We start from the raw sequence: 72,089 nt of genomic DNA, 5'->3' as shown, positions 1-72,089 counted from the left end.
ATTAGAGGTGGATTAAAGGTGATTGGGTGGGTTGGATTATTGGGATTTCGTGCATAACAGCTCAAGAAGCACAAGTCTGCCGAAACAGGGGGCTCGCGTGACGTCTAGGAGCCTCGCGTCACGCGGCGCCCTTGATCTCCAGACTTTCGTTTTGTTACAATTTAGCCCCTGAAGTTTTGAGTTTGATGCTTTTAGGTGCAAACTTGAGAGTTTAGGGACTTGTTTTGATACAAAAGCATAGTATAAGGTGTAGTTAAGCATGATAATCAAAACCAAAGTAGGTTTAAGCGTATAAATGTCATAACCAAGTATCGTTCTCGTTCAAAACACGTTCAATGCATAAGTTTAGATAAATTTCAAGTTTCGCACATAGTTTCCAAGAATAACGATTAAACATCGATTGATTCACCAAATCGAACATACGAGCATACATAGAATGCGTATAACATAAACGTAACAAAATACAAGCTTCATAAATGATCCAAGTCTCGTTTTGATAATGATTACAATGAAAGGAGCGATTATAAGAATACAAGGTTTCCAAAAATAGTATTTCAAGCAATGGTTTCTAAATAGGGAAATTATGAAAACGCAGGGCGTTACAGTCTCCCCTCCTTTAGGAAATTTCGTCCCGAAATTTAGGAAGATGTAGGCTTGAAAAGAAAAAAAAAATTTGGCAATAAGGTCCAAAAAGGTCTTCAAAACACTGAATTTCTCATGGCACGTTTTACGAGAGTTTGGTAACATGATGAAAACACTTATATATAGGAAGTACCAGCGGCGTATCCACCATGTCTTGACCATGTGACGTCCGTTTCGTATTCGGTGTCATGTTACGTTCCGTGTCTTACCATACACAATAGTACACTCTATGGTTCTCATACGACTATCACTATAATCCCGTGTGCACCCGTGATTACATTGATCGTCACATGATCCGCATAACTTGTACTAGTTGCGTATGAATTAAGGTATAAATAAATTCTAAAAATAAGACTGCGTGCATAGAGGCATGGCATATAAGCACGCTTGTGTTTCAAATAGTATAATAACGTAAGCGAATCCCTCGGGTTTCGCCCGCGTATAGTGCGAAGGTATAAATTTTGTGTAAAAGCATGAGTCTAGTATAAGTTTAAATAAAACGCATGCCAGGAGTATGAGTAAAAGTATGAGTATATATGCGAGTACAATTTTGAGCATAAACGAATGAGCGTGAGCATAAACGTAAATCGTATAGATGAGAGTATATATATAAGTATGAGTCTATCATAAATTGTATAAATGCAAGTATAACTATTTATTTAAGTACAAACATAATTGTATTGGTGGAGGAAAATATATGGATGTGAATATAAGTTTAAGCATAGTTGTATAGGTACAGGTACAAGTAGGATATATGAGTATAAACACGAATATGAATATTAGCGCAACGTAATTGTGAGTGTAAGTATAATTGTATTACATGAATATAAACTTGGATATAAGTATAGTGTAAATGTATGATTTGGGAACACGAGTATAATATAAAACGTATGGATATAGATATGATTATGAAAGTTAACATAAATGTGTAAATATAAATATAGGTGTAGACATAAGGTGTAGAAATACGAATATGGATATGAGTGTAATACGTAATGATTTTGTTTATGATATGAATCGTAATATACGAATTTAAACATGAAAAGAAAGGCCAAGAAGTTTTGAGTATGAAGGTAAAATGAGTGTATAGGTGAAATTGTTGTGAGATATAAACTAAAGCACGTAAAATGATATACAATTATAGTTGTTTGAGCAAGTGTGAAATTTAATTAAAATCAAAATAGATTGAGTTGACACGAAATATAGAATCTAGTTCATAAATGTAAAGAGAGCATAAAAATTGGTCATGCGTATTATACTTTGTGAAAGAAAGGGAATGCTACTCTTGCTTTAAAAAGGATTTACATTCGTGAAGATGGTTGGTTCTTATGAAGTTTCCTTGCCCACACATTTTAAATTGACGTATTGAATAATGGTTGAAAAGGTTCTAGAAGTAAATAAGTTTGCATCGTTTTAAATGATCTTGCATTAAAGAAGAAATTCGAATTTTAGACATTTTTTTGTGACAACGTTGATTCGTAAGAAAAGGATTTTGGTATACGATCTTAGTGTTTGTTGAAAAAAAACGTCTTTAATAAAACATTTTACTGATTTTGAAAGAAATTTTAGTAAATGATTGAATAACATTGGTAATATTTTATAGGTGTGCGGGAAAAAGTTGATTTGATTCCCAATTGAAAATAGGAGATCTCTAGTTTAAGGATATAAGATGAGCCTTTTTGAATAGTTACGTTGAATACAAAATTTCGTGGGCAATGGATTTATTAAACCAACTAGGTTGTAAATTTTTGAGAATCGAGAAATAAGCGTTTATGGTAAAGGTTAAGAATTTTGTGTATGAGCTATATAAAAATAGATTGTAGAATAAGAAATTCGTTCATATAAACAATGCATGTTGAAATAAATAGGGATTTGGCCAATGATAAAAGATTTAGATATAAACGTGATCATGTTTACGTAATATAGTCTATTAAGGAAAATATCGGTAACGATCACCTAGGTAAGGGAATCACCCCTAATACGCCGGCGAGGCCGTTGCAAGATGAGAAAAGAAACGGAGTTAGTCGTCAAGGTAAGGAAATCACTCCCACCTTGATGATATGTCTCCATTTATTGTTACAAGGGGTATAAATAAGATTATGTGAAATCATGCATGTAAATAATGTATAAATGTATGATAAAGTATTTATACGATATATGCGTAGGAAATGAAATTTCAAAAAAAAAATAATTCGAATTTGAAAAGAGGGAGTAGATGAGACTTGGTCATAATGTTTGTTTAAGAAATTGAAATTGATCACATGGCATAAAGGGTCACATAGCGTAAAGATTCAAGTTGATTTGCATAGTATAAAGTTCAACTTGATTTACATAGCATAAAAGGTTCAATTTGATTTACATGGCATAAAAGTTTCAATTTGATTTACATAGCATAAACGTTTAAACGTTTCATATAGCATAGTCACATAGTATATCATGAATAAACGAAAGCATCGTAAATTTAGTTTGTTCACGAGGAATTATTATTGTTTGTGATTGCGATAACGTGCGAAATGATTAATACGACATTTCGAAATGAAAGAACGTTCAAGTATAAAATCACATATAAATTGAGTTACATAAAAGAGAGGCTCAATAAAACATAGGATTGTTTCGGGTAGAGAAACGTCGACAATTCCAAAGTGGGTCGAAAGTCCTTTCGATTTAGAGATATTGTGCTTTGGCCTATAAGTAAGATACTCTCGTCGAGGAGCGATTAACGGTATCTTACCCTTCCGGTTACTACACATCTCTAAATGATTGGAACATTCGGGACTTTGGCGAGAATAAAAATCAAGGAATGGGACTTAATCGACAAGATGCGGGTTTCACCCCTAACTTGACGATTTCGTACCCTAAATGTGGTTGGTACTTGTCGGCCAAAATAAAATTTTGACACTTTGACAAGGGTCCACTAGAGTTGAAATGGAAATTACCATTAAGTTGTGGATGTCACTCCTAGCTTAATGGTGAAATTTCGTGCAAAAATAGATTAAAGGTAGAGTGAGAGTCGTTTACCAAATTGTGGGTTTCACGCCTATTTTGGTAAATTCGTCTCGATAATGTATCAAGAATATATAAAAATATAGCATAAGTGTATTTGTGTTTGCCTTAGGAAAGGCACATAAATTTATTAACAAGAAGTGTAGCTAGGAAGCATGTAAGATAGAGCACAAATGTTTTAAACAACAAATAAGAGACAAAGTTCCTAAAACTATAGACTAGGGCAAAAGCATGGCAATTTTCCTAATTCCCTATAGTTATGGCTCTGATACCAATCTGTCACACCCCAACCAATGGCGGAAACATCGGGATGAGACGAAGTGTGAAGATTGCTCGAGACATCATAACGCTATTTGTGACAATAATTTAATAATTCAAATTTCATTTCCAAAATAAATTGTCAAACATTACAAGAAAAGCATATAACAACATTGTTCAACATAACATAAACAAAATTGATACAACACTTTAAACCTAAACGTCTAAGTGAGTATCTAGGCATCTTTGCTATCCGTTTTCATTTCATCATCATCAACCTGTAACATGTTTAAAAATACAATTCAATGCAAAAGCAAAGGCGAGTATACAAGTTTGATACATACATAGCATAAGATAAAAGTGTGAACAATTCCCTCATAGCAAGCATATGATTCAAGATAAACATTAAATATGGCATGTGTCTAACATATCAAACCAAGAAAACGCAATATGCTCAAGACATAACCTCAAGTTTACGGGCGGGTCGTTAATCCTATAGCGCTACATATGTCAAGGTTTGGCTCGTACGAAGTTAATGATAAGTTCAACACATAAGAATAACCCAAATTTAAAGTATCAAGCCATCACGTATACAAGTATGTCATAGGAATGTTCATGTGTTTAAACAAAGTGTTCATGTGTATGTTTTGATAGTTAAACATATTACACCCCAAAAGTGGTAAAAAGGTAAAAAGGGGAATACGAGTATACTCACGGTTTACAAGTCTTGACTTGGAAGTTCCGAGAGTAAGTTTGGTGGATGATTTAGCTTGGAGCACCTAGTCCTTCTACACGAGGAAACGTAGGTGTGTGAGTTTGGCGTTTACGGAAGATTATAAATTGGAGTTTAAAATAGCATAAAGTAGGGTATCAAAATAATCATCCTTGACTTATACTCTTATATGACACTACGTAACCACTAGGGTTATATTGTATTTCATGGGTAGTAAGCCCATTAGAATCATACTTGGAGTGTTAAGTCTTAGATGTCATCCTACTACTTTAACATATAAACACAAGTTTAATATTAAAGGTTCGAATGGGTGTGTATATATATTTAAGTATTACATATTATTAAGTCCAATAATTCAAGTAGGAGGTAGAAGATTAAGATCTTCGTTTAGGCACCTCGAGTCATTCATGAATGTCATGTACGGGGTAGGAAGAACATGCTTCCGTTTAGGGACCCCTTAGATGTTCACCACTACACTTGATGTAAAAACAACCAAGGAGGGTCATGAACTAAGGTTATTACAAGTAAGTAAAGTAAACTATCTATTAGAAATCATCAAACCATGTGAGGATTTTATGTTTGGAACAACCCAAGTTGTTCCATAATCACTCATATATCAAAACTATGTTTGACACGATTTGTGGGTTGAAACCCTAGACAAAACACAATGTTATGAGGTTTAATCCTCTGATATTTGAATGTCTCAACCATGTTTTTAAGCTTACCCAACCATAGGAGAGGTTGTAAGCATTAGGACATTGGTGTGAGATGTGTTAGACACAAGTTGGATAAGAAGTAACAAGTTGTTGATTAATAAATAACAAAACAGAAAGTTTTAGTCCATTTTAGGGCAAATCCAAGCATGATTCTTCCAAGGAAAAACCAAGGATTCAAACCCAAGGACATAACAAAGCAATAGGAAGAAGAATCAAGTGATTTGGTTAAGAAATGAGTGAGTTACACTCACTTTAGTAAAGATACAAGAAGCTGTCCAAACTCAGATTTTCTGCAGATTTGAGAGTGTTTTAGTGAAGATTAGAGAGTTGTGAAAGTGTCAAATGGGTTGGAGAAGGTGGGTATTTATAATTAGGGAGTTAGAAGGTGATTGGAGGTGATTAGAGGTGGATTAAAGGTGATTGGGTGGGTTGGATTATTGGGATTTCGTGCATAACAGCTCAAGAAGCACAAGTCTGCCGAAACAGGGGGCTCGCGTGACGTCTAGGAGCCTCGCGTCACGCGGCGCCCTTGATCTCCAGACTTTCGTTTTGTTACAATTTAGCCCCTGAAGTTTTGAGTTTGATGCTTTTAGGTGCAAACTTGAGAGTTTAGGGACTTGTTTTGATACAAAAGCATAGTATAAGGTGTAGTTAAGCATGATAATCAAAACCAAAGTAGGTTTAAGCGTATAAATGTCATAACCAAGTATCGTTCTCGTTCAAAACACGTTCAATGCATAAGTTTAGATAAATTACAAGTTTCGCACATAGTTTCCAAGAATAACGATTAAACATCGATTGATTCACCAAATCGAACATACGAGCATACATAGAATGCGTATAACATAAACGTAACAAAATACAAGCTTCATAAATGATCCAAGTCTCGTTTTGATAATGATTACAATGAAAGGAGCGATTATAAGAATACAAGGTTTCCAAAAATAGTATTTCAAGCAATGGTTTCTAAATAGGGAAATTATGAAAACGCAGGGCGTTACATATGATATAGCGCTATAGGACTAGACACCCCATTCCTGTTGTATGGAATGTCAGAAACCAAATTTAAACCAAATAGAAATTTCCTTTGTGGTATTTCTATAGTCTCCAAAGTGTAGTTTGATACACTAAGGCGTGATTGAATACCAAATCACACTTTCCTTGTATATGTTGATATACTACAAAAGTACAGTTTGATGTGCTCTCAAATGTGATCTACCAAAGTATATTTTGATATACTATGTACAAAATCCAACATATGTTTTAACATACTACTTTGTTAATTACCAAAAGCATAGTTTGATATGCTATTGTTTACCAAAGTATAGTTTGATATACTACCAATCTTGTTATCATAAACCAAAGTATAATTTGATATACTACCAAAGCATATTTGATATGCTATTTTCAAACCGACGTATAATTTGATATACTACCAATACTTTTATCCTTAAACCAAAGTATACTTGAGACATACTACCAAAACTATTATTTTAATTACTAAAGTATATTCCGATATACTATCCATTTAACTATTTCAAAACTAAAGTATACTTTGTTATACTATTTATACAAGCTTTTCAAAACCCAAGTATATTTTTGTCTATACTATAAACTCTTTTCCAAAACGACATGTTTTCAGAAACAAAACTTTTACATTAGATTCATGGCTATTTTGAAAACATAAAACCTTTTCTCACATTATCCAAAGCCATGAATCTAATACACAAAATCCTATGTTACTCACAGGCATTTTTATGCTGACGTACCTATTTTCATATATGTTTCAGGTATTGCTATGTGATGATTGTTGATGCATGCTACACATAGGATGGACTCGTGCTTTAGTGACTATAAAACTGAGAAACAAATATTTGTATTTATCTGAATTGTACCAAAACATTGAGTTCAATAATTTAATAAAACAAAACTATTTGATCCATGGTTGTGAAACAATGATTCTGTTACAACACTCCCCGACATTTCCGCAATGATTTGTTGTTTTACGTGGTCGGGGTTTGACAGAAAAGTTGGTATCAGAGCCAATGGTTATAGGGAATTAGGTTATTAGTAATGCTTTGACCTAGACTATAACCTTCCTTGGACCCTAACACAAGTTATCTTGTGTTTAGTCTTGAAACAATACACTTCACCTATCCTTAGGTGATAACCACAACGAGAAACAATAACGAATCCGCTTCGAAAATTAATCATCTATCCTTGGATGATTGATTACTAGGTTTTGAACCCTTTGTTATAAGGTTTTGAACCCTTCCAGTTTGATTCATCTTTAGCTTTGTGCCTTTTGAGTTTTCAAAATCCCGTCAAAGTTTGGGTCTAAATAATGTGAACACATGCAAACTGGAAGAGTGAATGCCTGTACCCTGAGTTTTCTGTCTAAGGCAAGAGTGTTCGTACAAATCTGCAGTATCGGACCAGTCACTCTTACCTGGGAACTCTTGGGGTGAGTGTTCACTTATAGGCGAGCATGTCTTCAATGATACATTATATTGACCCATTTACTTTGATTTGTCACAGTGTCATTTGTTTGTTTTAAGTAACGAACAAATGGTCACAATCCTTATGCTTTGTCGATATTCTTAACATCCAGTTTTGAATATCCAATGACATCTCACTCGTTTTTCCCTCATGTTTTCTTGCTCTTTTAGAATATGCCTCCTCGACGTGATCAAGCTCAGGATGCCGCTTTGGCAGCCTTAATCACTCGGCAATTCGCTGCTGTACTCCCGAACCTTATCACCCAGATAAATCAGGCAAACAATAACAATAACAATGTTCAGTGCACCTTTAATACATTCAATTCAGCTAAGCCACTCGCATTTACTGGGTCTGAAGGGGCCACGGGGCTCCTACAGTGGTTTGAGAGTCTCGAAAGCACGTTTCGTCATGTGCAATGCCCAAACGAGCGAAAAGTTGAGTTTGCATCGAGTGTATTCCAGAAAAGATCACTCACATGGTGGAACGGGATAATGAGGGATGGAGGTGCTGATGTGGCAATGGCACAAACCTGGGAAGAGCTTCGGGATCTAATGATGAAGGAATTCTATCCTCGTCATGAGCTTAGGGCTTTAGAATAGGAATTTGATGATCTCAAACAAAACAGCGGTGAACATCGAGCCTACACTGATCGTTACGAGGAATTGAGTCTGTTATGTCCTACTATGGTTACTCCCTTGGATAAGGCGAATGAAAGATACATCGATGGTCTTCCTGACCCAGTTCAGGATATTGTTACTGGTAGCAACCCTACTACCGTTAGACAAGCCATTGAACTATCTGCTACCCTGACTGAGTCTCAAATCAGGAAGGGTAAGCTTTTCCGAAAAGGCGATCTGAAACCATCTGACAAGTCAGCACAAGATAAACCAAAGGATAAACAGACCGAGTCCTCTAAGAAGTCGAAGAAGCGTAAGGCTTCACAAAACTTCGCAGTAGTCGCTCAGAATGATCAGGTTGCACCAAATCAACCAGCACAGCCACGTGCTAGGAAGAACTATATTGGTACTGCACCCTTGTGCAACAAATGCAACCGTCATCATGTGAATCAGACACCGTGTCACAAGTGTACCCACTGTGGGCCTTTGGGACACTTGGTCAATACATGTCGCCATGTTATCCAAAACCAGAATGCTGCAAATCCTGCTGCTGTTCAAGCACGGTTTCCACCTGGATCGTGCTATAACTGTGGTGATCTTACTCACTATCGGAACAATTGCCTGAGACTTGTTAATGCAAATCCAGCACGCGGACGAGCATTTAACATAAACGAGGCAAACGCAAATGACAATGCAGCAGTGAACAATTAGACTTTTGTTTTTCCTTTGTTTATTATCCTTTGACATTTGAGACAATTCAGTTATTATAAATAAAATGGTTGTTCCAATTTTATTTCCAAAACTGATATGATTGTGTATGTGTTGGCATACCTCTACAACATCGACACCAAAGAACCATGTTCTTTCCAGAACAAACTACTCGTGTGGTTCCTTCATTCTATGATCATTTGTGATCTCCCCAAAAATCCTAAGTACTAATTTCATTTAAGAAACAAAGTACAGGTGCAATTCTTAATCAGATACTTGAAGTACCATTTCAAATCTTTGATTTGATAAAGGTGCTATCGTAAGTCCTTGATTGGATTCTTTATGTGTCCTAATATGAATGTTATAACAAGACAGAAACAAATTCCAAATCCTTATAAGATCTTCCTATCTTCATAGTTAGATTCTTGAGGATATTTTAAAGTACTAATTGAAGTCCGTGATTGGATTTCTAGTGTACTTCAAAATGAAATAATTCACAAACAAGCTGATAACTAAATTAACGAATACACAATTTGGTGATTTTGTGTTTATGAGTAATTCCAAAGCTCATTATCTAAGTCCTGGTGGAATCTTTCGTATTTTCATATGTTAGATTCTCAGAAGGATACTCAAAGTACTGTTTTAAATCCTTAAGGGGCTTCTATGCAAATAGTAAGAACCTTGGATTCCAAAGTGCTGTATCAAAACGATTATTTGGTTCCGAGTTATAAAGATCCCTTAAGTGGTCTATTTAAAGAGATCATACAACGGTCTAGTTAAGGAAGATCAAGTGTTGATCTGGTTAAAAAAATCGTTCATTGATCTAGTTAAAAAGATCCTTTGGTGGTCTAGTCAAGTCATTTCATGTTTATTTGATTTTACCCTACACATTATGAGATGAACTGTGCGGACTGTGCAAGGAATTACGTAATTATGGATGCATACGTAATTATGGAATTCAGTGCACAGAAACCACAGCAAGTTTTGTCATGTGTTAAGACCTATAGCGATGAGAATAACGAGATGGGAACAATGTAAAAAGGACATGGTGGATACGCTGCTGGAACTTCCTATATATAAGTGTTCCTTATTACATTGCGAAAGTAGCGTTATTTAAATTACTAGAAGTCCTGGACCTTGGCCAATGTCATTTTGCAATCTCCGACTCTGTTTTTGAGCACACACAAGTTTCCTATATTAGTCTTCATAGGAAACTTCCTCCTATCCATTACTCGAAACTCCATGTTTTTGTTACTGCAACAACGACATTTTGGCAGTTAACAGATTCGCTAAAAATCCAAACGTGACCTAGAGTTTTACTTGGGAAACGGAGGATTCATTCGAAAGCGAAACAATCACAGTTGTCTTCACAAGTTTCCTCTAGAATTAAATTTCGGGACGAAATTTCCTAAAGTAGGGGAGACTGTGACACCTGTGTCACCACGAACACCAAACAAATGACCAACCACTGAAATTTTGTATTTCATACTTGGGATTTGTATAAATATGTGTATCTTTTGCACATATCAATTCTTGTTCAATTCCGAGCTTTAAATCGCTTTCTGGAAAGTTATACGCGCACTGATGCGTAAACGTAATCAGTTTAACGCGACAAACACTCTGGAATAGTGAAATAGGCTTAACATACCTTAAATGACCTTTACATAACTTAGAAATAAGTTTTGGAAGGTTTGGTAGGGCAAAAATAAGTTTATTCGATCGCAGGGACTATTTGCGTCAAACTGCGAAACTATACCGATTCGTAAGCTAACGTTCAGTCCGGAACTTGATCATAAGCTAAACATACCATATATAACCTAAACATGGCTTAGAAATAAGCTTCGATAGGTTTGGTGTGCGAAAACATGCTTATATGATCTTACAGGGGCTAAAAGTGTCAAAAACGACGTAAGTTTGCATTTTCGCGCATATTTTACGTTCTGGACACATCCGGGCATCCAAAATTTTTGTACACACTAAAATATTTTTATTTTAGTGATCGGCATGCAAAAATTCCATTCGTCGCTTAATTTGGTTCGTTTTCGCATCCGTTTGAGTTTCATCGTAATTAACCGAACAACGCGATCGTACGACCAAACGAGCCGACATCCGAGAATGTTCCAAGCATATTTTGAGTCCTCTAAACTTTATTGACCTTGTAGAGCCTTGAAAATGGCTTAACGGGGGTCAAAAAGGCCTGAAATGGACTCGATTGCACGCAGGGACCAAAACTGTAAATTTTGAAAGTTTGCTGATCTGGGGGCTCAGGCGGGGCGCGTAAGCCCAGCCCCAAACCTTACGCGGGGCGCCTCAGGTGCCCAGCGACCAGAAAGTTGGTTTTCAGCAACTGTTTGCAAATTCAGGGGCTGTTTTGGTAAATTCTTGGTGTGTTGAGCAAGTTTGTGTGTTCACCAAGGCTCCTAATCAGTTTGTAACAAATGGATGGTCATGATTTATTGCTTAATGGTTAAACAAACCACTTGTGATGATCTTGTTCATCACCAACAACTATAAATAGCTTGGCCAACTTCCTCATTCCTTGCTCATTTCCTTCTCTTCACCTCTCTAATCTGATTTGGGAGCTTTCTAATCTGCTTGGAACTTTATTCTTTGTAGAAAAGATAGCTAGGACCCTTTGTAAGTCTTCTTTCATGCTTGTTCTTTATGTTTAAGCAGAAAGTCAAACAGTTTGGCCAACAGTTTGACTTTCGGTTTTGACCATCAATTGGTCAAGTCAAAGTTCAATTGAACTTTGACACGTGATTGTAATCACGATAGTTATAATCCTTCGTGATTATAGTCGCTGATTACCACGTTAACTGGGTATAGTGTCGAGTCAAAGTTTCGGTCAAAATGCGTTTTAACACGCATTTTGCCTCGGAACTACTTTAGGGTATCAAAACACTTTGTTTTGATACCAAATCAGTAGGTTAGACATGTTTTGACATGTCTAACTCGACACTATTAGTTTAGTGCTTGTTTAGGGTCGTAAGTTAAGCGGTCTAAACAACCGCTTAGACTTTCGAACCCGACCCGTTTGGTCGATCTTTAGGATCCGACCAAGCTTAGTTAGTGATCATAGTTGCATAGGGAATAACCACTGAGGTTATACCTTATGATCACATAGGATTGGTTAGTCGTATGCTAGTTAGCTTGTATGCCCATAGGAAATGACCAAAATGCCCTTTTGAAGCATAAATCCGTATTTTGACTATGTGAACATATTTTTGACATATAATCTGAATTAGTAACATGTTTAGGGATAATTGGGCATGTAAGACTTGACATAGCACATAGTTAACCATCCGAACATAGTTTTACACAAACGACGCATTATAGTGGCTTATACCACCATAATGAGTCGAAACGGGTCAAAAGCACTTAGGTAGACTTCCAAATCAGAATGTTGGGACTATGAAATCATACCATATGAGTTCCATTACTCATTTGATTTATAGAACCTCATTCTATCCTATCTCCCGATTTAAGATCCGATTGTTTAACATAGTGATCCATTCTAGGTGCCACTTGATTCCTTGATTTCCCAAGCTTTGTTAGGACACTTAATCAAGGATACTCGCAATCTCAAGTGAGTACATAGTCCCCTCTTTTACTGTTTTCAATTGTTTTGGGGTGAAACATATATGCCTATCTGTTATTTTCCTGATTTTAAACTACATGATTATACATGCTTAGTACATATTCTTTTGATAAATTAAACGATTACCTATGGTTTAAACACTGATTTTCCAAAACTTAATAAACAAATTGTTGGATTGTACCATTTTTATACATTCACCCAGCCGATTGGTAGTATGATATAGTGCTATAGGACTAGACACCCCATTCCTGTTGTATGGAATGTCAGAAACCAAATTTAAACCAAATAGAAATTGCCTTTGTGGTATTTCTATAGTCTCCAAAGTGTAGTTTGATACACTAAGGCTTGATTGAATACCAAATCACACTTTCCTTGTATATGTTGATATACTACAAAAGTACAGTTTGATGTGCTCTCAAATGTGATCTACCAAAGTATATTTTGATATACTATGTACAAAATCCAACATATGTTTTAACATACTACTTTGTTAATTACCAAAAGCATAGTTTGATATGCTACTGTTTACCAAAGTATAGTTTGATATACTACCAATCTTGTTATCATAAACCAAAGTATAATTTGATATACTACCAAAGCATATTTGATATGCTATTTTCAAACCGAAGTATAATTGTTATACTACCAATACTTTTATCCTTAAACCAAAGTATACTTGAGATATACTACCAAAACTATTATTTTAATTACTAAAGTATATTCTGATATACTATCCATTTAACTATTTCAAAACTAAAGTATACTTTGTTATACTATTTATACAAGCTTTTCAAAACCCAAGTATATTTTTGTCTATACTATAAACTCTTTTCCAAAACGACATGTTTTCAGAAACAAAACTTTTACATTAGATTCATGGCTATTTTGAAAACATAAAACCTTTTCTCACATTATCCAAAGCCATGAATCTAATACACAAAATCCTATGTTACTCACAGGCATTTTTATGCTGACGTACCTATTTTCATATATGTTTCAGGTATTGCTATGTGATGATTGTTGATGCATGCTACACATAGGATGGACTCGTGCCTTAGTGACTATAAAACTGAGAAACAAATATTTGTATTTATCTGAATTGTACCAAAACACTGAGTTCAATAATTTAATAAAACAAAACTATTTGATCCATGGTTGTGAAACAATGATTCTGTTACAACACTCCCCGACGTTTCCGCCACGATTTGTTGTTTTACGTGGTCGGGGTGTGACATATCGCATGTATACGTGACTAAATGAATGCTTGTTTGTTATGTTTACACATGGAATGCTGTCTATCTGCCTTAACAACGGTGGTACTATTAGTTTGGACTCAGCACCCGTTCACTCGGGGGTTGTTAAGGACATTTACCTACATGGCTCACAGTGGTGAGTATGTATCGCGAACTGCCTTGGGCAGTTAACCTGCAGTCATTGGTATCGATAGGTTCATGTCGATAACTAACATGCCTCATTTCACTCTGTGTACGTGCTGGTTATGCGTAACGCTTTCGAACTCTATATGCTATTATCAAACTTGTATGCTCACCTTTACACTATGTGTATTGACTTTTACTTTAACGTATGTGACAGGTGCTTAAGTTGCTAGGATGCTTGTGTGCATGCTGATGAAATCAAGGCTAGGGAAGGTCTAGAAACCAATAAACAATTGTCTGTAATAAAAATCTGAGTTGTCGGAAGTTGGAACAGAACAATTTGCCTAGATCTTTCTGTAATAATTGTATTATCATTTATAACATGGTATGGGATATGTTGCTTTAAATATCTGGTAAATATATATAGTTGTTATGGAAACTTCTGGACAATCTGTTTCGCTCAGTGCCACGCCCCGATGTTTCCGCCATCGGTTGGGGTGTGACAGATTGGTATCAGAGACATAACTATAGGGAATTAGGCAAGACTCGACCTAGTCCGGGTCGATGTCTTAGAGACCTAGTCTATAGTTAGGACCCAATAGACCGACTCGTGCATGTCTAGTAGGGATTATGTATGAGCTTACTTACTATTTCTCGCTATTCTCGCGTACGCTACACTATCACTGCACTCGAATTTTCAATTGTGAATAAGCGATTAAGTCGAGATTAGGTGTGGAAACCGCAGACTATCGATTAAATTGCTTGTTTGATCTGTACTTATCTGTAAAATGCGAGAATTCGCGTTGAAACAGGAGTGAAATCCATACTTTAGCGCGAATTTTCGTCTCTATTTTATCAAAATAGGGAAGAAGTTGTAAAGCTAGGGGTGAAACCCTAACCTTGACGACTTGTTCCGACTCTTACTTGGTTTTCCAAAACTCTCACCAAAGTCTCGACGGACTCCAACGACCTGAAGGCACGGTATGATAAAAGGGATGCGTGCCGAACACCCAAGAATCGAGGCAGAGGCACGATCCTGAAAGTCAAAATGTGTACGACAAGTCCTTGAGAATAGCCGAATCACTTTGGATAGTCAATGTCTAATAGCCGCAGATGATCTATTTCTCGATTTTTATGTGTTTCGATTCTGAGCCCGCAACTGCTGACTCTGATGTTTCGTCGATTTTAAGTGTTTATATGTATTTACCTGTGTATGTGTTTAAATTTTGGAGAATTATTCGATTTTTGCTTTCACTTCGATCGACACGCACGACTCGCACTACACTTCTATCTCAAAACGCTGACAAATCGTGTAGGATCGTTTTCACGACCGAAACGATTCGTTCAGAGGTGTTATTCTCAATACGAGAGGCGGAAACTAACGTATCGAGTTCGAAACATCTAGATATTCACTTTAAATGTCTTGTTTATTGATTTGACAAAGTTTTACAGCGAGTAGACACTTCGGCAGCAGTTCGGCACTGAAACCGAAAAGTTACAAATGACAAGGCACATCAGATATTTATAGGTGTGGTGATTTCGCATGAAACCGTCCATGCGAAATACCATTTCGTGCGGAATGACCCAAGGTGCTATTTTTGTACGAAATGACTATGTCATTTCGTGCGAAATGCCCTCCAGGTCATTTCGTGCGAAATACCTAAAAACACAAATTTGACATTTTTCTCGTACAACGTGCCCTGATCTATCTAATACAATACAAGACTCGATACAAGACGAAGTCGACATACGTATGCACCAACAGACTCCCCCTCAAAAGTTGACGAAGTCTTCAGTGTCGAGTCTTCAATCTTCAGTCTTTATCAGTCTTCTCGAACTCTCCCAAAATATCTAACAATGTAAAGCATCCTCAATCTCTGTCTTCTTTTTATTTCCAGGATCTCGACCTGGCTTTTACTTCACTCTAATTCTCTTGATCAGATCTCTTGATTCCTTAAGTTCATCAGCATCAGCAACTAACAAGAACTTCAGTTCCAGAATCAAAACTTGGCTCTTATAGAATTAGGATCATGACCTGGCTATCTCTTCAGGTATCAAAACCTGGCTAACCTGCACAATCTCTACCTCACAATAAATTTCACAAATTTCAAAATTTTGACAAAGTAATACACCACTTGCAGGAATAGAATGATTTAACATTTAAAAACTTCTGATGACCACTTGTAGGTAAACATTCAAAATCTTTTCTTATTATACACAGACTCCCCCTCACGAAATGTTCATCATGTTTAGCATTCGGAATTTTGAAAAGCAGCTCTCCAACATCAGTTGTCGAAATTTTTTTTGAGTTTTTCAAAAATTTATGCTAAAACATACTGAAAATCTTTTTGGATTTTAGATTTTAATGAAATACTATAAAGAAATATATACATACAATATTTTTGTGAGTTTGTGTAAGAGGATCATATCAGTTTTTAAGACAAATCACTGACACCGTTAAGCTTTAAACATTTTCAATTCTAAACAATTCACCTAGATTGTCAGTATACTGATCCACTTAAATTTTCACACAAAGTTCAATTGTTCCGAGATACGAGATTAATGTTTTAAGCACTTAAACTTATTCGAGTGTACCACCTCAGAATATACTCCCGTATCCAGATTTCTATATTTAGTCTTACAGGTGAGTGTACACTAATGATATCTGTAAATGGGTAAATGCGAGACCGTGAGAGCTCAGGCTAGAACTTCCATTCGTACAAAGAGATGACGGCTCGTCTTTAAGTGTGTCCCGTTCGGGGATCTTTTCTTCAACAGCACATGATTAGCATTTTGCAATGTTTCATCATTTTTATGCTGAGGGCTGGCTTTAAGATTAAAGCTTTTGCAAAGTATTATACGAGGACTAGGCTATTGCTCCCGCAAAATCAGAAGTCCTGGTATAATACCCCAGATATCATCACGCACAAAGACCTAGTATGTCAGAAATAGAATCTTTCAAACAGGATTTCAGGGGTTACCCATATATCCGAAAGATGTTCCCCACGATATAAGTATTGTATTTAGGTTTATATCTCGAAAACAATCTACTGAATGTATAAAAACCTACTGGCATATCCGCAGTGAGATCATTTACCACATTTTTGACTTTACAATTCTTTAGCGTGTTGTGATAGTCCACTGATGTACTATCATTTCCTCTTTTTCACAACAAACCCTTTTTTATTTTTCGATGTTTTTGACTTTTTTTGGTTTTATCATTTTTTGGATTTTTCAAATTTTCGAAATTTCTAAATTTTTACTCCCCCTAAAATCAAAATATGTTTCAATTTTGATTTTCTGAGAAAATTTGAAAACAAACTGTACAATAAAGTGACAACTGTTGTGAATTGCTTCAATTCGCCATTCACTCGGCATAAACAATCAGAACTCCCCCTTACAACAAACTATTTTCCCATTATGATTTCAAAACACTTAAGTTTTTTTAATCAAAATGGTTTTTTCGGAAAATAAGATTTGTTGATTTTACCACTTGTAAAAATGGGGATTCATTCATCACTTTGTTCTTTTCAATCTCTTGGAAAAAGTTTAACAATTTTAGATTTTTATCAACACAACCACTTGTAGGGGAGATGAATCAAGTACAACTTAATGTCCCTGATTAATCCTTTTAAACTTCGAAATATCACAGAAGTGAATATTTCAAGAAAGATGTCGATTCCTGCTTCACGATTACCAACTTGGGAGGTACGGCAAGTCAGGTTTTTACATATGAAAAACAGACATCCAAGCCTGACCAAACTTGGATGTTACCTCTTCAGATTCACTCGGGGTGTAGGTTGCCTTCTTTGTTTCATAAAAATCTTTTACCCCTTTCACCTTCCCATCGATCATCTTTCCAAAAATCTTTTTCACATTTCCATTAAAAACTTTTTCAACATCAAATTTTTTTTTTTTCAGAATAGAACTGATTTGAAATCTCAATCTTACCAATTTTTTGTTTAAAATTTTCAGCCCGCAATGGTGGAAAGTTCTCATCATCCATTGGCGGAACTGACTTTTCATCTTTTAAATCACTTGTGGCTCCTCTGACTTTGTGGAATCAGATTCTTCGCCAGATTTTACATCTGATTTCTTAACAACCCATGCTTGGTTGTTAAGATTTCCCCTTCGTTTGTAAAACCTTTTTGAACACTCTCCAACTTCATATGTTGAGTTTTCGAAAACTTTGTACTTTTCAGTTGGTGGTTCGGTTTTATCAACAACTTTTTCTTTCAGTTTAGAAACAACTTCCTGTTTTGTGTTGGTTGCCTTTGGACAATTCCAGGCAATGTGACCAACTTCTTGACATCGATAATAGGTTCTTGTTTCTTTTCTCTGACTAGCTCCATTCTTTATTCCTTCTTGCCTCTTTGCAAGAAATTCTCTGTTTGATTGTTTCTAGAATGAGCTCTTTTCTTCTTCCTCAGAACTTGTTCCTGAAACAAATTTTGTTTTTGGTTTAAAAGTTTTCATATATTTATGATTTTCAACTTCAAAATCCAAACCTTTCTTTTTGAAATTACCGTTATGGTTTGGTTTCTTTTGAAAACCAGAACCAGAACCGTAACCCTTTTTCTTGTTCAATCTCTGTTGAACTCTTGAAGTGTACTTTTTAGGTTTTTCATGAAGATTTAAATCTTTTATTTCAGAAATATTAATTTCTGTTAGTTTGAAAACCTTTTTGATCTTTTTAATTTGAACACTTCTTATTGGAAATTCTTCATCAGAATATAATTTGTCTGAATCATTTAAAGTATATGCTACTTTGATTGGTTCGTCATTCAAATTAGATTTTGATAACAAAATTCTTTATTGTAAACCTGTTTGACCGACGACTTTGGACTGTCAACTGATGATGATCCCGAACTTTCAGACTCAGACTTTGACTCCGACTCCTCATCTTTATCCAACACTTGATCGACCACTTTCTTTATTAACTCAGACTCATGATCAGTGTCAGATGATGTGAACGTGACATCAATATTTTCTGGTAACTCATCAGTTGTTTCGGATTTTAACTTTATATTGACAGCCTTTTTGACTTGCTCATCATTCAGTTTTCTGGGAGAATAACCTTCCCAGATTGGAGGCGGACACTTGTTATAACTGACACTTTGTTTCTTACCAGTTTCCTTCTTTTTCGTCTTCTCATCTTGAAATGCTTCAAGACCTGCAACAGTTGCATAAATTTGATCAATTAAATAATCATAACTAGAATAACTTTGTAACAACCGTCTAATTCTTTCATTTTCGATCTTTTCTGTTTCGAACTCCTGCTTCCATTTTGCACTTTCTTCAATGTAAAAATTTATAGCTTTCTGCTTTGACATCATCACAGCATTCATCATCGTTAATGCGTCTTCTCTTTCAGAATTTGTCTTTTGTAGACCATTCACTGTTCTGTTCAACACATCATACGATTCTTTTACATAATTAAGATCGAACAGTAATTTTTCCTTCATCTTATCTTGCTCACTCAACTTCTCATCCTTTTCTTCACACTGCTTGCAAGATTCTGAACACTTTAAACACGGTTTGATGACTTCAACAATCTTTTCTACTTCAATTACCTTCTCAACTTCAACCACTTTCTTAGCTACAACTATCTTCTCAGTGACTTTAACTTCTTCACTTTGTTAAGACTTCTCTTTTTGAGCAACATTTTCACATTTCATCTTTTTCTGTTCTTTTGCTGTACGTCTCTCCTTCAGCTTCTCCAATCTATCTGCAAAATAAAATAGAAAACTTTCAGGAGATAAAGAAGTTTTTCCAATGTTTATTTGTGTTTCTTCTTCATCATCACTGTCATCAGATGATGATTGATCAAAAATTGTTGTCTTTTCTGAACTATCATCAGAAGAAACAGACTCTTCCTCTTGAATTTTCTCACTGTTGTCAAACACACTCATCCATTCTTTCATCAAATCTGGTTCTTGAATGATTTGTGCGATGAATGCTCCAAGCTTTGTATCAGGTGGAACGTATTTGTCCCAGCTAAAGCCTTCTGCCACTTTTTCATCATCTTGATCAATGATACCAAAATAGGCTTTCTTATTTGCTTCTTCGATCATTTTAGCATGTGCAGTTTGTGGTTCCTTTTGTTGATACGGTTGATGAGCAACTTGTTGATATATGGCTTTCCGATAATAATCATTACCACCAAACGGATTCTGTGCTCCACTTGCTTCTCGATTTTTACATTCCCTCTTGAAATGTCCTTTCTCCCTGCATCGAAAACAAGTAACTTTAGATTTATCAAAACCTAAAGTAGAAACATTAGCATCTCTGAAATCATCTCTTCCTGTAATCATCTTAAATTTTTCAGCTCTCCTCAAAACACTAGGTAAACACCATTTAATATCCATGAGCTCCATCTCTTCAGCATTGATCTGATCGTAATCCTCTTTTGTCAGCATAGGATTTCCGATCCTTCTAGCAACCAATCCCTCATATGATTCTAACACTGTAGCCAATAATGACATGTGACTTTTAGCAATCTCTTCAGAGAAATTTTGACCATTCTGAAGATGCAACGCGATGTTGCAGTTTAAAACTTGACCGTTACTGCTGCTTGAGCTTTGAAACTGATGACTTGTGGTTGACTTTGGATTAACAGTTGGATATGAAGAAAATCCACTACTGCTGTTTGGACTTTGATTTACTGATCCCGTTGAATTTTCTACACTGAAAGCAGTTTGAACCTTTGGACTTGCTTCAACCTCTTGAACACTTCCTTTGTAGTACATCTTGATATCTTGTTGGCCACTTGGACTGTTCATTCTAGCAATCTTTTGTTGCTCCAGATCTTGTCCGTTAATCTTTTCAATGAACTGAGAAATTGTCAAATTGTCATACTCTCTAGTATTTTTCAAGATCATCAAATATGTACCCCATTCTTTCTGAGGTAAAGCATCAGCTAACTTATCGACCCATTCTTCTTGATCTTTGTTAATATCAAACAATGACATTGATCGCACTAAATGGCAATATCTTTCAATCAGTTTCTTTGAAGATTCACCTGGCAAGCTCGAAAACAAGTCAAATTCTTTCTTAAGTAATGCTTTCTTACTCCTAATCATCTTCTCACTACCCTCAAACTTAATTTTAAGCGCATCCCAGATCGATCGTGAAGTACCATCATGTTGAAGTAATATAAAGATATCTTATTTTATAGCCTGCTGAAGTAAACTAATCATCATCTTTTCAGCTTTGTACATATCTCTTTCTTTGTCTGTCATCTCAAAAATCTTTTTGATAACTTGCAAATATGTACGAGGTTTAACATACTTTTTCTCAATACATTCCCACGACCTCAAATGATTAGCTTGAACCCAATTCTCAAACCGATCTTTCCAACCATAATACTCCTTAATGCCTATTAGCTTCGGGGGTTTTTGTAAAGTTCTAGTTTCATTTTCCATGTTCACGCTTTGAGCAATGGTAACCGGAGTAGTAGGGGCTGTAGCAAATGCGTTATAAAATTCCTCTTCCATGATTCAATAACAAGTTTTTCCAAATCAGACACTTTCAAACGAAACAACTTTCACACAATATGACTTCTTCAAGCGAAATACCAGCTGGTGCGAAATGACCTGTTCAAACTAAATGACCTGCAAAACAACTTCAAACGAAATGAATTCACACGAAATCAGAACTTTCACATGAAATGAGTGTTTTCGTGCGAAATGACCAAACGAATGATGGTTTCATGCGAAATCAACTGAGTTTCACACGAAATGAGAACAATTTCGTGCGAAATAATGATTTCGTACAAAATACTCACACGGAATACTGGTTTCGTGCGAAGTCAACCAAAATTTCAAACGGAATACTGATTTCGTACGAAATGAATGATCTATTTCGTGCGAAATGAATCATAAAAGTGATTTCGTGCGAAATGAAGGATCTATTTCGTGCGAAATGCTGCTGATGTCATCATGTCGACCATATTTTTGTCAAATTGATTAGATTTTAGCTCGATTTTTGGTCCAATTCTTACAAGGCTTTGTTAAAACACTGTTTCGCTTATAATGTGAGAAATTCAATCCATTTTAACCGTGAAAACTTGTTTAATTTTGAAAAGAAGGTGTAGAAGTCAGAAAATCGATGAAATCAAGCTGAATTCGGTAAGAACTACTCCTCCTGAGCTCTGATACCACTTGTAGGATCGTTTTCACGACCGAAACAAGTCGTTCAGAGGTGTTCTTCTCAATACGAGAGGCAGAAACTAACGTATCGAGTTCAAAACAGCTAGATATTCACTTTAAATGTCTTGTTTATTGATTTGACAAAGTTTTACAATGAGTAGACACTTCGGCAGCAGTTCGGCACTAAAACCGGAAAGTTACAAATGACAAGGCACATTAGATATTTATAGGTGTGGTGATTTCGCACGAAACCGTCCATGCGAAATACCATTTCGTGCGGAATGACCCAAGGTGCTATTTCGTACGAAATACCTAAAAACACAAATTTAACATTTTTCTCGTACAACGTGCCCTGATCTATCTAATACAATACAAGACTCGATACAAGACGAAGTCGACAGACGTATGCACCAACAAATCGCTAATCATGGACGACCATATGCTAGGTTATACGCTTATACTATACAGCTCGCTATACTATTCGCGATCGCTATTCTCGAATGCTCGCAATACTTGAATAATAGAGGAACACATTCATCACATATAGGTGAATACGTGCAAAATATAGTTGAATAAGTGCTCCTGTGCTTATGTGCTTCGGTGCTTCTGTGCTTATGTGCTTCTATGCTTCTGTGCCTGTGTGCTTATGTGATTATATGACTATACGTGTTCCTGAGCTTTAGTAAGTATTAGACGTTTGAGGTGAGATTCGATTATGTGACTATACGTGTTCCTGAGCTTTAGTAAGTATTATTCGTTTAAGGGTATACACATCGTGTAGGGTTGTTGAAAGGTATAATTATCCAAGGTTGACACTTTGAATCCTTTTACACACATACTTTCTTTGTTTGTCAACTTTATTCCCTCATATTCAATCCATTACACGTTTAAAGCTCATGACATGTGTCTTCATTATATTGGTCGTGATTTTACGAGGTGTTACATAGATCTTGTTGGAATCAGATCTAAACGGTGACGGATCTGGAACATACAAATCTCACATTAGTTCGACCGATCTATGATGACTGTCGTTATGGTCAATCAAAAACTTAAATAAACTATGTAGATAGTGTAAGTAGGGTATCGTATCCACGGGGAATTTGTGGTTAATGTTCGGGTCTAATCTATTCTAAATTCGGGGGTTTTAATAATTGTTTGAAAGAACAAGGAAATTATTGAGAAAGTTGTGATCAATAAGAGAAATAGTAACCTCCACCCGGAATCCCAATTACCCCTTTTTAACACAACACCTATTTACTGATTCAAAACACCACATAGACATGGCCTTGAATTAATGATTTTGATTAATTGTTCGGGATAGTTTTTAAGATTCATTGTACAACCTAACAATCCGCTTGATTATACCAATTACCCACCAATTTATTAACCCGCTAATGATACAAGTATATCGCCAATACATTTAATAAACGACAAACGATTCAAATATAATAAATGTTGCACAAAATCAACATAAGTGGTCAAGCTTTACCAGTTTAAAAGAATCAGAAACAAAGTATTCATATCAAAACAAGCAATTGTTCATCCGAGCGGAAGTCACAACGTGTTTAGCCGCTCATGGTTGTCATCACAGCTTCAATCTTCATCGGGGACGGATTAGATATGAGAAACAACTTGAACCGATGCAGTTTATGGTCAAAATCGTTGGAAATCGCCTCGGAATTCGTCTGACGGCTGGAAGTTGAATGCTTACTCTAAAAAACAAATTAAGTTGTTTATATATGTTTCCCGTAATTGGACTCTCCCGTGCGTCGTGAGAGTGTATTGGTGTCCTTCCGCATGGCGCCTGGACTGCCCAGATCAGTTTTTTTCGCTACGGGTCCCATGTTGACCCGTCAAACCATTTTTCAGCTCGTTTTCTCTTTTTTCCCTATTTAGCACATGTTAAGCCAAAAACACCAAACACGCGATAAGTTTGGATTCTGCACAAACTTGGTGTTCGTTGATATCATTGTTAGATCCGGTTTAATGGGACTTACATGTTGGTTTATAGGTTAGAAATTGCACACGAGATTATTTCCTTCCAGATAACCTTTTTATCCTTTTTCCCAAACAATTACTTTTAGGAGTAGATTCGCCCATTCATACCATTATGTATTTTGAGATTAGTGAGACCGAGAGAACATCTTATCTTTGGACGCGTGAACATTTATTGTATGGTGACACTGAGAGGTGATCCATTCTTTACCCGGTGAGCTTCACACGACTTTTAGATTTCGCTTAGTTGTCCTACTGAGCCCGAGAGCAGATTTAGAATACCTTTGTGATTCTTGAGTTAACCATATATTTAGGTCCCGCCGGTCTTCCAAGTATCCATTTTCTTATCACTTTTAGCTTGCTCATTAGGATTTCCGATCTAGACAGTCATTACCTCCTTAGATGATTTCTATTCGTGTAGTTATTCCAAGCCTACGTCTTGCCTTGACCATTCTGATTATTTGTTTACTGCTTTACTTTGATGTTAGTTGAAATAATGCTTAGTTACTCAGACTAGGACTCGATAGAGGTTTAGCATTGAGGGTTGCATATAAGTGTCCACGTATTGATACTTGGTCTAACTGACTTTATTACATTATGATCGGTACACTTGCCGTATTGTGTGGTTTAGTTTGATGATTCCATTTTAAAACCTGATTATTAGAGATGCAAAGTTTATATATATATATATATATATACATATATATATACGCGCACAAATCAAGTTTTTAAACTAGCCTGACTTGATCACATGTTTCCTAAATTACACCCCCTAATTCATAATTCACAACCTCCCAATCCTACCTATAAATACCTTAGCCTATTTGGCTATTTCCATTCATTCCTTGCATCTATCAAGAGAAAAACCTTCCCACTCTCAAATTTTTGAAATCCTATATATCTATACTATATAATAAAAGAAACCATTTTTGAGACACTTGTCATCATATTAGACAATCTCTTATAGATAATTATAATTTTAGTTAACTAAACAATAATAAAGCCTAATATTTATACGAAAAAAAATAGAGATAAACTAGGAAAGTAAATAATATTAAAAGTTACATAAAAGATAAACATAAAATCTTGAAGATCTTGATCTTGATATTTGCCACTCTAATCGTTAACCCGTAGTATAGCCAACCAATGTTTTCTCATTTGCTAATCAGACGTCGCCTTTAGAAGCCCAAATCATTAATAAGCGAATACCTGGATCAAATGGCCCATTAAAAATCAAGACCACCACTAAGCACTATATAGATTTTTAGAAGATTTAATTAAAATATTATCATTAATATCTATCTATAAGTAAAAACAAAATAAAATAATACGTAGTTTATAAACTTAAAAGCCTATAAATATCAAGTATAAATAAAGTTTATAAGTTAAGTACCATATAGATTTTTATAAAAACAAATCTATCTATATAATAAAAGAAACCTAAATGAGACACTTGGCATCTAGATCTTTCTTTTCCTGCTCATGTTACCGGATCACGCTAACTTTGTGAACCGAAAATTATCCGACTCGCATAAATTAACTTTTTAGTGTTTCTACTTTTTCGATCAAAACTTTGAACCCTAACATAAACAGAGGAAATCAATCCATCTTCTATCGAGCATCTCTATCTCCAATTTTCTTCCTTGGTAAGCTATCAGGCTAACTTTATTATTATTGTGATCCTCTTCAAAGATTTCTTTGAAAAAACCCTAATCATTAATTCCTTCCACCTCACACGTTCATACCCGATCCCAAACTCAAGGATTGATTGTGCATTCTATACAAACAATCAAGGTTTAATTCATCATGTAGGCTACGAATATCAAGCACCCAATTTTTTTGACTTCATTGAACGGATTCGTGAAGCACATGTTTGATACTGCTCTTACTCATGCGCTAACGTAAGTTCTTCCGCATAGCTCTCACTTGATTATTATTTTGATTTTTGCTATGATGTGTCATGTGATTAATTTGGAATTATGATTCGTAGGTTGCTTAATTACGAGTGATTGTCTATAATTCGTTTAAATTGAAACCAATCTGGTGCTTTTGAATCCTTTTTAACGTTCCTAATTCCATCCGAGTTAAAATAATTGTTTTCTAATTTGTTTTATGGTTAATTTTGGTACGATCTGGTTAACTTTGGGATTAAGGGTCATATGGTTGTTGCTTAATTATGAGTGATTCTTTAATTTGGTTAAACTGATTGGATATGGTGCACTTTATTTTTAGGGTTAGTTAGGTGTGAGTGAATTGGGTACCAAGTGAAGTAAATAAATTTCGGCTTTGCGTTGCAGATGGTTTCTCCAACTGAAACATTACCAAGACTTTATTGAAATAGGGATGAGCAAATGATACCAGGTACCAATTCTGGTACCGAAATTCCCGAACCGACTTGATTTTCGGTACTGCCTAACTCACTTGAGAACGAACATCAATGGATCGGTCATAGATATATCAAAATCCATGCTTTGTACGCAATAGCTTTGTTTCTCTATAGAAAAATGATAGGTGGATTAATCTCTTATGCACACGCATATATAAAGTTTACCTAACTCACATATTGCTTTGTAGCAGAAGACTAATGGTGATCTTATACTTGGTGACCAGATAATGTGAGATTTTATTTTTTTATGCATATGTACATAATGTGGTCAACTAAATCTAAGCACACGTATATGGAAAGAACACCTTAATTTCTTAGTTATTACATTTAATAAAAGAGCAAAGTTTGTATGAGCTGGTGTGAAATTACATATACTAGAGTCTCAGATAACAACGATGGAAATATTACAGATAAGACTACCAATTTGGTGTACAAGGAAACTTATTATGAAATTTGAGTTATTTGTTGCATTTTTTACCTATCATATGTATTTTTAAGTTACTTTACTAAATTGATGTTATTTTTATTTATTTTTTATTAAATTCACAAGTTCCAAGCATTTTCATTTGTGAAACCGCGTGTACACGCGGGCTCTAACCTAGTATATATATATACTAGGTTAGAGCCCACGTGTACACGTGGTTTAACAAATGAAAATACTTTGAATTTGTTTGGTTTTAATTAAAATAATAAATATAATTTTAATATAAATAAAATAAACTTAAAAACCCATATGATAGGTAAAAAAAATACAATGAATAATTCAGATTTCACTAAAAAAAAAAATTAGTACACCACATTGGTTGTCTTATTTGTAATATTCTTATTGTTATCTAATTTGAATGTTTAATGGTCTTGATTTAAATTAAAATTAAACGTGCATAAAAGAAAGTTGCATATACATACTACATAAGTTTAATGACAAAGTGAAAGTATCTCAGCTTGTTTGTCGCATCCCCTTACCATATGAAAGTATACGATCTCGCCTATAAAAGCAACCAATTAAAAATGATTAATTTGTAAAAATAACTAACAATAAAAAAAATTCAAAAAAATCTAAACAAAATAATCTCATATGGATTACGCCTACCAACTTTAGTTCTTATATATTTATTTTATTATTACTTATATTTTATTGATATTTATACATTAAAAGTCTAAAACGTTAGTAAAGCCATTAGTTATTTACATGTTTATTTTATTATAATTGAATTTTATTAATCTCTACTATAAAGCAAAGATATGATAAATATAAATGGAAAACAAAATGGTAAAAGATAAAGTTTATGGTTTAAAATAATATATCTTTTATTTGAGATATAATCTATATCTATTTATTTGGGGTAAAGGATAAAAAGATAAAATTCATGTATTAAAATAATATTTCTTTTATTTGAATCTTATTAAAAAATTATTATCTATATCTATTTATTTAGGAGGGAAAAAATAATTGAGATTAACTCATAAAATGCCATGTGTCTTCATGTGATTTACTTTATTATATGTATAGATATGTGTCCTTGTTCCTTTCCATTGACGTTTGTATTCTTATTATGTTCATGATCCTCTTCGTTTATTTATCATATTCATTTATTTATGTTCTTTTCTTTCAATTCCTTCAATATTTTCTCTTCTATAGTAGTTACCCTAACCCTAATTAATACTATAACAATTAAATAACATCTTAATAATAAATCAAAACATCTAACATTAATGGATCCCACTTGCATAACAAGAAGTCGTAAATCCTACAAGATTTTTTATTGCAAAAGTGGCCCTGTCGAAGCTTTAGAATCATCTTGACTAATCATACCTTAGAAATTATGGAAAATCATATGAGATTTAATCATTGATCATATATTTATCTTTGTTAAAACGCTAAAAACAATCAAGGGAAAACATATAAGTGAATTTCCATATAATTTCAGAATTCTGTGTTGAACTTGTTACGACCATAACTTGGTCATAACTAATTTAAATAAGGCAAATTTTATTCCATGACCAAATTCATTGAATTGTCGTACCAATGATGTGTGGAACATCAAAAAATTCATTCGTTTGGACCTTCAAACAACCTAAACAAAACAGGTGCGTCATTATGGACATTCTGTTTTGTTTCACGATTTTGACCTAATTGTAGGTTCTGGATGAAAAACTTTTTTAAACAAAAGTTGTTTGTAGTACATTAATTTAGTTGACTTGAAATTTCCAAAATTTTTGGATAACGGTTACTATTTTTAAAACGTGACCAAATTGCAACACAAAAAACTGTTAACAATTCGCTTTTTTTTTTTTTTTTTTTTCAAAAACTAAGAATCTAGTTTCGATCTTTCCACAACCAATTACCATCACCATAACATCTTTAGACCCTAAATTACCACTTTTAATACTTTAGGGTCAACCTTTAATTGTTGAACACGCTTCAAAAAATCAGTACTTCAGAACTCGAGGTGAGATCATAACCTTTTTTTCACTTTTATCATTGAGGTGGAAACATGTAATCGTACAAACAAACCTTTTTCTTACAATTCAAATATAACAAAATAATTTTCGTATATGTATATTCCTTTATACTATGGATGCATGACACATATCATCATATATATCGGTATTACGATTATGGGTCTATAGATCAGAAACTGCCACATCATATATTTGGGTAACCGTGGGGGTTGAGCCACATCATTATATGACTATGTTTTTTGAACTATACACGTGAGCTCTTTAACTTGTGTTTATTTTATCATACTTAAAACTTATGTATCTCACAAACTCTCGTAGTTAACTCATTTCTCTACATGTTGACAGGTACAAAGATTTAGCTAGTTACTTGGATTGCTCACATAGGACTTGACTTAGAAATAAAAAACCAAGACTTGTGTTTATTTTCTGTATTTATTGTAATTTGTTATTTGATATTAAAACAATGTAATTCAGTTGTTTCAATTTAATTGTAAATTTAGTAAATTTCTTTATGCCTTGGTCTTTGTAACAATTCGTCACACATTGTGGATTGTGAACACGGTGAGGGTGTGACTCTTAGTGGGTTGCGGGTTAATGGGTTGGAATGTGCAATCTGAACCCAACTATATTAATATTCGTGTCAAAGATTTCAACTCTAATATGCACACACATAAATTCGGGTTAACCCGAACACGACCCATTTAACCTCTTTTTTTTAAATGAATCATACATATTTGACTAGTTCTAAGCAAGCTGTTGCATTGTAAATTGTAAGCGGATTATCGATAACATGCTTAACAGTAAATACAAGTTTAACAAGTAAGGGGCTGTTTGGTAGCCTCTGAATGGTCATTAAGAGGCTACCTCTTAATGGAACCATTAAAAATTTTACCTATGAGAAGGTAGAAGAATGTGACATGTGATGATTTACCATTCAGAGGTTACCTCTTAACCATTCAGACTTAAGGTTACCTCTTATTCATTCAGAGGTTTTAAACCATTAAGGGGCTGTTTGGTAGCCTCTGAATGGTCATTAAGAGGCTACCTCTTAATGAAACCATTAAGAATTTTACCAATGAGAAGGTAGAAGAACGTGACATGTGATGATTTACTATTCAGAGGTAGGGGTGTTCAAAAAACTCGTGTCTCGCAGCTCGTTCGAAACTCGCTCGAAAAAAGTTCGAAAAGAGCTCGGCTCGAAATTGGCTCTGTTTGAAACGAGCCAGCTCGGCTCGGTTTGTAAACGAGTAAAGCTCGAGCTTGGCCTGGCTCGGCTCGCAAGCTCGTGAGCCAGCTCGATAAGGTTTACATCCTTCATTTTTTTTGTCCCACATCGCTTAGAAAACAAAAACTAAGGGAGTATCTCCCCTATAAAAGAAGGTAAAGAAAATGTACTAAGTGAGTTAACTATTTATACTTGCATATTCAATCATTTGGTTAAATATAATTGCAATTATGACCCTTATTCTATGAAAAGATTCATTTTTAGGGCTTTTTAAGTCGTAAATATTGTGGTTCTTTGTTAGTTCGAGCTAGATCGAGCCGAGCCGAGCTAGCTCGAATTTTAATCGAGTCGAGCTCGAGCCTCAAATCTCAGCTCGATTTGAAATTCGAGCTCGAGCCGAGCCAGCTCGAACTGAGTTCGAGCCGAGCTCGAGCCGGGTCGAGCTTAGCTCGACTCGGCTCGTTTACAGCCCTATTCAGAGGTTACCTCTTAACCATTCAGACTTGAGGTTACCTCTTATTCACTTAGAAGTTTTAAACCATTAAAAGATAGCATCTGAATAATTATTAAGAGACTACCAGCCCTAAGAGGTTTTAAACCTTGGTCATTAAGAAACAGCCCCTAAATAATAATATACGGTTTCATCCACTATATCATCCATCTCCGTGTACTCACATTCCACCACCGTCCTCCGGCCACCGCTCGCCGCTCATTCCTCCGATCGACGTCGAGGTATATCGATTTCATCTATACGCTGTTGTCGTTACATTATTCGTTTATATAATATGTGTACGGTTTACGGTTTCAGTATACAATTGATTCTGTTTTCGTAGTTTAATCTGGTAACAGTGATGTGATATTATAGATTGATTTGATGTTTGTTTGTGTATAAGTATGTGATTCGTGAAATAAGCAGAAGTTTTGTTGCATTTGTTAATGATCTGGATTTGTTGTACGGTTAAACTTATTTGATTTTGTTTTGTGTGGGTTGATTGTTGCTTTAATTTTGAAAATGTGTCGAGATTTTTGAAGTTTAAGTTTATTATATGTATGTGTAAAACCTTAAAGTTGAGTTTTATTTACAAAAGGCGAGGGGTGCCCTGAGACGGCACTTGAGGCGCGAAAAGCGCACAGAAAATCGGCTTTTGAGGGGGATTTTTGTTTGGGGAAGTTCTGTGCATCAGGATATTGTGCGTATAGCTTTCTTACTTTGTACGTATAGGTTATTTATATGTTAAGCCATGTATAGTGCCATGGTTGTAAAACTCGCTAGGCGCTGGTAGGGCGGTCGGCGGTGGGATATCGTATAGCGATGAATCGGGATTAATAGAGATTGATTGGTTTGGACTTTTATATGTGATTTGTTAAACTTATATACACACACACAGAAAAATTTTCAAACTTATTAATTGTTTTCAAATACTTCAAAGAGTCTAACCAATTTTCACTTATTTTGACCAAAATTTGACTGATTTTGACTGCCTAATGATTTTGGGTTCGACTAGTTGAAATTTATTCAGTAAACTACTGATTACCAATTAATTGCATCGGCGATTAAACCTGTTTTGCAGCACTGTATAATGCTTATTTATGTTTAAATTTTGGGTAACTGGTGCTAGAAATCTATGAAAATAAGAAAAAATATAACCTAATTGCCCTTTGTGTGCGGAAAGCACTTTCCGTCTTTGCGCCCTGGTTTTAGACCCTATTGCCTTGTGCTTTTTTAAAAACTTCGGTCCAGTGGTTCTGCCTTGCAGGTTATTCAGTATGCTCATCTATTCAAAACACTGATGAACTTCTTACTTGTTCTAGTCTTACTTGAAGTTTGAAGTTTAGGATTCAGCTTTTTATCTCGTGATAATACATTGTCATGTTGAGAGTGTTTTTGTTCATAGCAAGGAATGAGGACTTGAGGGGAGATGAGTCATTGTTTTGTAATAGTTCTTCTAATTATATTTGTATGTATTTTAAAAAGCGTGCCGGAGGTTGGAGGCTATGTTGTCAAAAGCGAGCTAGGCGCGCGCGCCTAGGCGCAGCGAGGTGCAGCTAAACCGCCTGGTGGAGAGCTAGGTGCAAATCTGCGTCTTTTTTATAAAAAAACGCACTCAGGCGCTCGCCTAGAGCTGGGCGCAGGTGCAGAAAGCGACCCTTAACAGCTTGAAACGTTAAATTAGAGCGGGTAGATAGTTAGGAACCTGGTATAGCAACTTCTTGAAGACTCAAGGGGGGGGGGGGGCATGGTTACACTCTAGAGCATTGTGGTCGGCACCAGCAATGTGGTGGACTGGTGTCGGCTGCTCTTTTTTGATTGGAACCCTAATTCAATAAAATTGATGGGCTGTCTTTTTAGACTATGTGTAGATTGTATTGGGTCAGTTTTTGTTTTAAATAACATCACTGTTTTAAAGAACAGATGGATGACCCAACTAAAGATCTTTAAATTGTTTTTCACTTTATTGTTTTAGTTTGTTACGAACCAAATATTTTTTATAAACATTAAATATTTTTATAAACATTAATGTTTATAAAAATATTTGGTTCGTAACAAACTAAAACAATAAAGTGAAACAATTTGAAGATCTTTAGTTGGGTCATCCATCTGTTCTTTAAAATAGTGATGTTATTTAAAACAAGGGGGGGCGGGGGGGATAGTGCACGGTCCTCCCAACCGCCGGAGTGATCTCACTCCGGGAGCCACTACCCGACCAAGCTAGCTCCGCGGTGACTTCCCCATGCCGAGTTCTTACCCTGGGCGACATATGTCACTCCCAAGACTCGAACCCGGTACCTCTGGGAAGAGGTGGGTGTCGGTGGCCAACTGGGCTACCCCAGTTATTTAAAACAAAGACTGGCCCAATACAATCTACACATAATCTACAAAAGGCAACCCATCAATTTTATTGAATTAGGGTTCCTATCAAAAAAGAGCAGCCGACATCAATCCACCACATTGTTGGTGCCGAGTGCCGACCACAATGCTCTAGAGTGTAACCATGTTTTCTCCTCCCCCTCTTGAGTCTTCAAGAAGTTGCTAAACCAGGTTCCTAACTATCTACCAGCTCTAATTTAACGTTTCAACTTGTCTCTTCTTGTTTTAGCCTGTTTTTTTCGGTTTAGGGTCGCTTTCTGCGCCCAGCTGCAGGCGAGCGCCTGAGTGCATTTTTTGAAAAAAAAAGACGCAGATTTGCGCCTAGCTCTCCACCAGGTGGTTTAGCTGCGCCTGAGAGCCTAGGCGCGCGCCTAGCTCGCTTTTGACAACATAGCATAGGGCAAATGTTAATGAACTTTACTGATTTTAGTTTTGTTGCCCTATAATTCTAAGTCATGGTTGTGAAAATTTGACACCCAAAAAAGTGATCCCATAGGAAACAAATCTTGGGTTTGGAGGAGTCATCATATATGTGTTTATAATTATGATATATTGTTCATTTTCCATGATCAAAACTTTGTGTCCTACTAACAAACATTGTTACTTCTTAAAATCCTTAAACTTTTAGAGTCGAAGTAAATGGCTGGCACACCCATGTTGCCACCTAACTTGGTGGCAGGTAGTGGTAACATGGAAGGAAATGCTGCAGCCGCTACCCCGACACTTGGCACAGACATGACCGGAATATGCTTTAGGGATCAGTTATGGTTAAACACGTATCCACTTGACCACAATCTTGTCTTTGATTACTTTGCACTTTCTCCTTTCTATGATTACACTTGCAACAATGAGCAACTCAGGATGCGGTCAATTCATCCCTTGGATATTTCTCATCTTTCGTAAGTTTTTTTCGTTTTGTTTATTGTTAAATTATTGCGCCTCGAAGTTGTGATAGTCAAGTTTTAAATGTTTGGATGAACATATTCTGGTTATGAATTATAAGATAATGATTTCGTACGAGCTACACGAAAACTGTTTCTCTAAGGGTTTGTTTGGTTCGCTAAATGTTTCTGTAGTAATTGGAAGAGTAAATACACCGCTGGTCCCTGTGGTTTAACAAAATTGTGGGTTTGGTCCTTAACTTTCCAAAAGTGTGCGGATGGTCCTTGTGGTTTGCGCTTTGTAACGCATTTAGTCCAAACTTTTTCCAGAAGTACATGGATGGTCTCTTGTGGTTTGCGATTTGTAACACATTTAGGTAGTGTTTGGTATGCAGGAATGAGAGGTGGAATGGAATGAGTGATTACGAGGAAATGAAGAAAAGAGTGTTTGGTTGGTCAATGGAATGGAATCACCCATTCCAAAAGGCATTCCATTCACTCAAAATCATTCCTTCCACCCCCCATGTTTTTTTCCATTCCATCCCCTCTTGCACCATTTATCAACAACACCACAACCCACGACCTTCGCCACAACCCACAACCACCACCGACGCCATCGCTGCCACCCGCCACCACCTCACCCCGACAGCCACCACCGCCGCCGCCACCCACTCGCCACCGTTATCACCCACAGCTGCGACCAACCGCCAACGCCACTCGCCGCCGCCGCCCACCACCAACGTCGACGCCACCACCACCGCCGCCACCTTTGTTGCCACCCACCACCAACGGCCACCTTGTCGACCACCACTCCTCGTCACCGCCGCACCGCCACTCGCCGCCACCACCACCACCCATCGCCGCCGCCGACACCCACCACCGCCACCTATAACCACCCACAATCACTACCACCGACCACCACCACTACTCACCGCTAATTTTATTACTCCGTTTTTCTTGCCTACCGAACAATACACAATAATAATTCATTCCATTCACATGGTAACCAAACAAGACATGGAATGGTAATGATCCATTGCATTCCCTCGTCCATTCCATTACCTCGTCCATTCCATTACTTCGTCCATTCCATTACCCTATACCAAACAGACCCTTAGTCCTTAACAAAATGCGCTACAAAGTGCAAACCACAGGAACCATCCGTATACCCTTGGAAAGCTAGAGACCAAATCCAAAATTTTGGTAAACCTCAGGGACCAAATGGGCCCAAAAGAATTACCTATTTAACCCCCCCCCCCCCACACACACAGATATCTGAACTCTTATCATCTACTGTCGGTTTTATTTATGCTCGTTATCTAATTCTATATCACATAATCACTTTCACAATGCATGTCCACACTTGTAAAAGTATGCAAACACTATAAATATCACGGTGAACTTTGTTATTGTTGAATATATGAAGTAGAATAATATAATTAACACTTCATATATTGAAAAATGACAGGAATAGAATTCATGGTGAGCGAAGTTATGGAGCCACACCTATTTATGATGCGCAAGCAGAAGAGGGACGGTCCCGAGGTCACTCCAATGCTAACCTACTATGTGCTTGACGGTTCAATATACCAAGCACAACTTTGCAATGTCTTTTCAGCTCGGGTTGTACGTAGTGTTTCCCTCATTTGTATATTTTGTTAAGGTGGAAAATGGGCGGGTTGGGCAACTGGTAAAAAAGATAAATTTTGTGGGTCGAAACGGATCAGTCCTTGTTAACCTGTAAAAAATGGTGTCCAAATTATTATACTTTTTTCTTATGTTGTCAAAAGACCGGGCGCAGCGAGGCGCGACTATAGCGCCTAGTGGTGGCTCAGGCCATAATATGGTTTTTTTCTGTAAAAACGCTGCTCAGGCAAGCGCCCAGAGCTAGGCGCAGGTGAGAACAGGTGCGGGCTTTAAACATGTGAGGCGCAATGAAGAAGATAAAGGAGTGACAATTTAAGTGTTTTCGTTCTTCTTACATTTTGTGTCTTCGTTCTTCTCACGTTCCATCTTTTTTTTCTATTTTGCAAGAGTGGCAGTCTTCTTCTTTGACATATACTCCTAGGGTTTTATTGTTTGCGTATTTAAAAAATATTGGGCTTTCTTTTTCTATTTTTCTTATATTTGAGCTTTCCTTTTTATTTGTTACTGAGATTTCTGTATCCACGATTTGTGCCATAAATCTTTCAATTAATCTTTCAACATTTGTTTTGATATAGTTTACTACTATTAACATTTTTATATTTTGACGTCTCTATATCTTATTTTCTTATTTATAACAACTTTTGTTTTTCTTATATGAATTATATATATAATAATAATTAGATTTTTACTGTATTTGTAAAATAGTATTAATGTAATAATTGTGAGGCCTATTATTAAACTAGCCCTAAACAAGTCTAAAACCCCTAAAACTAGTATTGTTATACTCTGCGCCTCACTTAAAAAAGCCCTCGCTTTTTTAGCGCCTTGCGCCTAGGCTCCTGGCGAGACATATGCGCCTTAAGTGCGCCTTGCGCCTTTGACAACATAGTTTTTTTATTAAACTGTATTAGATATAACGAGAAAAGTTATGTTTTTTCAAAAACAATTTAACGAGTCTGAGTCTGAGATCGAGAACGAGCCTAATAGTAAGTTCCACGACCCAAGCTTCACTTATTCAGATCTAGTAGGCTCGCGGGACTTAACGAGCCTAGTATTTTATATAATTTTTTGTTTGAAATATTGAATAGGGGAAAGTTCATTTGAGAAAAAATTTAATATGAGAAGAAAAAGAAGAAAGGACATATTAGTAAAATAATATTTCATTTATAACCTATATCATTAATTTTTCTCTCTTTAATTAATTTGTCAACTAATCATTAATTATCCTACATATAATCTACAAAACCTACACATATCAAAATTTTCCTACATTATACCCTACACATTATACAATTTTATCTTACAGAGTCAAAATTTATCCTATACATACACCTCGAAATATATCCTACACAACTCGTAATTTATTCTACATTTTAAATTAAGTTTTTTTTTTTTTTTTTAATTTGGAAAAAGTATATATTTTGAAAAGGAGTTACAAATTTGATTTAATTAGTTATTAAAAGGTAAGAATACAAATTAATGATTTATGTAAGTTTACCAATATACCCTTATTTTAAAATTAAATGCAAATCTTTTTATACTAATAAACAAAAATCTTTTTTGGACACGTGTCATTCTCTGGTAATTTCTCACCCTTATTTTTTTATTTATCTCTTTTATTAAATAATAATAATATTAAACATCAATTTAACTAAATCTATTTATCTCTTTTGTTTAATTGATTTCTTTTTTAACTCTAAAGTTTCAATGTTTGACAATTTAAGTCCAAAGTTTTGATCTTTGGTATTTTAACCCCCTTTGATTAATTCGATTTTTCATTTCTAATTCAAAAGTTTTCATCTTTTGCGTATTTTTCACTTATAATTCAAAAGTTTTCATCTTTTGCAATTTAACCCCTTTAATTTTTTTTACCTTCAATCCAAAGCTTTTTATCGTTTGCAATTGAATCTCAAACATTTTTTTACTTTCAACTTTAGTCTCTTATATACTTTTCATCTTTCATAAGTTCTCCGTTTAACGTGTCGTTCTAAATTTCCGACTTAACACGCCGCAACGTGCGTGTGGGGTTAAACGTTTTTCATCTATTTTTTTTCCTGTTTGACATGTCCGTCGCAGCGCGTCTATTTTTCCCCGTTTTATAGGTCTGTCGCAACGTGCGAGTCAGAGATCGACTTAGTTATTTTTTCCTCGGTTTTACACACAGGCTCGTGGTTTTGTTTAATTGATTTCTTTTTTAACTCTAAAGTTTCAATGTTTGGCAATTTAAGTCTAAAGTTTTGATCTTTGGTATTTTAACCCCCTTTGATTAATTTGATTTTTCACTTCTAATTCAAAATTTTTCATCTTTTGCAGATTTTTCACTTCTAATTCAAAAGTTTTCATCTTTTGCAATCTATGTAGTTAATATCCCGATATATCAACCGATATATCAGTGATATATCGGTTATCGGTCCCCTACCGAGATAGCAGTACAAGATATTGGTCAGAATATCAGTACCGATAATATCGGCGATATTGTCCGATATTTGACCGATATAGGACCGATATTTGATCGATAAATCACCGATTTTTCCGATATCAGTACCATTCTTCTTATTTATACTGTTCATTTTTCTTCTTATTGATGCTATTAGTGTTTTAAGTCTTAATTGTTAGTTGTTACCGTTAAATGTTAGTGTTTTAATTCTTAGTCAGTTCTTACTTGTTACAAATGCTACATATATAAATTTAGCATGATATTGAAATTACTGATATCTCACCGATATCCCACCGCGATAACCGATATCTCAAATATCGGTCCTTGACCGATATCCGATATTTTACCGCATTAACTACTTAGCTTGCAATTTAACCCCTTTAATTTTTTTTACCTTTAATCCAAAGCTTTTATCGTTTGCAATTTAATCTCAATATTCTTTTTACTTTCAACTTTAGTTTCTTATATACTTTTCATCTTTCATAAGTTTTCCGTTTAACGTGTCGTTCTAAATTTCCGACTTAACACGCCGCAACGTGCGTGTGGGGTTCAACGTTTTTCATCTATTTTTTTCCTGTTTGACATGTCCGTCGCAGCGCGTCTATTTTTCCCCGTTTTATAGGTCTGTCGCAACGTGCGAGTCAAATATCAACTTAGTTATTTTTTCCTCGGTTTTACACACAGACTCGTGGTCATGTGAGAAACATTTGCCTTTCATCTAACATGATATATAACTATTGAATCCCCGTCGCATTGCGGCGGGTGGTAAATCTAGTATTAAATAAAGTAAAATGAATCATTCTTATTGGTTGAAACTTTTTTTTTTTCTTCTTACAAAAAAATTATTCTCATTTGAACCCTCCACATATTGAATATATATATATATATATATATATATATATATATATATATATATATATATATATATATATATATAGTTTATTGTTATATTTAAAACTATGACACAAATGAGTGAAATGACTAATGATATATCATGTTATAACAAAATTATAGTTTTGAATGTATATAAATATAATTATAAAATATTTATGAAAAAGTTATTAAATTAACAAAAATATAATGGAAGAGCCGATCTCTAGCCGAGTTCAAGCTTGAAAATCAACTCACGAGTTGAGGTCACGTTCGAGCTCTCATAAGTTAAACTAGCCGACGTTTACACCCCTATGCCAAACTAATCTCAAATTCTTATTCGTCAAACCAAACTAAACCAAAAACATTAAAGTTAAATTTTTGTTTTTTCATCATCATCATCATCATTATACTCAGTAAATCCCACCAATAGCAAAGCTAAGGTAGGGTCTAAGGAGGGTAAGATGTAGACAACCTTACCTCTACCCGTAGGAATAGAGAGGCTGCTTCCAGTGAGACCCCCGGCTCGATAGTAGTTTTGCATCAAGCCTCGGACATAAGGCACATAACACTCAACAATCGAGACAAAGGTCGATTAGTGCATGTACCCTTTTGTCTTTCGGCTATCAACGCTACCACATGATGCATGATTAACTGGCCGCCGCTTTTAACGTTATTTTCACGATATTAGTAAAACAACGTTAAAATTAGTGCAATTTCACTTTTGCCCCCCGATGGCCCACTCATATGTACATTATATGTGCACACCGCAAGCAGGGCGTTAATTTTTGTTTTTGAAACAAAAAAATTGAACACCCCTACATCCTTAGTAAACTGCTTCATGCACAGTGAGAAATGTATCTGTTCATTTCTAGTATTGCATTGGCTCAATACGCATAGATCGTGTGGCTAAATTCAGTTACAATTATTGGTGTATAAACAGGGACGTGCTTTATATTATATATCAAAGGCTTTTACAACTGTAGCCTCAAAGTTGGAGAAGGTTGGTTATGGTAAGCTTGGTATTCTTGTCAGATTCTAAGGTTGCAAGACGGATGGGTCAAACGGGTCGAAATCATTTCAGGTTGTTTTTGGACTTTTAATAAATAAATAACGTACTAAATATGGTTTTTGTACATTACAATAGTAATAAACTAATAATCTAAATCTTTGAATAAAACGATGTAGATGGGTCGAAGCTGCCACCTCCGTCAACATGGTTATTGTGATTCAAATGGGCCGAGATCATTTCGACCGTTACCTTTTTAACTATGAGTAAAGTACACGGATGGTCCCTGTAGTTTGATCAAAATTTTGGATTTGGTCCCTATATTTTCAAAAGTACATGGATGGTCCTTGTGGTTTGCACTTTGTAACACATTTAGTCTCTAACCAACAGATCTAAAGGTTTTAGCATGTCCAAGTTAGGGACTAAATGTGTGACAAAGTGCAAACCATGAGGACCATCCATGTACTTTTGGAAAAAGAACCGGGGACCAGATACGTTACAAAGTGCAAACCACAGGGATCATCTGGGTACTTTTGTAAAGTTAGGGACCAAATCCAAAGTTTTGGTAAACCACATGAACTAGGGATGAGCTCGGTACCGACCGGTACCGAAAGAACCGGTACCGAAAATCCTCAAAAACGAGTACCGGTACCGAAAATACCCGGTACGGTACGGTTCGGTACCGGTATTTACCGGTATTTTAGTGTAAAAACCGGTACCGAAAACTTCAAAAATGGGTACCGAATTGGTACCAAAAATAATTCGGTTCGGTACATTCGGTACCGATACCGGTATCATTTTCCTCATCATCATCTAATGGGTGTCGATGGTTGTGAATGCCGGAGTGCTGGATGGTTGTGAACTGTGAAGTCGGCTGGAATAGAGAGGCAGTTAGGGTTTCGTTTTTTTGTTGAACTGAGATATGAAATAATGAAGGGAAATGATTAAAGGAAGTAGGAACCACGCGTACGTACACACCCTGACACGGGCTATATTTTTTATTTAATCTAAAAAATATTTGATCATACAAATATTTTTGTTGTTATTATTATTTTTTTTAATTATGGTTTTATTTTGTTAAATTACACGGGCATATTTAATTATTTGATCATACAAATAAGTTGCGAAAGAGACGTATTAAATAAGCGCAAACAATCCAAACAAACATCGTATGAATAAAAGATCAACTGCATAAATAATCAGTTTGTACATATACAAAAAAAGTACAACTGAATGTTTAATACAAAATAAAAACTAAACAAACTAAAAACTAAATCTACTGATCCTCTGGCGGTGGGGACTGTGGCAGCGGCTGGGGGGCAATCCCATGTGAGCCCGGATGTCCATGAGCGCCGCGATTATCCACGTGCGCTCTCGCTCAGAACGTCGGAGGCGCCGATCGAAGCCCCAAGCCACCGCCTGCGCAGCAGGAGGTAGGTCGGCATAGACGTGCTGTGGGTACTGCTGTGGCTGCGGATCTGGCGGCGGCGGCGGGATAACGTCCTTAGCGATGTGATCAGCCGAAGCCGAATGTGGAGCCGGAGGAGGCTGAGCCGGAGGCGGAGCCAGACCCAGAGCCTCAAACTGAGCCTGTCGAGCCTCAGCCTGTATATGTGGAGGCGCTAATACCCCATCCCTCTGCTCAACGACAACCGGGATGACCTCCGGCAACGGCTCTGGATGAAAAATCTGGTAGTCTCGTGCCCGAAACCGCAGACCAATCCCGAGAAAGTCGCGCAACATTCGCATGCTCCGTACACGTGTCGTGCCCAATGTAACCGACATGGTTTAAAAAAACGTTCAAGGCGTCTGTTTTGAGGCGCGCCTCGAAGCGAAACGGGAAAAAAACGTTTTTGAGGCGGCGCCTCGGTGGTTAATTTTATACGTACACCTCATTTGGTCTGAGGCGGTCGTATCTGGTAGAGGCGTACGTTTCTAATAGAGGCGTACGTTTCTAATGGAAGAGGGAGAATTAGGGTTTTATCCTTTGGAGATGACGACTGTATCAACAATTGATACTTACCAGGTGTGGTGTTGAACAACAAACACAGCAGATGGACATGTAGCATGGACGATCCGAAAGAAACAAACTATATGAAGATGACGGCTATATAAACAGTTTCTGATGGAAGAGGGAGAATTAGGGTTTTAGATGTAAAACACGCATGCTCTGGTTTTTTTATAAAAAAAGTGGGCTCTTTCAAAACTTGGGCTCATTCTTAAAACATGGGCTCTCCTAAAAATAAGGAAATTTGACTTAGCCCAATGAATTCTTGAAGTATTTATTGAAATTTTGAAGTACTATTTTATTTTTTTATAAGATATATAATTTTTATATTTATTTTTTAATTCTGCCTCGGTTCGCCTCGAGGCTTACGCCTCGTGAGGCGAAAGAAAAACGCCTCAAAACTCGTTTCCGTTTTTTTAAACCTTGGTAACCGATGAGCGTGTCGTGCGCAACATCATACAATTTCATTCAAATGATTAGAAATCAAAGCAATTGAACAAAATAGTTAAACACAAGAAATTATTTTTTTTCAGCCCCTTCACCCGGCTGTGTCAAATGTTCACCCGGCCGTGTCAGCTTAACATGTATTTTTCACAGCCCCTTCACCCGGCCATGTCAAAGGTTCACACGGCCGTGTCAACTCTGCACATTTATTTTTCACCCAATTTATATCCAAACCTATCCAAACTTATTTTAATCGCTTGGGGTTCGTTTCTTAACATATCCTAAGCTATGATCCATTTATTCAGATAGTTTACGCTCCCATTACCCGGTTTACGTTTTTCTTTATTTTGACCCGTTTTGATATTTAAGCACCTAAGCTCAAATCATCAATAACTTTTTAGTGGGATTATTTTTCACGATTATATCTATTACCCGGGATTAATAACTTTGTGTTCCACGCTCCTAATACTCGGTTTACGAGAACACATATTCGACCTGTTTGATGTTCAAGTTCATAAACTTGAATCCTTCACATTCTTTTCATGGAATTATTTGTTTTTCATCTACAACCCATTTACCCGGGTTCATTACTTACGACACTCACGCTTTCATTACCGGCTTGCGTGTTTGATAATTCATTACCCGTAACCACGGGTTTAAAGCTTACGGAGTAGTGCTCCCATTTACCCGGTTTGCACATATCCTTATTCATCCCGTTTGGTTTGACTTTAGTAAATCCTTATTTCGGACAAACCAAACGTTACCAAATCTTCAAGTTTTTTTTTATTTATCAACAATATTTAACGTCAACATATCAACAATTAATAACAACATGACGTTTAGTCGCGTACCTTAAAGCTTTCCCTTCAAGGGAGTGTCCGCACCGGCTTAACTTCCCGACGCCTCACTTATGTTGCCTAAAATATACAAGCCAATTATCATTAGAACCTTTCGGCTCATATTGAGAGCTTGTTAACTTTGCCAAACACCACAATTAGTGTCTATCAACATCTTTTAGGCGTTTTGTCAAGCACCTTATGTGCATACTTTTTAACTAGCCATTTTCGTCCAATTAAACCTTGGTAAATCCAAAAATTTCAATCTTATTCAAACTTAATTACTCGTCACAGCCCATATTATCATGCTAGTTCAACAAACCTTAGGTTATTACTCACATAGTTCATACAATATATTGGGGCTTTTCATTCTAGATAAAAAGCCACTTCATTATATGACACTTAACTATTCTAAAACAAAATTTATTAATCTATTCACATGATTTCAGTTAGGGTGTTTATGATCCTACACTTTAATCACACTTCCTGGATTCATAATATCATCCAATTATTCAAAAACTTCTACTAATCAAATTTCACCCAAAAATCAAACATCACCAAAACTGAAATTGTAACTTACCTAATGTTAGACAAGTGTGGGTGATCAAGATTTTTTTATTAATGCACTAATTACAAGCCCAATTCACCCTTCAATTTGATCAATTTGATGAAATAAAGGTTTGGGGTGTTTTTCCTCCTTCTGGTCGCCTCCCACACGCACACACACTGATGTGTGTGGGTTTTGATTTGTTTTATTTTTATTAAAATCAAGTTTGGCCATTCTTACAAAACCAGCCCCTCTAGGTTATCTTGTTAGACTATTGTAAATTAAACTAACACCTTTTATTTATATTTTGGGATATGGTGTTTTTAACTATTAATTATTATCGTTTTTTTTTGGGTGTTACATAACACTTAATTGGGAATCGCTTAAAAATCCGTATCGTTAAACACGTTTATTTAATCATTTATACATACTCATTTAATTATTTATTTATTAAGTTAATAAAAATTCATAATTTAAAAAGTTTAACTTTTATTATTAACTTAGTTAAGTTTTAAAGCTAATTAATCAAGTTATATGTCTAACTAAGTTAATTAATGAGGTTAGTATGGTTAGTCAAAGTTCAAGGGTCTTTTGTGCAATTTTTGAAACTTAAAAAGTTGAAAAACAAACAAAAAGGGGTGGATGGGACTCGAACCCGCGCCACACACGGTTCAACCACAACCAACGACTTAACACCTCTATCACAAGCCACTCGTCTGTGTCCCTAAGAACGTTATAATTCAAACCCCGTATAATATATATATATATATATATATATATATATAAACCTTAGGATTTAAATTGAATTTTTCTTTTGCCGCCAACCAGTTCAGCGAAGAACACAACAAAGACCCAGCTGTTTCTTTCCATTTCTTGTCTTCCCTGATTTGTCGAGATATCAGTTCCCATGTTTATACCAATCATGAACCAAAGCCTAATCCCGACTCGATTCGTTCTACGCAACCCCTATAAAAACCGAACCAACTCTCGCTATTTCACCCGCAAATCTCTCACCCCCTTGACACCCTCTGCAAATCCCTCTACCCCCCGTTCGAACCACCGCCGTCTGCTGCCACACCGTCGCCGGCGTACCAGACAATGCATAGCCGATTCCAGCCTCTTTGGCAGAAACTGAAGCAGCTTAATAATTTGTGTTCACTTAATTATGGTTGAAATGATACTATAGTAGCGTAAGGAGAAAGGATACCTCGTTAGGATGTTACGTGCTTAATTTGAAGTGAATTGGAATAGGCACGATCGAATGGGGCTAACACTCCATCCATCAACTCAATGACGACCGGGATCGGGTCCGACAACACCTCTGGCTGCCATGGCTGGTAGTCTCGTGTTCGAAACCGCAGACCAATGCCGTCAAACTGTCTAGTCGTCCCCATGCTCGATACACGGTGCCTGAATAATGTCGTCGATGGGATGGGATCGGACAGCCAGTCATCAGACGCAGGCACGATGCCTTGTGAGCGCGCGATGGTCGTGATGTATGACCCACAGTGGAGCAACCCGCGCTGCTGACTATGATATGAGGAGGCAAAGTAGTCAGCCAAGGATGCCACGAGCGCGCACGTGTGTGGCCGCAATAGGCAGTACAGAAAGAAAAGGTCACCTCGGTTGACCTTGTCCCGGTTGTGACGTTGGGACACGATCGATGACGCAATGATGCGATGAAGGTATCGGTAAAGGGGGTCCCTGTTAGCGGTGACCTTTTGCGACGATTTCCCAAAGGGAACTGTCGCATATATATGTCACCAAGGAAAGCCTAAAGTCAACCGCTTAAAGGACAGAAAATTTAATGAGTTAACACGATGCAATGCGCGTGTGTGGTTCAACGTTTTTATGTCTATTTTTCCTTGTTTAAGGCCCCGTCGCTACGCGTAGATATTAAGTTGACTTAGTTATTTTTTTCCTATATTTTACTTTCGGTCTAATTTTTGTGTGTTAACACGACGCAACGAACGTGTGTGGTTCAATATTTTTACGTCTACTTTTTTTTCGGTTTCTTAATGGTTAAAGATAGTTACTGGCCGCGGTAGTGGGGATGGCGATCAAAGGCCGTGGTGGTGTCGGCGAAAAAAAAAAACAAAAACCGAACCAAAACGAAACCGACCAAAACGAAACAAAAAATCAAAACTGAAATAAACCGACTAAAATGAAACAAAAACATCAAAACCGAACGGAAACAAAACCAAAAAACCCATCAAAACGAACCAAAAGGCATTGGCCGCAGAAAGTAGCCGGGGACCAGGTAGGCACAGACCAAGTGCATGGGTCATTAGAGTTAACAGAAAACCCAATCTCTTTCCAAGAATCCAATCTCTTGGAATGGATATAAGCCCCAAAATCGCCCCCATTAATTAAATACAAAAGCTTGGGGGTCTTCTTGCAAGTTATCCTATTCTTGTTCCATTTATGTAAATTATAAAACTTCGAGGATTAAATAGTCAAAATACTTTCGAAACCCGCTAAAGTTCGCATCACCAGTTAGGTTTATTATTTTGAATTTCAAACCGCTTCAAAAAATAGAGAATTTCTCAACCTGTAACATCTCTTCCACCGCCGTTACTACTCATCCGCAATGGCGAAGAAATCTCAGAAAATTTCGAACAAGATGCTTCTAGGAGAAGAAAGAAAAGCTAATAAGTGGAACAAATTTTAGTAAGTATTTAAATATTTTTTCCCAAAACCCAAACCCGGTGAGAAAAGCTTGTCCCAAAACCCGTCGGGTTTCTAGGCGGTATCGTATATCTTTATAAGGGTTGTATCATATATATACATAGTTAAAAATATAAAAGAAATTATGTCGGGTATAAAATCGGGTAAAAGGGTACACTTTATCGTGTAATCGGGTCGGGTAAACGGGTATATCACCAACACCAAATCCCAAACCCGTCCCAAACCCGCGAAAAAAAAAACTGATCCCAAAGCCGATTATTCGATAAAAAAATAAGTCGGGTTTCGGGTTTACCCATCGGGTTCGGGTTTGGTTGCCATCATGGACGATATTATTTGAATATTTCAACCTGATTGTATCAAATTATTTAGGAAGGAGCACCCCCAATTATCTAAATCTGATTGTATCAAGTTATATAAACAAGAGAAGAAAAATAGTGAATAATCGGGGAAGACAAATAGTAGGAAAACCTACATACTGTGTAATCTAGAAAAAATCCGTGATATCTTTGGCCAATCTACCGGAAACAAAAAAAGAGTTATAGATAAGACCCCTTTTGTAGGTCTTCTACATTTGGCGAAGTCGAATGTGAGTCAAATGAATAGTGTTATCAAGAATCAAGACAATAGCTCGTTATTTTCTCTGTGATAAAATGATAATAGTGCGTAAGGGGCCGAGAACCAAGAGTTTCCAATTACAGATGGGGACTTTTCAACTGTCATGAGTATACAAAATGGTAAGGATCCGTTAGTTGCTGAAAACCCAAAATTGGATCTTGATCTCGTACAAAAATTCTGCATATTAAATAAGGGAAATAAGTATAAAGAAATTTGCCCAACCAAGACTATGAAAGTACTTGTCGATTCCGATGAAAAGGATGTGATATCTATAAAGCAAGCTTTTGCTTTATTAGCTACGTATTTCCTTGTTTGTGCCACCGCACGGGGTAAACTTGGAAAGAATATGATTTACTATGTGCAGGATGATAATAGGCTTTCTGAGCAACCATGGGTGTCACTTGCCATGGAAGCTCTCAAGAATGGCATCAGAAGCTACCAAGAAGGGAAAGAGGCACAAAAGAATATAGGGGGTCTGTCTTGTTTCTGCAATTATACTGCATGCGAAAGAGCGGGTTTTTAGTTCAAAATATTAATAAAGATACGACTGAAAAGTTCTCCATCAATTGGATGGTTAGTAAAAATGAGGGCGGTTATTTATTGTTTATTAGTATTATAAATTTTGTAATCCTTTCAACTGATTCCCCCCTTTTTAGAGAATGATTATGCTAGTAGAAATGTGGTGATGGAAGCTAACAAGAAGCTCATAGCTGATAAAATTTATAGAAACTTGAAGAGTATGTCTATTTTTATCAAGGCTGAATACGAAACAATGGACCTGCATAAACTGTTGGATCTCAATACATTCACAGAGATGTGTGAATAACTTTTCAACACAACAGTCCTTAGAGTCTATTGGTCCATTCAATGTCCGTAGTTCAACCTTTGGTGCTAGAGAAAAGAAACTTCTTCAATGGGTCTATAATTATAGACCCATTGTCCTGTTCAAGTCTCTCATCTTCATTATAGACCCATTGAAGAAGTTTCTTTACCCTAGCACCAATGGTTGAACTACGGACATTGAATGGACCAATACACTCTAAGGACTGTTGTGTTGAAAAGTTATTCACACAGTTCTCTGTGAATGTATTAAGATCCAACAGTTTATGCAGGTCCATTGTTTCGTATTCAGCCTTGATAAAAATAGACGTACTCTCCAAGTTTCTATAAATTTTATTAGCTACGAGCTTCTTGTTAGCTTCCATCACCACATTTCCACTAGCATAATCATTCTGTAAAAAGGGGGAAATCAGTTGAAAGGATTACAAAATTCATAATACTAATAAACAATAAATAACCACCCACATTTTTACTAACCATCATTTGATGGAGAACTCTTTAGTCGTATCTTTATTTTTTGAACTAAAAACCCGCTCTTCCACATGCAGTATAATTGCAGAAACAAGACACACCCCCTATATTCTTTTGTGCCCCTTTCCCTTCTTGGTAGCTTCCGATTCCATTTTTGAGAGCTTCCATGGCAAGTGACACCCATGGTTTCTCGGAAAGCCTATTGACATTTTGCACATAGTAAAGCATATTCTGTCCATGTTTACCCCGTGAGGTGGGACAAACAAGGAAATACATACCTAAAAAAGCAAAAGTTTGCTTTATAGATATATCTTTCTCATCGGAATCGATAAGTACTTTCTCAGTCTTGGTTGGGCAAATTTTTCTTTGTACTTATTTCCCTTATTTAATATGCAGAATTTTTGTACGAGATCAAGATCCAATTTTGGGTTTTCAGCAACTAACGGATCCTTACCATTTTGTATACTCATGACAGTTGAAAAGTCCCAATCTGTAATTGGAAACTCTTGGTTCTCAGCCCCCTTACGTACTATTATCATTTTATCACAGAGAAAATGACGAGCTATTGTCTTGATAACACTATTGATATGACTCACATTCGACTTCGCCAAATGTGGAAGACCTACAAAAGGGGCCTCCTCTATAACTTTTTTTTTTGTTTCCGGTAGATTGGCCAAGATATCACGGATTTTTTTCTAGATTACACCGTATGTAGGTTTTCCCACTTTTTGTCTTCCCCGATGATTCACTATTTTTCTTTTCTTGTTTATATAACTTGATACAATCACATTTAGATAATTGGGGGTGCTCCTTCCTAAATATTTGATACAATCAGGTTGAAATATTCAAATAATATCGTCCATGATGGCCTCCATGATCCACGTCTGGTTTCGCTCAGTACGTCCTAGGCGCCGATCGAAGTCTCGAGCCACCGCCTGTGCAGCAGGAGGCATGTCAGCATAGAAGTGTTGGGGGTACTGCGGTGGCTGCTGAGGTGGCGGCGACGTTAGTGGCGGGATAACGTTCTCAATGACGTCATCAGCTAGAGCTAGAAGCGAAGGTGGAGCTGGAGGCTGAGCCTGAGCCTGAGGCGGAGGTAGACCGAGAGCCTCAAACTGAGCCCGTCGAGCCCGAGCGTGAACATGTGAGGGGCTAACACTCCATCCATCAACTCAATGACGACCGGGATCGGGTCCGACAACACCTCTGGCTGCCATAGCTGGTAGTCTCGTGTTCGAAACCACAGACCAATGTCGTCAAACTGTCTGGTCGTCCGCATGCTCGATACACAGTGCCTGGATGCCTGGATAATGTTGTCGATGGGATGGGATCGGACAGCCAGTCATCAGACTCAGGCACGATGCCTAGTGAGCGCGTGATGGTCGTTATGTATGACCCACCGTGGAGCAACCCGCGCTGCTGACTATGATATGAGGAGGCAAAGTAGTTAGCCAAGAATGCCACGAGCGCGCACGGGTGTGGCCGCAATAGGCAGTACAGAAAGAAAAGGTCACCCTTGTTGACCTTGTCCCGGGTGTGACGTTGGGGCACGATCGATAACGCAATGATGCGGTGAAGGTATCGGTAAAAGGGGTCCCCGATAGCGGTGTCCTTTTGCGACGATTTCCCAAAGGGAACTGTCGCATATATATGTCACCAAGGAAAGCCTAAAGTCAACCGCTTAAAGGACAGAAAATTTAATGAGTTAACACGATGCGATGCGTGTGTGTGGTTCAACGTTTTTATGTCTATTTTTCCTTGTTTAAGGCCCCGTCGTTACGCGTAGATGTTAAGTTGACTTAGTTATTTTTTTCCTATATTTTACTTTTCGGTCTAATTTTTGTGTGTTAACACGACGCAACGAACGTGTGTGGTTCAATATTTTTATGTCTACTTTTTTTCTTAATGGTTAAAGATAGTTACTGGCAGCGGTAGTGGGGATGGCGATCGAAGGCCGTGGTGGTGTCGGATTTGCTACTTTTAGTCGGGAAAAAAAAACAAAAACCGAACCAAAACGAAACCGACCAAAACGAAACAAAAAATCGAAACTGAAATAAACCGACTAAAATGAAACAAAAACATCAAAACCGAACAGAAACAAAACCAAAAAACCGATCAAAAGGAACCAAAAGGTATTGGCCCCAGAATGTAGCCGGGGACCAGGTAGGCACAGACCGAGTGCATGGGTCATTAGACTTAACTGAAAACTCAATCTCTTTCCAAGAATCCAATCTCCTGGAATGGATATAAGCCCCAAAATCTCCCCTGTTAATTAAATACAAAAGCTTGGGGGTCTTCTTGCAAGTTATCCTATTCTTGTTCCATTTATGTAAATTATAAAACTTCGAGGATTAATTAGTCAAAATACTTTCGAAACCCGCTAAAGTTTGCATTACCAATTAGGTTTATTATTTTGAATTTCAAACCGCTTCAAAAAACAGAGAATTTCTCAACCTGTAACATCTCCTCCACCGCCGTGACTACTCCTCCACCGCCGTTACTACTCCTCCACCGCCGTTACTACTCATCCACAATGGCGAAGAAATCTCAGAGAATTTCGAACAAGATGCATCTAGGAGAAGAAAGAAAAGCTAATAAGTGGAACAAATTTCAGTAAGTATTTAAATATTTTTTCTTGTTGAACAATTCTTCATAACCGGAGCGATAATTAGAGTTCAGTGAATTGAACATTCAAAAATTTCTTGTTAATAATTTAATTAACTGTTTCAAAATGTTTTAATAGACGTAAGGATGGCAATGGGTCGCCTCCCAAACCCAAACCCGGTTAGAAAAGCTTGTCCCAAAATCCGTCGGGTTTCTAGGGGGTATTGTATATCTATATATGGGTTGTATCATATATATACACACAGTTAAAAATATAAAAGAAATTATGCCGGGTATACAATCGGGTAAAAGGGTACACTTTATCGTGTAATCGAGTCGGGTAAACGGGTATATCACCAACACCAAATCCCAAACCCGTTCCAAACCCTTGAAAAAAAAATTATCCCAAACCCGATTATTCGATAAAAAAAATAAGTCGGGTTTCGGGTTTACCCATCGGGTTTAGGTTTGGTTGCCATCATGGACGATATTATTTGAATATTTCAACCTGATTGTATCAAATTATTTAGGAAGGAGCACCCTCAATTATCTAAATCTGATTGTATCAAGTTATATAAACAAGGTAAGAAAAATAGTGAATCATCGGGGAAGACAAAGAGTGGGAAAACCTACATACGGTGTAATCTAGAAAAAATTCGTGATATCTTTGGCCAATTTACCGGAAACAAAAAAAAAAAGTTATAGAGGAGACCCCTTTTGTAGGTCTTCTACATTTGGCGAAGTTGTATGTGAGTCAAATCAATAGTGTTACCAAGACAATAGCTCGTCATTTTCTCTGTGATAAAATGATATAGTACGTAAGGGGGCTGAGAACCAAGAGTTTTCAATTACAGATGGGGACTTTTCAACTGTCATGAGTATACAAAATGGTAATGATCCGTTAGTTGCTGAAAACCCGAAATTGGATCTTGATCTCGTACAAAAATTCTGCATATTAAATAAGGGAAATAAGTACAAAGAAATTTGCCAAAGCAAGACTGAGAAAGTACTTATCGATTCCGATGAGAAGGATGTGATATCTATAAAGCAAGCTTTTGCTTTATTAGCTATGTATTTTCTTGTTTGTCTCACCGCACGGGGTAAATTTGGAAAGAATATGCTTTACTATGTGCAGGATGTCAATAGGTTTTCTGGGCAACCATGGGTGTCACTTGCCATTGAAGCTCTCAAGAATGGCATCAGAAGCTACCAAGAAGGGAAAGGGGCACAAAAGAATATAGGGGGTGTGTCTTGTTTCTGCAATTATACTACATGCGGAAGAGCGGGTTTTTAGTTCATAATATTAATTAAGATACGACTGAAGAGTTCTCCATCAAATGGATGGTTAGTAAAAATGTGGGCGGTTATTTATTGTTTATTAGTATTATGAATTTTGTAATCCTTTCAACTGATCCCCCTTTTTACAGAATGATTATGTGATGCAGCGCGTGAAACGAAAAAATGAAGATCACACGTTGATTCTACGAATACCCGTGTAGCTCTTCCCCAACCCCAAATTGTAACCCCAAAGGCCACGGAATTTGAAGTGAAAAATCAGTTTTCTCAAAATTCAATTCTGAACTTTTCATTAGCTTTAGCAACATATAAATAAAGACTGAAATTCGAAACGGGCCTAAAAAAGATAACGGGCCAAACACACGGCCTAAAACAAAAAGCCCAAAATAGTTCAAAAAACATAAAACTGCAAATAAGTAATAGAAATAAGCGTTTTTTGGGCCGGACGATGACCCAAACCGCCGTAGGCGGTTTGCAGCAAGTTGGAGCTCGTTCTCGCCTTCGAATCGCCTGGTCGCACGTCCCAAACGGACCCTCGCAGCCCAAGTTAGAGCCATTTTAGTGAAGGCCCTTTTCTAACGCGGTCTTGGGCCTCCAAGTACAAAATAGCCCGTTCCTCCACACTTGGGCCCACATCATTATGCTAGTGGAAATGTGGTGATGGAAGCTAACAAGAAGCTCGTAGCTGATAAAATTTGTAGAAACTTGAAGAGTATGTCTATTTTTATCAAGGCTGAATACGAAACAATGGACCTGCATAAACTGTTGGATCTCAATACATTCACAGAGAAGTGTGTGAATAAGTTTTCAGCACAACAGTCCTTAGAGTCTATTGGTCCATTCAATGTCCGTAGTTCAACCATTGGTGCTAGAGAAAAGAAACTTCTTCAACGGGTCTACAATGAAGATGAGAAACTTGAACAGGAATGTGTAGCATCTTTGCATAATGGATTGGCTTTCACTAAGTCGGAAATGAGACGCTATTTGAATCAGCACTCATGGCTTTCTGATACAATCGTAAGCTATGTTGCAGAATATTTGTGTGCTCGAGCATTTGACTCGTCGCTAAATCCAAATCGTTGGTATTTTCCAACTTTGTTTGAGGTTTGTTTGGTCAACACTTTTGAAAATAGCAATAATTATAAATTGCAATAAATATATGATTATTGCTATTTTCATATATGATTATTGCTATTTTCGTATATTTATTGCCATTTATAATTATTGCTATTTTCAAAACTGTTGACCAAACAAACCTTAAACTAAGTTGGAAAATACGAACGCTTTGGATTTGGCGACGAGTCAAATGCTCGAGCACACAAATATTCTGCAACATAGCTTACGATTGTATCAGAAAGCCATGAGTGCTGATTCAAATAGCGTCTCATTTCCGACTTCGTGATAGCCAATCCATTATGCAAAGATGCTACACATTCCTGTTCAAGTTTCTCATCTTCATTATAGACCCATTGAAGAAGTTTCTTTTCTCTAGCACCAATGGTTGAACTACAGACATTGAATGGACCAATAGACTCTAAGGACTGTTACGTTGAAAAGTTATTCACACAGTTCTCTGTGAATGTATTAAGATCCAACAATTTATGTAGGTCCATTGTTTCGTATTCAGCCTTGATAAAAATAGACATACTCTCCAAGTTTCTATAAATTTTATTAGCTACGAGCTTCTTGTTAGCTTCCATCACCACATTTCCACTAGCATAATCATTCTGTAAAAAGGGGGAATCAGTTGAAAGGATTACAAAATTCATAATACTAATAAACAATAAATAACCGCCCACATTTTTACTAACCATCCATTTGATGGAGAACTCTTCAGTCGTATCTTTATTAATATTTTGAACTAAAACCCGCTCTTCCGCATGCAGTATAATTGCAGAAACAAGACACACCCCCTATATTCTTTTATGCCATTTCCCTTCTTGGTAGCTTCTGATGCCATTCTTGAGAACTTCCATGGCAAGTGACACCCATGGTTGCTCAGAAAGCCTATTGACATCCTGCACATAGTAAAGCATATTCTTTTCAAGTTTACCCCGTGCGGTGGGTCAAACAAGGAAATACATAACTAATAAAGCAAAAACTTGCTTTATATATATCATATCCTTCTCATCGGAATCGATAAGTACTTTCTCAGTCTTGGTTGGGCAAATTTCTTTGTACTTATTTCCCTTATTTAATATGCAGAATTTTTGTACGAGATCAAGATCCAATTTCGGGTTTTCAGCAACTAACGGATCCTTACCATTTTGTATACTCATGACAGTTGAAAAGTCCCCATCTGTAATTGGAAACTCTTGGTTCTCAGCCCCCTTACGTACTATTATCATTTTATCACAGAGAAAATGACGAACTATTGTCTTGATAACACTATTGATTTGACTCACATTCGACTTCGCCAAATGTAGAAGACCTACAAAAGGGGTCTCCTTTATAATTTTTTTTTGTTTCCGGTAGATTGGCCAAGATATCACGGATTTTTTCTAGATTACACCGTATGTAGGTTTTTCCACTCTTTGTCTTCCCCGATGATTCACTATTTTTCTTCTCTTGTTTATATAACTTGATAAAATCAGATTTAGATAATTGGAGGTGCTCCTTTCTAAATAATTTGATACAATCAGGTTGAAATATTCAAATAATATCGTCTATGATGGCAACCAAACCCGAACCCGATGGGTAAACCCGAAACCCGACTTATTTTTTTATCGAATAATCGGGGGTCTGGGATAATTTTTTTTCGCGGGTTTGGGACGGGTTTGGGATTTGGTGTCGGTGATATACCCGTTTACCCGACCCGATTACACGATAAAGTGTACCCTTTTACCCGATTGTATACCCGACATAATTTCTTTTATATTTTTAACTATGTATATATATGATACAACCCTTATATAGATATATGATACCCCCTAGAAACCCGACGGGTTTTGGGACTAGCTTTTCTTACCGGGTTTGGGTTTGGGAACCGACCGATTGCCGTCCCTACGTCTATCAAAACAATTTGAAACAGTTAATTAAATTAATTAAATGATTAACAAGAAATTTTTGAATGTTTAATTCACTGAACTCTAATTATCGCTCCGGTTATAAAAAATTGTTCAACAAGAACAAATATTTAAATACTTACTGAAATTTGTTCCACTTATTAGCTTTTCTTTCTTCTCCTAGAAGCATCTTGTTCGAAATTCTCTGAGATTTCTTCGCCATTGTGGATAAGTAGTAACGACGGTGGAGGAGTAGTCACGGCAGTGGAGGAGATGTTACAGGTTGAGAAATTCTCTGTTTTTTGAAGCGGTTTGAAATTCAAAATAATAACCTAACTGGTGATGCGAACTCTAGCGGGTTTCGAAAGTATTTTGACTATTTAATCCTCGAAGTTTTATAATTTACATAAATGGAACAAGAATAGGATAACTTGCAAGAACGCCTCCAAGCTTTTGTATTTAATTAACGGGGGCGATTTTGGGGCCTATATCCATTCCAACAGATTGGATTCTTGGAAAGAGATTGAGTTTTCAGTTAAGTCTAATGACCCATGCACTTGGTCTGTGCCTACCTGGTCCCCGGCTACTTACTTTCTGGGGCCAATGCCTTTTGGTTCGTTTTAATCGATTTTTTGGTTTTGTTTCCGTTCGGTTTTGATGTTTTTGTTTCATTTTAGTCGGTTTATTTCAGTTTCGATTTTTTGTTTCGTTTTGGTCGGTTTCGTTTTGGTTCGGTTTTTGTTTTTTTTTCCGGCTAATAGTACCAGACCCGACACCACCACGGCCTTCGGTCGCCATCCCCACTACCGCGGCCACTAACTATCTTTAACCATTAAGAAACCGAAATAAAAGTAGACGTGAAAATATTGAACCACACACGTTCGTTGCGTCGTGTTAACACACAAATTAGACCGAAAAGTAAAATATAGGAAAAAAAATAACTAAGTCAACTTAACATCTACGCGTAGCGACGGAGCCTTAAAAAAGGAAAAATAGAAATAAAAACGTTGAACCACACACACGCATTGCATCGTGTTAACTCATTAAATTTTCTGTCCTTTAAGCGGTTGACTTTAGGCTTTCCTTGGTGACATATATATGCGACAGTTCCCTTTGGGAAATCGTCGTGAAAGGTCACCGCTATCAGGGACCCCCTTTACCGATACCTTCACCGCATCATTGCGTTATCAACCGTGCCCCGGCATCACAGCCGGGACAAGGTCAACCGGGGTGACCTTTCCTTTCTGTACTGCCTATTGCGGCCACGCCCGTGCGCGCTCGTGGCATCCTTGGCTGACTACTTTGGCTCCTCATATCATAGTCAGCAGCGCGGGTTGCTCCACGGTGGGTCATACATCACGACCATCGCGCGCTCACTAGGCATCGTGCCTGAGTCTGATGACTGGCTGTCCGATCCCATCCCATCGACAACATTATCCAGGCACCGTGTATCGAGCATGCGGATGACCAGATAGTTTGACGGCATTGGTCTGCGGTTTCGGACATGAGACTACCAGCCATGGCAGCCAGAGGTGTTGTCGGACCCGATCGTGGTCGTCATTGAGTTGATGGATGGAGTCTTAGCCCCTCCACATTTCACGTTGGGGCTCGACGGGCTCAGTTTGAGGCTCTCGGTCTACCTCCGCCTCAGGCTCAGGCTCAGCCTCCAGCTCCACCTTCCCTTCTAGCTGATCACGTCGTTGAGAACGTTATCCCGCCACCTCAGCAGCCACCGCAGTACCCACAATACTTCTTTGCTGACCAGCCTCCTGCTGCACAGGCGGTGGCTCGAGACTTCGATCGGCGCCTACGATGTACTGAGCAAAACCAGACGTGGATCATGGAGGCGCTCATGGACGTCCGGGCTCACATGGGATTGCCCCCCCACCCACTGCCATAGTCCCCACCGCTAGAGGATTAGTAGCTTTAGTTTTTTATTTTGTATTAGACAATCCTAGAGCCGTTTCTGTGCGAAGGGTCTTCTAAGGGTCCACAGACGTCTCCTGGGCCCAAGTAATGGCCCGATTCACAGGTTTGACTAACAGGCCGGTTGTAAGGGTCCACAGGTTTGACTAACAGGCCGGTTGTATGGGACGTGTTGTATTGGGCAGGACCATGAAATTTTTAAATGAGTTAAGGGGTATGTATAGGGCCTTTTCCTAAATCCGGTTTCTTGCGAAGGGTCTTCTAAGGGTCCACGGACGCCTCCTGGGCCCAAGTTAAGTCTAATGACCCATGCACTTGGTCTGTGCCTACCTTTTCCTAGATCTGTTTTCACTAAACGGGTTACTACGTTCATTCTTAATTAACATACTAAATTTAATACATGTAAATACAAACTTCGTGACCACCCTTCCGTACAATCCATGCTCTTTAACTCGATCTTCACCCGCTTGTCCTTCCTAATGATATCGATGATCTGACCAATCCTGCGACCACCATTCCTACTGATGATTGAACGTTCAACTCTAGAGTGAACATTCCTACTGATGATTGAACGTTCAACTCTTGAGTGAACATTCCTACTGATGGGTGAATGTTCAACCCTTGAGTGAACATTCCTACTGATGATTGAACGTTCAACTCTTGATTGAACATTCCTACTGATGATTGAACGTTCAACTCTTGAGTGAACATTCCTACTGATGATTGAACGTTCAACTCTTGAGTGAACATTCCTACTGATGATTGAACGTTCAATTCATGAGTGAACATTCCTACTGATGGGTGAACTTTTCTCTATTGTTTCTAATTTTTGCCTGTTTTGACCCGTTGCTATCATATCTTGGTCAAAACACCTCCATTTTGCCTCAACTTGTTTCTAAATATTCGTAAAATATTTACCTAAATGTTTCACCCAAAATTCTTAACCAAAATTCTTATTTCTTTTTACTTTGCGCATTCGTTGCCCGGTTCGTGCATATGTTTATTTGACCCGTTTCGAGTCCCATTCGATCGTGCCTATTCCAATTCACTTCAAATTAAGCACATAACTTCCTAACGAGGTATCTTTTCTCCTTACGCTACTATAGTATCATTTCAACCATAATTAAGTGAACACAAATTATCAAGCTGCTTCGTTTTCTACTAAAGAGGCTGGAATCGGCTATGCATTGTCTGGTACGTCGGCGATGGTGTGGCGGCAGACGGCGGTGGTTTGAACGTGGGGTAGAGGGATTTGCAGAGGGTGTCGAGTGGGTGAGAGATGTGCGGGTGAAATAGCGAGAGTTGGTTCGGTTTTTATAGGGGTTGCGCAAAACGAATCGAGTCGGGATTAGGCTTTGGTTCGTGATTGGTATAAACATGGGAACTGATATCTCGACAAATCAGGGAAGACAAGAAATAGAAAGAAACAGCTGGGTCTTTGTTGTGTTCTTCGCTGAACTGGTTAGCGGCAAAAGAAAAATTCAATTTAAATCCTAAGGTTAATATATATATTATACGGGGTTTGAATTATAACGTTCTTAGGGTCACAGACGAGTGGCTTCTGATAGAGATGTTAAGTCGTTGGTTGTGGTTGAACCGAGTGTGGCGCGGGTTCGAGTCTCGTCCACCCCTTATTGTTTGTTTTTCAACTTTTTAAGTTTCAAAAATTGCACAAAAGACCCTTGAGCTTTGACTAACCATACTAACCTCATTAATTAACTTAGTTAGACATATAACTTGATTAATTAGTTTAATTAACTTTAAAACTTAACTAAGCTAATAATAAAAGTTAAACTTTTTAAATTATGAATGTTTATTAACTTAATAAATAAATAATTAAATGAGTATGTATAAATGATTAAATAAGGCCCAAACTATCTACACACTTGGTGTGTAGATAGTCACTCCAAAAAGGTGTTTTTTATCCTTATGTGCACATCCTGCAGTGTCGAACTGTGGCCAAAATGCGGCGTTTTGGTCCGGTTAACCAGACAAAGACTGACGAGCGTCTAAAGGGTCTGTTGACCGGACCCAAACGCCGAGCTTTGGCCGCGTTTTAATCCTGTCAACCAGACCGGGTGTCAGTCTTTTGTCTGGTTGACAGGACCAAAACGCGGCCAAAGCTCGGCGTTTTGGTCCGGTCAACAGACCCGTCAGAAACCCGTCAATCTTTGTTAGGTTAACCGGACCAAAACGCCGCGTTTTGGCCACAGTTCGACACTGCAGGGTGTGCATATAAGGACAAAAAAACATCTTTTAAGGTGTGTAGATAGGCAAATGGGTATGCCAATAGGTACACCCTTAAATAAACGTGTTTAACGATAAGGATTTTTAAGCGATTCCCTATTAAGGGTTAGGATCCCAATTTCTTGATTAACGAGTCGGATTTAGATATTCGTTTTTTAAGGATGTTACAGTCTCCCTACTTTATGAGATTTCGTCCTCGAAATCTAAGAGGAAGACTTCTGAAAAGATGACATCTTTGCTAAAATGTTTGGCTAAAATTGAAATTGTGAAGTGGGTTGAAAACGCGTCAGTATAAGTTGTTGACCGAAAATGATAAATGATAAAAACTTGACCGTATGGTTGACATGATAAATTTTCATTGAGAAAGGAGAAGAGTTGGTAACTACCTCTGAGGTAAGGAAATCACCCCTAGCTCATTGGTGAAGTTGAAAAGTGAGCGGAGCTAATTGTCAAGGTAAGGAAATCAACAGTCTGACCGAATTTAGTATCAAATCACGTCAGACGGTCAGTAATAGTTTTAAAAAATATATTTGTTTGATTTTTAAAAAAATTATTTTTAAAAACAGATATGGACGAGGATTTCATGGATTTCTAGGTGGAGGACGAGGAGGTTCAGGGGGAGGGGGGGTTCAGCAGGAGCAGCAGGCGGATGCCGCGGTTGATCCACTTATAGGTCACGTGTATCGCACGTTCCCGGAGGGGTCTCCTATGGCTGAGAGGTGCGATAGGTTGCGCGCCATGCAGCTAGGAGGACACCTGGGGATTAACTGGGGCTGTTAGAGACCGTCGGTGAGGATGCGAGGGCGAGAGTTATAGTCGGATTAGACACCTCGTTTTCGCGATTGTTCCAGCTGGAGATGGAGGACACGTACCGTGAGATTACGGTCGAGTTTTTATCGTCCTTTACATTTGCGCTGGGTCATCCGGTAAATGAGATTACCTTCCGTTTGACCGGCCAGCAATTTGGGATGAGTCTTGCGGAGTTCGCCGTCCATTCAGGTTTGTACACTAAGCCTGAGATTGCTACCGGTATTTATACAGAGGGGGTTAGGGAGATGGATAGGCAGACCCAAATCGCAGCAAAAGGCCACCGCCATTAGGGACCCCCTTCACCGCATTATTGCGTCGTCGATCGTGCCCCGGTATCACAGCCGGGACAAGGTCAACTTGGGCGACCTTTTCTTTCTATACTGCCTATTGAGGCCACAGACATGCGCTCTCGCGAGATGCCTGGCAGAGTACTCTGCCACCGCATATAATAGGCAGCTGCGTGGGACGCTCCACAGCGGGTCCTACATTACCAGCATCGCGCGCTCACTAGGCATCGTGCCTGAGTCTGACCCACTGTTGTCCGATCCGATCCCATCGGTTACATTGGGCACGACATGTGTACGGAGCATGCAGATGTTGCGCAACTTTCACGGGATTGGTCTGCGGTTTCTGGCTCGAGACTACCAGATTTTTCATCCAGAGCCGTTGCCGGAGGTCTTCCCGGTTGTCGTTGAGCTGAGGGATGGGGTATTAGCGCCTCCACATATACAGGCTGAGGCTCGACAGGCTCAGTTTGAGGCTCTGGGTCTGGTTCCGCCTCAGGCTCAGCCTCCTCCGGCTCCACATTCGCCTTCGGCTGATCACGTCGCTAAGGACGTTATCCCACCGCCGCCAGATCCGCAGCACGTCTATGCCGACCTACCTCCTGCTGCGCAGGCGGTGGCTCGGGACTTCGATCGGCTCCTTCGACGTTCTGAGCGAGCGCACACGTGGAGCATCGCGGCGCTCATGGACATCCGGGCTCACATGGGATTGCCCCCCAGCCGCTGCCACAGTCCCCACCGCCAGAGGATCAGTAGATTTAGTTTTTAGTTTGTTTAGTTTTTATTTTGTATTAAACATTCAGTTCTACTTTTTTTTTTGTATATGTACAAACTGATTATTTATGCAGTTGATCTTTTATTTATACGATGTTTGTTTGGATTGTTTGCGCTTATTTAATACGTCTCTTTCACAACTTATTTGTATGATCAAATAATTAAATATGCGCGTGTAATTTAACAAAATAAAACCATAATTAAAAAAATAATAATAATAACAACAAAAATATTTGTATGATCAAATATCTTTTAGATTATATAAAAAATATAGTGGGTGTCAGGGTGTGTACGTACGCGTGGTTCCTACTTCCTTTAATCATTTCCCTTCATTATTTCATATCTCAATTCAAAACAAAAGAAGCCCTAACCGCCTCTCTATTCCAGCCGACTTCACAGTTCACAACCATCCAGCACTCCGGCATTCACAACCATCGACACCCATACAGACCAGGAACCATCTATGTACTTTACTCTAACTATCTTTTTCTGACAGCTGAAACTGAAACTGACCCCTTGATAATTAAATTTGATTGAAATTGCCACCTCTGCCAACAACCATAGCCATTGTGAATATTCACTTATCGATGAGTATGATGTAGTGGACTCAGAGGATGATAGCACATCACATGAACCAAAGGCTGCTAAGGAGACGATTGACTTTAAGGAAGTCAAACGGGTAGACCACATTCTTGCCTCGTTGCAACGCAAGGTAAACCGTGTCTTTTTATCATTATATTTCTGCTAAAAGTCGAAATGGGTCGATTTGTTTATATTCAAATACTTACAACGTCCTACTGATATATTTCAATTGTTTTGTAATAATATCTAAAAGAATTTATAATTGTTTTATTAAGGGCAAATGCCATAAAAACCGATATACTTTCTGTTTTTTTTTCTCATAAAAGTCCTACTTTTTTTTGCACTTAAAAAACCAACATACTTTCTTTTTTGTCTCATAAAAGTCCAAAAGTCCCCTGAACAACTTTTTGCATATAAAAGTCCCTCCAAATGTTAAATTCGAACAAATTGTGAATGTATTTTTTTTTACTTATTGATATCACGTTAGAAAGAGAATTGAGATGAATTAGTGTTTTAAGTTGGATATATCACAAACCAAAGTATATTCAATGTCTGTCATTTATTTTCCATTTTAAATTAAATAAATTGATAACAATAAATATTATTTGGAAAACAATATAATAAAATTCACAAGCATAGATGACATAACTTAAAATAAAATAAAGTAACATATAAAATGGTATGTATAATTTAATCGTTAGAAAGTATAACATAATTTATCAAATAATGTTTTCTTGATTTCATTCGATCATAATTAAGAGATCTTTTTTTGTTAAAGTTTAACATTTTAAAGGATTTGTATGATACAAGAGTAGAAAATATGTTGCTTTTATGTATAAAAAGCGGCTAGGGGAATTTTTTGAGACAAAAAAAAGTATGTTGGTTTTATATGTGCAAAAAAAAAGTTTAAGAGATTTTTATGAAACAAAAAAGTATGTTGGTTTTTTAAGTGAAAAAAAAGTGGAAGGACTTTTATGAGAAAAAAAAAAAACAGAAAGTATGTTGGTTTTTATGGTATTTGCCTTTTTATTAAACTAAACTTTGCATACAGCTTCCGGCTGCACCACCACCACCGCCATTCCCGGAGGGTTACACACCACCATCGACCGCAAAAGGAGAACAAGGCCCTGAAACCGAGCAAGCAGACCCTTCGATTGACCCCATTCTTGACCAAGGTCCAGCCAAAAGAACAAAATATGCTTAATCTTGGTTACTTTAATCTTGAACAAGTAAGATTTATAGCAGTGGCGGACCTAGAAATTTTTTCATGGGGGTGCGGAATATTTTTAAAGATTTTAGGCCCTAGGTATATTAAAAAAATTCGGTTCATGTCGGGTCGGGTCATGTAAAACAAAAGAATATCAAGCTAAAATTTATTTAATTATCAAAAACATGTCAACTGTCGTTACAAACATATTTAAAATGTCGCTCTACGGGTTTTCATTTTTTGAAATCTATCCAAAACATCTAGAGCTACTTTTCTAAGCAAGTCTTTCTCTATATAACATATACAACTAATTTTCAACACTAAACACTTAAACAATCATCACCAAACTTCATAATTTTCAACTTTAAAATCAAGCCCTAGTTTTAATTGTTGATTCCTTCTAATTAACCATTTAAACACACTAAACTTTAACTAAAACAACAAAATCAATCAACTAAAGTTTCAAAAAACAACAAAACAACTAAAAATTCAAACTTTTTTTAACAACTGTATTTCTCCTAAAAATCCAGATAAAACAAGAAAACAAAAAAATAATCAAACCATACACGAAAATAGTGATGAGATGTTATCATGAGTTTGGTGGACGAAATTGCGGTGGGTTGGGTTTTTATATTTTAGTTCAAATTAGATTATTAGATTTGTTTGGGCTTGAGTTATGGTGTGTTTATTGGGTTAAAGGTTAAGAGAAAGTTAATTGGGTTAAGTGAAAGTTAATTAGTTAAGTGGAAAGTTAAGTAGGTTGTATTCAAAAAAATCGGTGTTTACGTAAATTTTTTACAAATTCATAAGATTTTTTCCTAAGGGGCGGTCGAAAATTTCCAAGAGGTGCGGTCGGGATTTTACCGGGAATTTAACACTAAATTTTATTTTTTCAAGGGGTGCGCCCGCCCACCTTAAGATAAAGGTGGGTACGCCCTTGGTTTATAGTCTCAACTTCTAATGTAAGATTCTGTTGTATATTGATTATGATAACTAACGAAAAGCTTTTGTTGATTATAGTAGTTTGTTTATCAGTATAACTTTGGATCCAATATTTTTAACATTTTTTTCTTCTCTGTTTAGAAATAAACCTATTTCACCTATAAGTTGTTAAAATGTTTTTTTTTTTTTTTTTTTTTGTTGTTGTTGTTGTTATAACCCTATCTTTTGGTTGAAGAATACGAGTCTGTGCTTGGGATGACAAAAGAGTTCTATAAGTTACCAAAATGGAAGCAAGATTTAACCAAGAAGAAGTCTTGAGATGACCAATCAATTTTGCTGTTTCACCCAATCAATTTGCCTAACTATTATAGTTTTTTATACCTCCAATATTTCAAGAATTCCAAGATTATACAAAAAAAAGTCTGAATTTTTAATATCTTTTTTGTTATTTTGCTGTCTTTTAACATTAAGAAGGCACTTTGTATTTAAATTAGTTTTTGCCCTGGTCACGTTGTGGGGCTCTAAGCAGAATATTTCTCTTTCATAGCCTGTATGTCTGTGTTTCAGTTACATACTACTCATAACACGATCTCAAAAAAATTACATCGAGTCAACCAATTAAACAAAATACTACCATACTTTTGTTAAAAAAACTAAAACGATGGAAAAACTACTGCTTGGCACGAATAAAAATTACATCGAGCCAACCAATTAAAACAAAACACTACCATAGTCATGTTAAAAAAAAACTAAACGAATTTTACATCGGGACAAAATCGTAATTTTACATTAAAAAAAACAGAAACAGTGGCAAAACTGTAATTTGAGTTGAGGGCAAAATTATAATTTGGCTAAGAGAAGAAAAAAACAAAATCAATGGCAAAACTATAAATTTAAACGGGACAAAATCGTAATTTGACTGGACCAATGAGGAAGTGTCAGGCAGCTGCCTGCAACTATTTCCTTCCATGATAAATGTATGTATATAAAATTAGGTTTTTCCCCGCCCGCGTTGTAGGGCAATAAGTCGAATATTTCTCTCTCATAACATGTATGTCTGTGTTTCGGTTACTTGTACATACTACTCATAACATGATCTTAAAAAAATGCATCGAGTCAACCAATTAAAACAAAACATTACCATACGTTTATTAAAAAAACCAAAATGATAGAAAAACTATAATTTTAAACTTAGGGCAAATTTGCAATTTTTAAACACAAATGACCGTGTGCCTAGCAACCACCTGACACGAATAAAAATTACACCGAACCAACCAATTAAAACAAACACTACTATAGTTTTGTAAAAAAAAAAAATCTAAAACGATGGCATGACTGTAATTATACAATGGTGAGAAAATCGTAATTTTATGGGGGATAAAAAAACAAAAACGATGGAAAAACTGTAAATTTTAACTAAGGGCAAAATCGTAATTTGGTTGGGAGGAAAAAAAACAAAACGAATGGTGAAGTGTCAGGCAGAATCGTAATTTGGTTGCAGAAAACAACCTTTATTTTTGCATCAAACTGCACTTTATACCTTTCACTATGAAATCGGCAAAAACCAACCTTTATGTTCATGTTTTATTACACCCTATAACCTTTAGCACTAACCATGTCAAAAAATTCAGTTAAATGGACTCACATGCCTTGCACGTGAGGGCATTTGAGTCTTTTACTTTTAAATTAAAACAATATTTTTTTATTAATAAAAACACACCTGCACCCCATCCCCCACCCTCACCTACCTTCTCTATCCCTTAAACATAAAAACCCATTTAAGTCATTTCTACGCCTCTGTTTTCATCGTCTGCTCCAGCTCCTCATCTAGGTACATTCGTTGTTATCTTTCAATCTCATAAACAGGTTACACACCACGTTACTTGATCCTGTAACATATATGCAATCAGCCTAAATCATCTAGCAATTAAATCCTACTGGCTTTGTTATTTGTGTGACTGCAGGTAAGGTGTAGTTACGAGAGTAAAAATGGTGGAGAAGACTAAAGGAAGAAAAGAAAAGGAGGTTACCAGAGAGTACACCATCAACCTCCCACAAGCGCCTCCATGAAAACAAAACCCCAAAAAATAATCAATAACTATCAACAATCAAAAAGTTGTTGCTGATGTTGAAAGTGCAAATCTGCCATTGTTATCCTTAACATTTTGATTCAGAGTCAACTGAATCGGCTGAATCTGCAAAGATTTCATTTCAAACCCTCGTTTCTTCCACAAATTCATATTCGATTTCTGATCTCGATGGTGACATTTCACCATCGGAAAAGGCGGATCTAGCTCTTTATCCACCACAACTTTCATAATGTAATACCCCAACCGATGGCGGAAACATCAGAGTGAGACGAAAACGAGATTGCTATATTTCATCATCATCATCATCATCGTCGCCATCATATTCCTGCAACACGTTTCAAAGTATAGTTCAATAAAAAATGTATGGCGAGTATACAAGTTTAAATACTAGCATAATATAAAACGTTTAAACAAATCCACATGGCAAAACTGGTTATCTAAAATTAACATATGACTGGCATGCAACTATAAGTGTCAACCCAAAGTTTACTGCTAGCGTAATCTTATCGTAGCAACGATAAGACCGTTCTGTTTTAACTGAACATGACCTGAAGAATACAAGCGGTGCGTTACTCTTATAACGCTATACATGTTAAGGGAGGCTTGTACGAAGCTAATGACAAGTATAGAGCATAAGAATGTTCCAGCATATACGAGTTAAAGCATAACGTATTAAGCATGTATATTGGATTGTTTGATTGTGTTTATGCATAAAGTATGTGTGTTTGTGTGAGTTTAATAGCATGAATGTGTTGCACCTAAAGTGTAAAAAGTAAAAGGGGTCGAGTATACTCACGGTTTTGCAAAGTTTTCCTTTTAAAATCCACAAGTTGAAGATTGAGAGCGTCAGAACACCGAGGTTACCCTACATGGGGTAAACGAAGGTGCGTGAGTTATTTGGAGTTGAACGAAGGATTCGGGTTGGAACTGAAGTACAAAAGTATATGTATAGACATGGAGGTATATCTCGTCTAAGAACTCGTTGTGACACTAAGTTTATATGATTTCATGGGTCCAGATTTGCCCATTAGAATCAACAGATGAGGAACTCAGAATTGAGATAGAAAGATATCCGAAGCTCACAACATTGTTCGTGTGAATGGAAAATTCCATTTCGTGTGAAAGGGCCTATTCTAGACACTTAACCATAAACCGGTAGATCTGATTACATCTAGGATTTATGTATTATATTATATTATATTATATTATATAGTCTTATTAGTCTAGTATAATCACAGAGTTCATGAAAGTTAAGCATGGAGGTGCCGTTGTATGATTCACCAAAGCTCAAAGTTTATAGACATCGTCGATAAACCCAATTGGTCATGAATAATAAGTATAACAGAAATAAAGAAAATTATCCAAGCAGTCAAGTATGAACAACCCGGGCATGTCATTCCCAACATGGCAAGGGTTGGAGGCGAGGCGGGGTTAACGTACTTTGATTCTAGGAAACTGCTTGGGTGTTCAATTACAAGGTATGCAAGTGAGGTAACTAGTTTGAAAAAAGTTCAGGCTCCCACGATTCACACTTTCACTAGAACACAGGTTCGTCCATATTGAAAATGGTGAATCCCGGATGGTTTCAACACTTGGAATTTTGTAAGAACGAAAGTGAAAACAACTAAATATTACTTCGTCCGAATGAACTCAGTCGCCCGAATGGAGTCAGTCCGTGCGAAGGGACTGCTTCGTGCGACAGAGTCTGGTTCGTTACGAAAATCTTTGTTTCGAGCTCGTTTCTTGGAGAATATCAACCTCAACACAAACCACAGCTATGGACTTAGCTGTGAGTTCGGTGGGTTCCAGATTTCAGCAAGTTTCAAAATCAGAATGTATTGTTCAAGGATTTTTAATAAAACAGAACTTACAATCTTCGTTTGGGTCTCATAAGTGGTGAGGTTTCACTTTAGACTGCCAAGTCAAGTATGTGAAAACCATTCCAGAGGTTATCCAAGTTATGAAGATTTGAAGAAAAGTAGAAAAAGTATAGGAAAAGGAAGAAAATAACTAAGGAAGTGAGTTAGAACTCACTTAGAAGTTGCTGGAAGTAATCTGCTTGAAAAGTGCAAGTTCAGAGCGTTTGGAGCGAGTTTGGAAGTAAGGAAGTGGTTACGTATTTATAGATGCGGAGCATGTTTGGTGCGGAAGGGAAGCTTTATGCGACTTAAGCACCGGAAATAATATTGTTTCCGTAAAGTAGAGATCCAGAAACAGGTTCACGAATACCATCAATATCTACTGGAGGAGCAGCAATGAAGGCGATAATAAATACAGAAGTTGCGGTCAATAAGGTAGGGATCATCAAAACGCCAAACCATCCAATGTAAAGAGGGTTTTCGGTGCTAGTTATCCAGTTACAGAAGCGACCCCATAGGCTTTCGCTTTCGCGTCTCTCTAAAATTGCAGTCATGGTAAAATCTTGGTTTTATTTAATTATCAGGGACTCCCAAGCGCACGAATTTTCAAATGGAAGCCAGTCGCACGGATGGTCTCTTCGCACGAAGAAGTTTAGTTCGTACGAAGGGTAGTCTAGTCGCGTGAGAGGGTTAGGTTTGGTCAGTTTCGCGTATTTTAGTCGGTTTTAGGTATTTTAAGCCTAAAAGTGTAATGTATAAGTATAATGCATGTATAAATGATGTTTCAAGTATTCCAAGTATGAGTTTTCGATTATGACCATGTATTCAAGTTTGCATGTATAACACAAGTATGCATAAGATAATGTATAAAATAATCGAGTTTCATTATGATCAAAGCCTTGGATTACGATGTTTGGAAAGGAAAATACGAGTACAATAAGATTACAAGTTTCCAAAAATAGAAACATGATTACACTTTCTAAATAAGGAAAGTACAAAATGCGAAGTGTTAAAGCACCGAATCGATGACGACCATCAACATTGCACTTGATTCAAGACATAGAAGATATCAAAAGACATAAAATATAGAAAGATGTAGAAGATGAAACCCTTTATTAAGGAATCAGTCTTCACAGATTTACATACCAAAAGAGTATACATCATCTACAAGCTGGTTTAGATCACTAAGATTTAAACCGAGCTTTCTTTCACTAACACATAGTCACTCTCTCTCTCTCTAGAATGTGCACACACTGTTGAGGAATTTCTTAGGGGTTATGAGAGTTTGCACAAAGTTATTCACCACAGAGGTGGATTCCCACATAGATGAATGCCTAATCCTAACCTATACCCACATATATATAGGCTAGGGCACTCCACCAATCCTGACATAAAAGTCTAGTCTGAATTTATCCTAAGTTCGGACACACCTTGCCAAAACAATTTGTCATTACTTAACAAAGAAGTACTGACACAACAACAATGATAAATTCAGACAAAGAGATTCACAAATTCGGACCCCCATCCAACTTATACCGTCCGAATTTATTCAATAACTTGACTTGGGTTTTGACTTTGTTAAACATAACTGATAAAGCACAGTTACCAGCAGGACCTGCACTTACAGACTCCCCCTTAACTGTTGCTATCAGTTCTGTCTGGCATCGATAATCTTCAATCACCGGATACTGCGCTAACAAACTCCCTCTTGACTGATGATGTCATGCCTGCTTTCTACTTTGACTGAGACTTGATCTTTCCGGTAGAGCACAACGATCTTCAACCCTTCTAATTAAAGACTTGCTAACGATCACTTAAATGGCCGCTTTGTGAAACCTAAAGCATCCAATATAAAACATTGTAGATCCTTCCCCTCAAACTACTCCTGAATTAAGTTAACGCGAACCAACCTACAACCAAATGTTAGAATATTGCTCGAAACCTTAATCTTCAAACCTAACCGGCTGTAGAAAGAAACATTGGATTTCCAATCCTCAACTTTGAACACTTCAAATTTCACAAAGACATGAAGTTTAGTTCGATAAGTTAATAACAAACTGAACTTTGTAAAAGTACATCTACCTTTTTTATCATGATCTGCAACCCTTCATGTATGATCTCATCTCATCATGAATCTTCATGAATCAATCTCCTATCTTCACGAATCCACTGAATCCCCGATAGCTTTCATCTCCGATCTTCCCCTTATCAAGAAGCACCACATTATTTCGAGAACATACTAGCAACTGTCTTGGAACAGGGACCGAGAAACTAATCAACTCTACTTTAAACAACAACTAATAAGGCTGAATCTTTAACTAGTTGTCAATCGAGAATCCAACTTCATCATGTCAATACTTTATTAATGACACAAAAATACTTGACAAAACTCCATCATACACGAGTCTTTTTACGCACAAGCTGTCAAAGTCCAACCAAGTCATGATAATAGTCCAAGGTTGTCCCAAAACTCAAGTAAGGACCAAATCCGAACTCCGATAATCTTGAAAAAAACACAGTGGACCACCATTTCCGCTTCTCATCCCCTCACTTGATCCGGACACATAAGTACCCTGGAACTTTTCAATAATCCGAAACTGACTTCAAATTTCTGAATTACATAGAATTCTGACTCTTGCTAATTATCCGGTACCCCCTAACCCGGCATAACTAGAAAAAATCGGAACATGCAAAACTCGGAACCTCCGAACTGCACAAACTTCTAAACTTAACTAAAAATCTGGTACCCCAGGTAACCCGAAAATCTAGAAAATTCGGAACCCGTAAAACCCGGATGCTTTTGAAACCTCAGATCAGATTATCTAAACAGTACATCAGAATACAAAGATATTCGGAATAAGCCAAGAAATCCCGAATATAACTCATAAATTCGGACTTTAAAGGAATGAAGAGATCCTTACAAGTAGAATGAACAATTCATGACAAACTCACTCAACAAATTCGGACTAGAGAAGAATAAGTTTGAACAAGAATTGATTAAGTACTGACAATCCAAATTCAACAAATAAATTCGGAAACAAGAATAAGTTTGATACTCTTTAGACAAACTATAAGTGCGGACAAAACACACACCATAAGTTCTGACAACTCTTAAATGCGGACACACCATAAGTGCGGACTAGACACACATATACGGACAAGCATATAAGTGTGGACTAGACACAACATCAAGTGCAGACAGATCTTACAAATTATATGCGGACACTTAAACTTTGAAGATGTGTCCGCACTTATGACTATATGTGCGGATAAACCTGAAACATAAAACTTAAGTGCGGAAAGTGAAAGAAATATGTTTAAGTGCGGACATGTCTAAGCAAATGCGGATAAAAGAAACCTGATATGTGCGGACAGAAGTATAAGTACGCACAAGCTCAAGTAAGTGCGGACTGGTTTGAAACAGGTGCGGACATGATTTAGTCTTGTGTTCCAAGTGCAGACTATATATATAGTCTAAGTGCGGAATAATCTGATTCTTTTAAATGCGGATCAAACAACTCTAAGTGCGGAAAAATGAATGATCTCAAATGCGGACATGATTAAGTTGTAAATGCGGACCAATAAAGACAGTACGGACAACAAGATTTGACAAGTGCAGACAAGCTTAAGTACTGACAATGAGTTTTGTACAAATTCGGATAAAACCCACAAGTACTGACAAGTGTGACTACACACAAGTCATCAAGAAGACCAGAATAACAAACACGGACAGTAAAGCTTTTAACACAAAATTAAATATAGACACTACCTTTTTCGGATCAAAACACAGATCTGAAACAATCTTAGAAAACAAGAAAACATCTCAGTCGACGAACAACTTCAAATTCTTCAAGTTTTCTGCAGAATCTTCACGTCTCCATGATGTTTGGTGGAAACAAACATCAAATCAAGAACAATGGTGATTTAGA

The 72,089-nt window shown here is 37.0% G+C and overlaps 1 protein-coding gene across 1 annotated transcript; it reads left to right on the top strand.

Annotated features, from left to right (window-relative positions):
* Nucleotides 1-30,988: 30,988 nt before the first annotated feature.
* LOC110912415 (mediator of RNA polymerase II transcription subunit 6) lies at nt 30,989-63,358 on the top strand. The gene is made up of 6 exons (XM_022157104.2): nt 30,989-31,104; nt 33,870-34,140; nt 35,580-35,748; nt 40,020-40,089; nt 62,083-62,192; nt 63,114-63,358. Exons 2-6 carry the CDS (start codon nt 33,881-33,883, stop codon nt 63,264-63,266), a joined length of 762 nt encoding a protein of 253 aa, XP_022012796.1. The 5' UTR covers nt 30,989-31,104; nt 33,870-33,880; the 3' UTR covers nt 63,267-63,358.
* Nucleotides 63,359-72,089: the final 8,731 nt, after the last annotated feature.

Source organism: Helianthus annuus, chromosome 15 (genome assembly GCF_002127325.2).
Source record: "Helianthus annuus cultivar XRQ/B chromosome 15, HanXRQr2.0-SUNRISE, whole genome shotgun sequence".
Lineage (NCBI taxonomy): Eukaryota > Viridiplantae > Streptophyta > Magnoliopsida > Asterales > Asteraceae > Helianthus > Helianthus annuus.
The sequence above is the reverse complement of the archived record's forward strand: the minus strand, read 5'-3'. Positions and strand labels throughout refer to the sequence as shown.

Bases quoted from the DNA above. Each gene is read 5' to 3' on its own strand.
- LOC110912415 (XM_022157104.2), top strand. From the start codon at position 33,881: ATGGCTGGCACACCCATGTTGCCACCTAACTTGGTGGCAGGTAGTGGT. The intron at 34,141-35,579 runs GTAAGTTTTTTT...CTTCATATATTG, and splicing joins TTGGATATTTCTCATCTTTC to AAAAATGACAGGAATAGAAT. The intron at 62,193-63,113 runs GTAAACCGTGTC...CTTTGCATACAG, and splicing joins TTGCCTCGTTGCAACGCAAG to CTTCCGGCTGCACCACCACC.